General features: G+C 55.7%; 3 long non-coding RNA genes across 9 annotated transcripts in view; 2 read left to right on the forward strand and 1 right to left on the reverse strand.

Moving 5' to 3' along the window:
* Nucleotides 1-11,937: 11,937 nt before the first annotated feature.
* On the forward strand, nucleotides 11,938-21,015 carry LOC109548958 (uncharacterized). 4 transcript variants are annotated; one of them, XR_002175132.3, is made up of 3 exons: nucleotides 11,980-14,278; nucleotides 14,889-14,977; nucleotides 15,860-21,015. It is a non-coding gene; the product is annotated as an uncharacterized lncRNA (long non-coding RNA). The 4 variants fall into 4 exon arrangements; XR_012333641.1 differs by having other exon boundaries at nucleotides 11,938-14,278; nucleotides 14,889-21,015; XR_012333642.1 differs by having other exon boundaries at nucleotides 11,938-12,499; nucleotides 14,889-21,015.
* Nucleotides 21,016-41,821: 20,806 nt separating this feature from the next.
* Nucleotides 41,822-44,362, forward strand: LOC117313314 (uncharacterized). Its single transcript, XR_004527769.1, has 3 exons — nucleotides 41,822-41,953; nucleotides 42,114-42,241; nucleotides 43,295-44,362. It is a non-coding gene; the product is annotated as an uncharacterized lncRNA (long non-coding RNA).
* Nucleotides 44,363-64,673: 20,311 nt separating this feature from the next.
* Nucleotides 64,674-70,466, reverse strand: part of LOC109548959 (uncharacterized) — a 26,237-nt gene continuing 20,444 nt past the window's right edge. For all 4 annotated transcript variants that reach the window (XR_004527708.2, XR_004527706.2, XR_004527707.2 and 1 more), the window contains one exon: nucleotides 64,674-70,466. This exon is cut by the window's right edge and continues 6,188 nt beyond it. This is a non-coding gene — a long non-coding RNA (uncharacterized lncRNA).

The following is a 70,466-nucleotide window of genomic DNA, read 5'->3' on the forward strand; positions in this document are numbered from 1 at the left end:
CAGACCCTGGGCCGAGCCCCTTACACGTGGCCAGGAAGGAAAGCAAGACATCGAGGCAGCCATGGAGGCTGGCAGGGCTTCGGGGGGACGGAGAGAGGTGGGGAAGAGGGTGGGGAGCTATTCCACGGGGAGCAACTTTGAGGGAAAGGGAACTATTTAAAGGGGGTTTTGAAGACATTTTCTGGGTCAGGTTCAAAGTCACTGTCTGCTCATTACCTACTACAATCAGTATGACTGATCAGCTCCCCAGTGTTCCTCTCTCTGCTAACAGAACAGAGCTTTTGTTCAGGATGGCGAACAACTAAAATGTTCTACTTCCCAGCTTCCCTTGCTGTCGGGGTGGCCACGAGCCCCAGCTTTGGCCAATGAAAAGCCAAAAGCTGCCAGGGGTTCCCAGGGAAAGGTTTGCTTGCCTCATCTAGACACTGCTCCTTACTCCTTCCACACTGTTCTTCCTGCAAGGAAAGCTGAAATTACACCCGGACGCACAGCAGCCCTGTTGCCACCATGAGGATAAAAGCTACACCACGAGAAGGATGGTGAGGCAGGAAGGCGGAGAGAGCCTGGACCAGTGGCGGCCGGGAGGTGCTGTCACACCTGCCCTGAACCGCCAGCCCCTGGAAGACAAAGAAACCACCTGCTTAAGCTGCTGTGGTGTGGTTCCTGTTACCTGCATGCAAATGTGCCCCTTTGCGGTATGGCCATCAGTGAAAGTCAAAGGCACATCATTTATAATCCTTCCAGATAAACCAGGGTCAGGCCACCCCAAAGTCACAGAGGCCTTAGGGGCTGAGGCTCCTTCTTCCCAGCGGCTCCCCTAATTGAGGGGTCCCACAGGGAAGGCCAGAGGCAGAGGCCCCACCCACTGTTGCAGGAATGCCAACATCTGGGCAGGGGGCAGAGCTGAAAGCTGAGTGTAAAAGCCAAAGGCAGGTTGTCCCCGGCGCCACCTGCCTGAGGGGAACGAGAGCAGGTCCCCCAAGAGGGAGGCTGCGTGGAGCCCCGGCCACGTGGAGCTCTCTGCTGCAGCCAGTCTCCCTTAGCACTTCTCCTTGCCCCTCTGGGGTGGCCTGGGTTATGGTCTGTGGCTACTCAGGTCACCTTCTCCTGTAGACGCAGCCCCCCCCCTGCCCAGATGACTGAACGTGGCCTTAAATTTCCCACCAGCCTGTTTCCTCTGGCACCCTCTGCCAGCGATGGGCACGTCCTAGGTTATTTTGGAATCACCTAATCGCCTCCTTATAGAGCATGTTCTTTGAGGGTGGCCTCAGTACCGCCTCCTCCCGGAAGCCCTCACAAAGCCCCAAAGTCTGGGTTCAAGGTCCTCTCTGCTGAGCTTTGAAAGCTCAGGCACTTAGTCCTGACTCACTGAACTGTGACTGATGGATTCCCTGTCTATCTCCCCGACGAGGCTGAAAGATTTGGAGGGCGAGTCTGTGACTGTCTTACTGACTTAAGGAATCACCAGTGTTCATCGAAATACCTGAGCCCCATTAGACATTCAGGAAATATTTGCTACAAGAAAGGAATACAAAGAGGGAGAAACAATCAACACAGAGAGAGAAGGAGGCAGTCAGGCTGCCAGCTGCCAACCACAGGCTCTGAAGGCAGGAGGGCACTGACTCAGGGGTGCTGAGCCCCTCCCCCAGCAGCCATCCCACCCCTGATGAACTCTCAGCTTCAGTGGGTGGGCCGCCCTCCTCCCCAGAGAGCACAGCGAGGGAGTGGAGAAGGGAGGGGGGTCCAGGGAGCTGGATGTGAGACAAGTCACTGCTGCTGCTGGGACGTGTATCACAGCCTGGGCACTGCCTGCTCCTCCTGGCAGCCCAGCCTGCTCAGAGCAAATACCCCCCAGGCCCTCTCCCTTCCTGCCTGGGTCTCCCCTCCAGCTCCGTGCCTGGGTACCCCTGGCCGGCTCATCTCTTGGCCTTTCTCTCTGCCCCCCGACATCACTCACTCCTGGATTTGGAAAGAACGGACTCTCTGGTTGGGCTTGGGTCCAGTTTGCATGCCTCTCTGGTCCATGTGCCTATCTGGTCCTCTGCCCCAGCTAGCCTGGAACACCAGAGCTGGCCCACAGGGGGGCCCAGCAATGCCAACAGGGCCAGCAGATCTGGGAGACCCTCAAGGGGACCCTCCCAGTCTGTGTCTGCCCCCAAGGGTGCCTGTTTCATCTGGTATCACAGAATTAGGTTTGAAGTCTTACCTGATTCTGGAGGTCCTCTGGACCTGTCTGTCCCCTGCTTGCTGCATGAAAGTCCCCTACCTGGAGTCCCGAAATCAGATGGATGAGGTGCCTCAGCTCTCCTTCCTAGCTTTCCCAACAGCCCTTCAGAAGCTATACACACACACACACACACACACACACACACGCGTGCGCGCGCACACATGCTCACATATACGCACGTCCACACGTGCACTCAGTCCCACCTGGGGCAAAGGTCTCTGCAATCAGGCAAAGCACCTGCTGAGACACACCAAGTTTGCCTTCCTTTGTAACGGGGGACATTATTTACATATAAACTGTGCTTCTCAATCCTATGAAAATGCATTCTCTGAGTTAATGATCTTCTTTGCAGTCTAAACACTATTGATTTGCTGAGCAGATTTTCATTAATAGAGCAAAAGAAATTCAGCCCTCCCTGGGCTGAAGGCTCCTCGGTCCTTCATGAGCGAAGCGTGAATTAGTGGTGTTAACCTTTGGCATTTGAGATGTCACAGTCCCATGAAGTAAGGACCCCGTAACTCCATTGGCGCTTTACGGGGCTGGCCCCAGTTGACACAGCGCTGCTCCGACTTGAATTACCTGGGGACCCTTGAACACGGAAGTTCCGATGCAGTGGGTGTGGTGCAGGGCCTGGCATCTGCATTGCCATGAGCTCCCAGGTGGTGCCCCAGCTGCTGCTGGCCCTGGGTCACACGCCCCACCTGGAAACAACACCTTACCGCAGTTTGGAAATTGACTAACTCAGGAAAAAAGGGTGAGCCCCATGCATAGACGCGTTCAGAGCAGGATGGGTTGCCCCCATGTCATCTTCAAGCGCAGCCCATGGGGCTTGGTGTGCAGACAAGCTGCCATGAGATACCAGCTCAAGGGACATCAGTGTTCCTGGGGTCCTGTCGACAGGTGCCCCAGCAGAGAGCATTGGAGGAGGCCGTGTCCCGGGAGTCAGCCCCCGGCAGTGTCTGGTGACAAGACAGACACCATCCCTGCACTTTCCCAGGAGAGGAAGCCGGTGTGAGCAGACCACAGAGCCAGACACACACGCAAACTGCCTGGATCGTTGCTGGGAAGGGAAAAAAAAAGTCATCAGAGAGCCGGGGTCTCAGAGACTTTGTCTGTCATCCCAAGTCCGTAGGGATGAATGCCGGGAGATCGCCGGAAGCCCATGGGTACCACCTGGGCGGGACAATTGCTCAGACCCACTGCCACCTCTCCTTTGAGACCATTGACTTCGGAGAAAAGCAAGGATGTCAGTGTTGGATCCCTCTACACAGAGACCAGAGCCGAAATCAACACTGGTTCTCTACCGCTGAGGTTAGGCCCGTGTTACACAAACGGGATGCTTGCCCTGATGGCCAGGCCAGGAGCTCAGGAATGCTGGAGCGTCCGTGTCTGTTACTCTAAGTGCCTTGCGAAGAAGCCAGGTCAGTCCAGGCTCTGGGGCCAGAGACCTGAGGCCCAATTCCAGCACCTTTTCCAGCGTGGGACCTGCCTCGGTTTCCTATCTTGTCATTTAGGAATCATAGTCCCACCCACCTCGAGGCTTGTTCTGAGGGTTGAACATAAAGGTATATTGGCCATAACACAAAGAAATAGCCGCACGTCCTAGGCAAAAATGAACATGCACCCATACCCCCAAAGTCCCAAATCCCCAAGCCTGTCTGATCAAGAAACTCCTGACATGCTTATGACCAGACTGGTTCCCTTGCCCCACCCTCACTGCAAGGGGGACTCTGCATTTTTACAAAGCCCCCGGTGATTTGCATGAAAAGAGAATTTGGGGGTCAAGCCTTCAGGATTCAGCCGCCCAGGGGAAAAGCAGAGCCTGAAATACCCATCAGCTTGGACTGAGCACAAAACGAACCAAGGTGTCAGGAAATTTGAGGGCAGGCAGTGTCCTCTGGGGATAAGATGGCCCCAGCACCCCTTGGGGACCAGGAGGCAGGCGTCCCGGGCCTCCCTCCCAGCCGACCCAAGTCTGCCCGCGTCACGCAGGCTGACGTGTGAACACAGAAGGACTGCTCCGAGGGTGTGGTGAAGAGAAGATGGGCTTTGACTGCAGGCAGACCTTGGTTTAAAACCTGTCACTCCTAGCTGTGTGGCCTCGGTCACATCCTGGACCCTCTTGTTACTCCAGGGTGGTCCTCGGAGCCAGCAGCATCCACACCGCAAAGGCTTCCTAGGGTCCGAGGCTCCACCCGAGACCTCCTGAGCCAGGATCTGCATTTCAGCAGGCTCTCCAGGGCATCTTGAAAACTTGGTAAGCGTGGCCTTCAGCTCTCTAAGCCTCGTTACGCTCAGCTGCAAAAAGGGAAAATACTCTATGTCAGGAAGAGTCCTTGCAGCTCTACGTCACATAAAGGCTGTTTCTAAGTGGCCTAAACAATCAAGAAATGTGCTGAGACTAGAGCCCAGGGCCTGGCAGGGTCAGTGTAGCCCAGGGCACCCCACCTGCCCCTCTAGAGGAGTCCTGACTATGCCCTGTGATTTCGCTGTTAGCCTGGGTGCAAAGTGGCTACAGCTCACCGTGCCCCAAATCTGCACATGGAACCTCCAGAAGGAGAGAGGGGAGCTGTCTCCTCCCAAGGCTCTCAATTAAGAGATAGGGAAGGTTTTCTCCCCAAAATCTCCATGAACTTTTATCTTGCATCTCACTGGTCTATACCAAGCTGGTTGGTCATTGAACTGCAGCTTCCTCAGTTCCTTCCTGGACCAGGCACTGGCAGAAGGTCCACCCGTGAAAACAGGATGGGATGGTCTGCTGTGTCTCACATGTGAACTGCATGAACCCAAATCAGGACAGTTTGCGGAGGGAAATGCTGGTGGGTGGACCCCTGATGCTGGTCACTACAAGGTGGTCCTGTGCTGTGGGGTGGCAGCCCACTCCGCACAGTCCCTGGATCCCTGGAACATACTAAGTTCTCACAAAAGAGCAGCAGGTCCTAATCTTAATCATTAAAAGGCACTGGTAGATGGGGTTTTCCAAATACGGCCACTCTGGTATTTCCGGCCCCACGTGCTCATCCACACTCCACTAAGGTCTGTTTTCCCCTCCCTTGAAAGTGGGTGGGATTTCTGTGATCGCCTTGCTGAACAGAATGTGGCAGATGTGAAGCCGCCTGACTTCCAAGGCTAGATCACGAGCAGTGATACATCTTCCTCCTAGTTCTTTCTCTGTGAGAACCATCACCTTTGGGACCCGGCCACCATCTTGTAAGGAAGCACAGGCCACATGAGAGACTGAATGTGGGTGCTGCACCGGCAGCCTCAGAAAACTCTCAGCTGAGCCAGCAACAGCTACTAGACAAGTACGTGTGTGCACTTCCTGCTCATTTCAGCCCCCAGTCTTTGAGTCTTCCAGCTGAGGTCTCACATATGATGGTGTAAAAGTAAGCCATCACCACTGTGCCCTGTTGGAATACTTGACCCACAGAACCAATGATCATCACTGGGGCGGGCAGATTAGTGATTCCCCAAAATGCTCACGTCCTCATGCCCACAACCTGTGAATGTGAATTTACATAGTAAAAGGGACTTTGCAGGTGGGATTAAGGTTAAGAATCTTGAGATACGGAGATTACCCTGCACTCACCACCCAAGCACAGTTTAATCAAAAAAGGCCTTATAAGTGGAGGCAGGAGAATCAGAATGACTAGTAGGAGATTTGACGACAAAACCAAGAAGCTGGAGCCATGCAACAAGGGGCAACACAGGTGGGCTCTAGAACCTGGAAAAAGACAAGGAAACATTCTCCTCTGAAGCCTCCAGAAGGAACACAGCACTGCCGATACCCTGATTTTACATTTCTGAACTCCAGAAACGTAAGAGAATAAATTTATGTTGTTTTAAGCCACTAAGTTGATGGTAATTTGTTACAACAGCAATAAGAAACTAATGCGGAAGGGTTTTGATAATAAATTCTATTTTTAAAAATGGATGTAGGGTTCTTCAGATTTTCTGTTTCTTCTTATGTCAGTTTTTTTTTTTTTTTTTGTGGTACGCGGGCCTCTCACTGCTGTGGCCTCTCCCGCTGCGGAGCACAGGCTCCGGACGCGCAGGCTCAGCGGCCATGGCTCACGGGCCCAGCTGCTCCGCGGCATGTGAGATCTTCCCGGACCGGGGCACGAACCCGTGTCCCCTGCATCGGCAGGCGGACTCTCAACCACTGTGCCACCAGGGAAGCCCTTATGTCAGTTTTGATAAGTTATATTTTTAAAGGAATTTTTCAGTTCTATCAAAGTTGGCAAACTCTTTGGCCTAAAGTTGTTCATAATATTTTATATTATCCTTGTGATGTCTGTAGGATCTGTAGTGATAGCCCCTCTTTTCAGTCTTCATGTTTGTGATATGCATTCTCTTTTTTCTTGATCGGTTTTGTTAATCTTTTCAAAGAAACAGACTTTAGCTCTCTCTGTGTCGTCTATTATCTCTCTGCTGTGTGTTTCACTGGTTTCTGCTTTTATCTTTATTACTTCCTTCCATTTGCTTACCTTGGGTTTACTTTGCCCTTCCTTCTCCAGCTTTATATGGAGGGACTCTTTTTTTTTTTTAACATCTTTATTGGGGTATCATTGCTTTACCAGGGTGTGTTAGTTTCTGCTTTATAACAAAGTGAATCAGTTATACAGACACATATGTCCCCATATCTCTTCCCTCTTGCATCTTATATGGAGGAACTTCAGGTCATTGATTTTAGACCTTTCTTCTCCAATATAAGCATTTAAAGGTATAAGTTTCCACTTAAGCATTACTTTAGCTGCTTCCCACACATTTGAATATGTTTTTATTATTATTGAGGATTTCAAAACTTTTAACTTTATTGAGACATATCTTATGGACCAGCATATGGTCTATCTTGGTGAATGTACAATGGCACTGGAAAAGAATTTATTCTGTAACTGTTGAAAGCATTTTCTGTAAATATCAATTTATAGGTCAGGGTGGAGATTTTTAAAATCTCCTATATGTTTATTTGGGGTTTTTTTTGTGGGGGAGAATGGGGGTCTAGTTCTATCAATTATAGAGAGAGGGAAAGTTGAATACTTTACTATGATTGTCCAGTTATTTCCCCTTTGAATTTTGCCAATCTTTGTTCATGCATTTTTGAGGTTCTACTAGTAGGTGGAGATGTATTTTAAAGTGTTGTGACTTATCTTGTTCGTTATCATACAACATCCCTTTTTATCACAATTATCACTCTTTATCTTGAGGTCTGTTTTACCTGATAGTAATATAGTCACTCTAGCCTTCTTTCATTCTGTGCTTACATTTAAAGTTCATTTCTTATGGTCTTAGAGTTGAGCATAACACTGAGTCTTATTTTTCTATTCAGACAACTCCTTTTAATTAAAATGTTTGTACTATTAATATTTAGTGTAATTATTGAAATGGTCTATCATGTTAGTGTTTGCTTTCCATTTGTACCCTCTATTTTTTATTCTTTCATTTCCCCCTTTCTGCCTTTTTTTGGACTATTTGAACACTTTTTAGTATTCCATATGTCACTTCTAAAATTTCCTTTTTGTTCACTTTTATATTTCTTACTTCTCCACTGAGGTTTATAAGTTTTTCAATCATTTTTTTCCTTCACCTCATTGGCCGTAATTATAATAGCACTCTAAGTTTTTTGTCTGGTAATTCCAGCATTTGGGAGTTGGCATCTATTGACTATTAATGGGTCACCTTTTCCTGGTTCTTCGTGTGTCAAGTAATTTTGAATTATATTCTAGACATTGTAAATATTATGTTGTATTGACTCTGGGTTTTGTTACATTCCATGGAAGAATGCTGATTGGTTTTTGAAGCTGGCGGTTAACCTGGTTAGACTCACACTGTAAGCTCTGCCTTCCCTCCTGTGGATGATGATTAAAATTTCTGTTCAAGTCTTTAAGCCTTTGCTCTGCTGTTCTCTTTCCTCTGTTCGTGTGGTCTGGGTAGGCATGAGATTTGTGTGTTTTCATTCATAGAATTCTTCTGCACCTCGCCCCCACTCTGGATTCTCTTCAATGGCAGGCATGGCTGCCTGGGCTCCTTCCCCTTGTTCCTCCAGCCAAAAAGGTGAGGATCCTCTCAGCATCGTAGCCGCCATGCCACACTGCTCTGAGACTGCAGCCCACCGGGGAGGCAGAGTTATAAAAAGTGGAGACCTTACCTCTATGTCATTGTCAACTCTCTAGACAAAGGGTTAACAACGCTGCTGGTCTTCCTCTTGCTGCCTGTGATAAAAGTAAGAGAATAGAGACCAGCTAAAGAAAGGACTGCTAAGTATAAAGGAACCAAGACTTGCTGGATTTGAATATCAAACCATTTCTCATCACCAACGTCTCTGATATTCCCAGATTAAGAAAAGGCTTTAGATCTAAGATCAAATTCAGGTTGGAGTTACAAGAGCCTTTGTTCAGATCTCAAAAGGTCTAAGGTGGTGCCCCAGAGAGCTGTGTAACAACCAAGAGGGGCTCTAAGGCTCTTAAGTGCGTCACTCACAAGTCCACGCCATGAAATAAAACATTATTCATCAATCTTCAGAGAGATTTCCCATGGCAGTGCCAGAGGAAGCTTGGGGTAGAAAAGAGCTTATCTTTTTTTTTTTTTTTGCTGTACGCGGGCCTCTCACCGTTGTGGCCTCTCCCGCTGCGGAGCACAGGCTCCGGACGCACAGGCTCAGTGGCCATGGCCCACGGGCCCAGCCGCTCCGCGGCATGCGGGATCTTCCCGGACCGGGGCACGAACCCGCGTCCCCTGCATCGGCAGGCGGACTCTCAACCACTGTGCCACCAGGGAAGCCCGAAAAGAGTTTATCTTGAAGAGATTTGTCTTGCCTTATCTTGTCTAACAGAATGGGTTGTAAGTTGATTCATTAAAAAACCCACAAAGTTTTAAAAGAATTGTATCAACTCAGACTAACAGAGACAGAACAAAACAAAAAGAGGTCTTTGGACCCCCAAACTTCTATGGGCAAGAGGTGAGCTGAGAAAAGGACACAACTGCTTTCCATGGAAGAGGATGGTGGACTCAGAGCTCAGAGAACAGAGCCTAAAGCCACAGTGATGCATCCCCAGGCAGTGGGACTGACCCCCAAACAGACAACATGTGCTCCGGCTGGATCTCAGAATTGCTATGGACCGATGGCTCCCATCTTTCCCTGTTGTCAGTTGGGATTTCTATGCAGCTCTCCTCTGCCTGTCCCACTCCTCTCTTTGGGTGTGAGGACCAGATAACTCCCCAGATCCTGGTTGCTCCTTGTGGAGTTGTACGGAGGACCTGTGCCCAGGAAACTACATCCGAGTAGCATTGTTCACCTGGAGATGATGGTGAGCACAGGATCCTGAACCTTGAGCCTGATGCTGTGATGGAGTGAGAGTTGGGGGGAGGCGGACATCACAGGTGAAATGAGGAGGATACTTTGCATGTGGGAGGGATGTCAATTGTTGAGGCCAGAGGGCTGCCTGTGGCATATCGTATTTTCCCAAAATGACCACAGCAATACTTCCAAGCCCACCTCTTCTTCCAGAACCCTGCCATTCCCCATCACGAGGCAGAGTCCATTTCCCCTTGAAACTGTGACTGTCTTGAATAGATTGCGGCAGTAGTGAGGCTGTGTGACCTCTAAGTTCAGGTCATAAAAACCACACGGCTTCCACCTCAATCTGTCCCCTCCAGTGCTCACCCGTGGAATCCACTCACCATGTTGTGAGGAAGCCTGAGGCATGTGAAGAGACCACACGTGGGTGTTCCGGCCGACAGCCCCACATTAACTGCCTGAAGTGTGAGTGAGTGAGCCTTCCCTGCTATGCCCTGTCCAAATTCCTGACCCACAGACCCCATGCGCCTAACAAATGGTGAGCTGAGTGTGGGTTCATTGGTTATACAACCATAGGAACTAGAACAATAGTTTTGCAACAGGTTCTACACCCCAAGTCACTGTTCTTGCATCGGAAAAGGGAAGTGGTCCTCAGAATCAAGAGCCTGGTGTAGCTGCAGGAGAAATCCAGTTCCTACCCGGGGCAGGAGGCACACCAAGAAAGGCCACCTGGAGTTGAAGGCCAACCCTCAACTGGCCCGACCCTCCCCACATCGTGGGAAGGGGATGGATGCTTTCCAGGGGTCCAAAGCACACTCTCCATTCCTCTCCCCTGCACCAACTGGAGTCAAAAAATGCAGGGAGGAGCAAAGGCCAGCACATTTCTGGGGAGGTGAAGAAGAAGGGCCCTTGGCTCCCTACAGGTACCTCTTCCAGCAGAGCACGGAAGAGCATCTCCCAAATGCTTGCGTCAAATCAAAATTTGAACCTTGGACGCAGCCTCTGCCTTCTTGCATTCTTTCTTTCCGTTCTCTGACTCTGTTGCATTATTTGAGTGTTATCTGCATCCTCTCTGCTCCACATCTGGTCCTCCACCTGGCAGCATTGGCATGGCCGGGCACCTGGTTAGAAAGGTGGGACCCTTGCTAGACCCAAACCTGCTAACTCAGAATGTAACAAGACTCCCCAGGTGATCTGCAGGCTCCGCAGAGTTTGAGAAAGTCTGCTCTGCACTGACTCATCGGCAAATTCAGCTCCCTGGGGAAGCAGAGGGACGCTCAGCCCCAGGGGGAAATTCAGAGCATGGACAACCTACACGGCAATCACAGCAGGCACCTGGGGCGATGCCAGCCCCACACCCTAGAGGCCGGTGTCATCTGTGCACAGTGATGCCGAAGGGACCTCATGCAGCGTCCAGCTCAGGGACGGCCAATAGGATTATCTCACGAGCAAACCTGGTCGATGGGGGTTAGCCAGGCATCCTGGGCTGAGGGTGATTTGAGAAGGGAGTCTAGAATCTGCAGGGACGAGCGCTGTGATAAATTAGTGATATCTGCCAGGGCTGGGGGGGGTGGGTTGCGGGGGTGCCACGTGTGCTTTATTTGCTCTCCTGGCTAGAATGTGAGGTTAGTTTCCTGCCATTTAAGGCCTCGTTCTCTCTCCCTGCTGGAAGGGCTTCTAAGAGATGGTGCAGCTCATAAGCCCGTCTCTGCACGTGCCAGTCAGCCACCCACCACTCCCGCATTCATGCGGATGAGACGAATATGGGGTCTGGCTTCCAGCCCACCGTGGCCACCCTGGTTGCTCAGGGGCCAGGGAGGCTTCCAAGCCGGCAGTGTGGGCGCCCTCCCCCCAGGAGATTCACCGTCTGACTCACTCCCAGTGGCCATGCCCTTTGCAGACTCTGCTCAACTGTCTATGGTGCAAGGTGTCCAGGTCTTAATAAGTCTGGTTTCAGTTACTTTCCGAACTTAAAAGCAAAGCAGTGGAGATACTGCACAGCCCTCTTTACCCCCAAAAGGCCTGGTCCATTGTGGGAGAATCCCTCGCCCCTCAGAGGGGGCAGCTGTTCTGGCTTTCAGAACCCCCTAGCTCAGACCTTCTCACCCGATCCCAAGCTGCGCAAGGAATGCTGTCCCCATTTCACAGATAAGCAAACCGAGGCTCTGAGAAGCATTGGGAGCTGTTGGTCACACAGCAAATCGGAGGCAGAGCTGGGATGAGCTGAGAAAATCAGGCTCAGCCCTGTGTCCTGCACATGGGCCCAGGGCGCCCTCCGGGCACTGAGCGCCAGCGACAGAGCTGGGAGTGGGCACCGTCGGCAAAGGGAAGCCTCCCCCAGCAACCCCAGAGGAGTATGTTGGCCCCAGACCCTCCCACAGAAGCGCTTTTGGAAGCAAACCTGATGACCTCAGCACATTTTTTCCAGTCACACCCTTCCTCCCTCTCCCAAAATCTCAGTGTCTTTGGATCATTTCCCTGCGGAGAGGCCAAGGCAGGCCTGAGGGCCCCAGAAGGGGGCTCCCTCCCAGAGGCTGCTCTTAGCCTCCACCGCCACCCCCCAGCCACCGTGCTGGCCTGCTCAGCTGGGACACTAGGCAGAGAAACCACAAATAATTCAGCTGTTTAGGAGAACATCAGTCTGGGTTTCCACGGCAACACCCTCTGGAGCCAGCTGTCCCAGCAGCTGACAGCGCAGGGCCAGGCCAGCCCGCATCTCCAGTTGGAGCAGAGGAAATGGGTCCACTCTGGCTTCTGAATCGCCAGGCTGGGGTCCTCCAAGAGGAGGCTGGGCCGGAGGATCTTGGAAACCCACCGGCCACGGGGTGAGTAGAACGAGGGCCTGGGAGAGGGAAGTCTGAAATCGCAGAGCGACCCCACCCCCCGTCATTACACATCACATCGGCCGCCTTTCGGGCGGGCACGTGCCACAGGCGTACCCGTGCCTTCCCACCTCAGCTTCCGCACCCTGCAAGGTGAGTCCCGCTGCGGCCCCACTGGGCAGGTGGGCAAGCAGGGGCCCAACGGGAATCCGTGGCTCGCCTCTGGTTCCAGATCCTGTTTCTGCTCATGTCTCGATCTGTGGCTGCCGGCTCCCTCTCACCTGGCTCCCAGAGTGTGGGTCCCCCAGGGGCCTCTGCCTGGCCAGCCTCTAAAGGAGCAGAGGATGGGCTGCTGCCCCCAGGGACCCCTGGGGATAACAGGAGCTGGTGTCTCCTGAGGGCTTGCCGTGCGATGCCCGGTTCGTGGTGCTTTTTATGCCCTGTCTCTTTCCTTCCCTGAGAGGGGATGTGCTCTTCTTACCTATCCTGCTTAGGAGAAAAGGGGGGCTCAAGGAGGGGAAGGGGGTTGTCCAGAGTCACACAGCTCCTAAGGGGTGGGGCCTCTGTGAGACAGGCAAGGACCTGGGACCCTTGGCTGCGGTGCTGCCGTGCTGACACCCGGACAAACGTCTCCTTGAGCAACAAAATACAGAGAAACTCTAAGGGACTAAAAATAACTGCATGCATGCGCAGTTGGGGCAAATTATGGACAAGAAGATACAAAGAGACCAAAAACCCGACTGCCACTCGGGGTGTCGTTAGCAAAGCAGGGCACTGCGCGTGCCCGCTGCACACAGCATCACCAGAGGGCTGGGCGAACCCCCTAAGTCACCCCTGGACACACCCCTACCCGCCCCCATAGAAGGAACCAGCTGCCCCCCCTCGGGAAGTGAGCGAGGGAACCTGTTACTTGTTCTCGCACCCTCCTGCTGCACCAGGGGCCCCAGTACAGCCTTGCCTGAATCTCTCGTCTGGCCTCTGATCCATTTCTATTGATTAAGGGGGCCAAGAGCCCTGGTCGGTAACACAGGTGTGAGCCAGACTGACTCAGAACACGTACCAAAGATGCCCTCATGGTGGCCCTGTGGACACTGGTGTGACTCACGCCTCCAGGAGCCCCTTCAATCCTGAGATGCCCAGACTGTCCACAGGCCCTACCCCAGGACAGAGCAGAACTTTAGGGGACGCAGCGTCTCAACCACTCCGGAGCCTGGGAGCAGGCCCTGCAGACTGCCCTTGGGGCCCCCGAGGTCAGGTAAGTCCTGAGCTGGGGGCCCGGGCAGGTGCACAGACACTGCAGTGAGCTGCTGCTATCCAGGACCTCACCATCTGGGGTAGGAAAGAGGTGTGCACAGCAGCCACAGAGCCACAAACCATGTCATCTGTGTGACCCTGAGAGCTTTTAGTAGCAACGAGGATGGTTCCTGGAGGAGGGGCTCGAGGGCTGGAAGCAGTGTGGAGCCTGAGATGTATAGAGACTGAGGAGTCTGGGAGGCCAGGGAGACCAGGCAGACCACAGCCAGCGGGAAATGCAGTTCTGCTGACTAGGCACGGGAAGTGGCCAACCTGCGGGTGGCTGACGGGCGGGACCAGAGCGGGCACAATGCAATGTAACTTTTAGTCGGTGAGGAAAACACGGGGGAGACACATAAGACAAAACAGAGGTAGAGTTAGTGGTCAAGATATATGTCATGAGGTCCTCTGTATGTGCTGCTGGCTACAGTGGCAAATTTGATTCTGAGCTCCCTGGCAGCCAATGCAAAAAGGGAAGACCATTCTGCCATTCAGTCAATGAGACATGCAGGATAAAACAGACAAGCTGCTTGGGAGATGCTGGACTACAGCTACTTGTGAAAAAGAAGAGGAGTTTCTTGTCAAGATTGACTTGATGATGCCTGCAGGCATAGCAGCGGGACAACATCCCTGCACAAGGTGATGTCTTGAAGTATCCCTGGGGATAGTAGTATGGCTAAGACCTCCTGCAAGGGATAAGCCTGGGAAGACAGGCAGGCAGCAGTCTCCTGGCCAGGCTTCTTCAAGCTGTGTTTGAGCACAGCTTCTCAGCAGGAGTAGGGCATAGCTAAATGCAAACCTTGCAACCCCCATACCCACAAGGTTCTACAAAGCCCCTGCCCCCCTTGCAGATGGGACCCAACCGCAGTGCTCAGGTGCGCCGTGAGTGGGTGGGAGGCACTGCCTTGGAACCTGCCCTTTACACTTGGCTGCACTCTTGAATCACCTACAAGTTTGCAAGACCCGTCTCTGGATCCACCCCCAGTTCTGCTGGGATCCTGGAGCATATGCCCCAAACGTCCATATTTTCGATCTTGTGGGCCACACGTGGTCCCTGACTACTCAACTCTGCCTTTGTTGGAAGGAGCTGTAGGCGCAGGGGCGTGTCAGTGTTCCCATCCCTGCACACTGAACTGGGAATTCTCTGTAGCTGTCGTGTGTCACAAACGATTCTTCTTCTTTTGATGTTTTTTTAATTGAATGTTTTTCAAGCATCAAAAATTATTTAACGATCCATCTTCACTCACAGCTGTGCAAAAGCAAGCAGCCGATTTGACCCAGGAACCGTAGTTTGCTAACTCCTGATTGAGGATGAAACACCCCTGTACACTAAAGAAGGTGAGCGTTTGCCGAAAGGGAAACGGCAAGCTTTAGTTCACGTTTGCTTTTGTTTTTGTAATCTTTGGCAAACAATTGCGTTAAGTCTCCCTGTTGTTCTGACTTGCATTTTTTTTAAAAAAATTTATTTTATTTATTCAACTATAGTTGATTTATCATATTGTGTTAGTTTCAGGTGTACAGCTTCAGATTTTTTTCCATTCTAGGTTATTACAAGATACTGAATATAGTTCCCTGTGCGATACAGTAAATCCTTGTTGTTTATCTATTTTGTGTATAGTGGTGTGCGTCCGTTAATCCCGTACTTCTAATTCATCCCTCCCCCATCCCCTTTGGTAACCAGAAGTTTGTTTTCTATGTCTGTGAGTCTATTTCTGTTTTGTAAATAAGTTGATTTGTAGGGTTTTTTTTTAGATTCCACATATAAGTGATATCATAGGATATTCGTCTTGTTCTGCCTGACTTCACTTAGTATGATAATTTCTAGGTCCATCCATGTTGCCGCTGATTTGCATTTTTTTTCATGGTGATGGTCTATGGTGGGGTTGTTCACACATGGTGGGTTTGTCCTCCTGGGCTCAGGGAGAGCTTGTACTTCCCATGGATGCAATCCTGAGAGCCAGGGTCTCTATACCCTTCCTCTGCCACCCTTTCCCCCAGTGATTTTGACAATGAGCAGAGACCCTGCTGCTTTCCACTTGACGGGTAGCATGAGCAAGAAATAAACTTTTATAGCTTTAAGCCCCTGAAATTTGGGGGATGTTTGTTATGACAGCATAACCCAGACTATGCATCTGTTAGCAGCCTGTATTTCTTTTTTCAATAGTTTTTTTCACGTCCCTGGTAATTTTCTATGGACTTATATTATTTTGCCATATTCAGTCTTCAGAGCTGCGGATGTGTCAAAAATATTAACCCTTCTAGTGACGTGATTATTTGGTTACCAGCTGGAAATCTCCTTAAAAGGTGATTGGCCCTAGGATTTAACTGCTGTCAGGAAGAAGGACAGAGATCCAATGTTTCTGCAACTGGAATCATCATTTTTAGCATACTTCTTTCGACGTGTCACTAACTGAGCGTTAACAAATCTGTTTCAACTTGCTTGATTACCTGTGGGTACCTGTTTCAACCACTTTATCTCGGCAGGCTCACGGGGCAGTTTCAGTGTTCAAAGCTGGATCTTGTACTTGCACTGGCCCGGAGATTGTTTTAAGAAATGATTTTTTTTAAATAATTGGGCTTGGCAGGAAGGATGACAGCAGCTTTTCTCAGAACACAGCTCCATGAAACCAGTTCCTGAAAAACACTGCATCTGGGAGGCAGAGTTTTATGGCCAGAGAATCAGGGGCGATCTGCACGTGCCTTTGTGAAAATGGTGTTGCAGGATCATCTCTGGCGCTGAGTGGGGGTGGCTGCTCAAGGCCGGTAACACCAGCTCCTTAACCGCTTTGCCCAGGGAACGCTCTCTGCCAGCAAAGCCGTGAAATAAGTGTGTGGAACAACGGCTTTGGGAGAAGTTCACCTGAAGAGTGAAATTAGGGGTCTCATCGCCCATTTAACCAGGGCTTGGAGCAGAGCCTGAATTATTTTTAGAGGACCCCCATGGCCGTTGGCGAACCCCCTTTCCAAGATGGGTCGCCTTCCTTTTAGCCTTGAGGCTTATGGGGCTGCCCTCCCTCCCCACCATCCCCTGGGACTGGGTTCCACGGGAAAGCCACCCCAATTCTCTGCTGCTGGACACTTGCTAAACTCTGAGTCCCGGGTTTTGCACGGAGGACAGGTAATCCAGCTTACCTGAAGCCAAGGTTCTAAACCTGGCTGCATGGGAGAATCACCTGGGAGCTCTGAAGATTCTTCATGCCTGGACCGCACCCAGAGCAGATTAGACCTAGACCCTCATGGGGCCGACACCTCAGGCCTGGGAAGGTTCTGGGTGGCCAGATCCCTGAGTGGGACCAAGCTTGGCCAGAGCGGCTGGAGCCTGGTGGGGAAGGGAAGGAGGGAGGTGGTGTGGCCAGCGGGCAGACCACCAGAAGGGGCTTAATCTGCTTGAAAGGTGATGCCGCTGGTGCCCCCTCTCTGTGTACACGTCCCCAGGCTGTGCTTTGTTTCAAGATGGTGATGGGAGTGCCTGGCCAGCGTTGGCTGCCCTTAAACTCTGTCATACACACGCCACCCCCAGCCCTGCTCCTACCCCACTGCAAGAACCTGTGTGCCACAGGGATACGGAGACACTCCTGCCCCCCGGACACCATGGACCCTGAGTGACTGTTCATGAGAGCCACCCTCAGGGAGGACAGGTGGGCTGCTCCCTGATAGAGGAAGAAAGTTCTAGAACACGTGAGGCTGGCGACAAGAATTCCAGGCTGAGGGGAACATATGAGCGGCAGAACTCACAGACGAGGGATGGGAACAGGGACCTTTGGAGTGACGGGAGCTCAGAGGGTATGAAGGCTTGAAGGGGGAGAGAAGGCTGGGAAATAAACTGGGGACCCACGGAAGCCCCTCCAGACTTGGGGAGGGGCTGCAGCGTGAAGGCGTTTGTTTGGTGAATTCACTGTGACCGGGCTGGGGCCATGCAAAACAGCAACAATAATAATAAAGTGTTTCCTGAGCGGTCCAGGCTGGCCGCTCAACGAGTTCCAAGCCTTGACTGCCTCTGATCCTGTCGCAGCCCTGCGAGGTGGGTGCGGTTATCACCTCCACTTTATAGGTGGAGTAACTGGGGCTCCAGCAAGACCACAGGGCAGTCGTTAGCAGAGGCTAGATTTTATTTTCCATCAGATACCCAGGAAGAAAACCAGGAAACACAGTGGTGGCTGCCCTGTGTGTGTCTGAGAGGCCAGGGGGCCAGGGTGGGGGGACACCGACGAGTGGCAGAAATGCAGCACAGCGGGTCGAGCTTCGGGGAATAAACAGCTGTGCCGACAGGAATACCGACCCACATCGCTGATCCAAGTTCCGAAATCCAGGAAGCTCCGAATCCGGGTTCCCTCATGCGGTTCTTGGCATCAAAAATTGACCTGCAATTTTCAGCAACAAAACTTCACCTGGCCGGTCAAATCTTTGTCTCTTTCGAGGTGGGTATTCTTACATTTCATAGATTTAAAAGTGGGGTACCACTCCGGCCCCCGCTGGGAGGGTGGCATAATAGAATGGGATTCATACCCGATTACCTTTCTAAAATCCCCAAAGTCTTGTCTTTTGGCAAAGGGTGGTCTTTGGTCCTGCTGGGGAGGTCCTGCTGTCAGTCCTGGGGGTCAGGAGCCCCCAGTTCTAGGTCCAGCCCTGCCCCTCCCTGTTGGTGTGGGCGCAAGTCGGTGCAGGTCTTTCCCGGGCAGTGGGATGGGAGAAGAAGCAGCTGCCCTGCTCACCAGGTGAGGCTGCTGGGAGGGAACTAGGAGACCCCTACACAGAGGGAAGCTGCTGGGGATCCCTTGGCATTTCTGGAACCAGCGGCGCTTTAGCGAGGGCGGGGCTCCCTAGCCCGCGGGAAGTGGGCTTGGATGCAGGAGGCCCGGATCCTAGCCCTGGCCAGCTCTGCCACCAAACTGCTGTGTGATCCTGGGCAGGTGTCCGCCCCTCTCTGGACTTTAATTTTCTCTTTGTAAGATGCAGGCCGAGGTAAAGCCCAGCGGGCCTTCCTGATCGCACCATCTAGGACACGCTAAGCTGCACAAAGTTCCCTCAGTCGCCCCCCTACCCACCGAGACACCCCCCCCGCCGGGCCCAGGATGGAGCTGCAAGCACCCCTGTGTCTCTGCTCCCCTTCCTCTAATTGAAGGGGTGGGCAGGCCTCGCCTTTCTCATTCTCCGTGGCATGTGCCTGCTTCTCGGGGTGGAGATCAGAGCCTTTTGGAGCCTTGATTCCCACGGGTGGGGGCCCGGGCAGCATCCCTGCGCCCGCCCGCCCGCCCGCCGTCCAGGCGGCCCGAGCCGGCCGAGAGCTCAGCGTCTGCCCGCTCACACCCCGGGGTGGGGAGGGATTTCCATGGGGCTTATGGTGATTTATAATGGGGAACCTCCGCTTTCCCCCGACATTGTTCTCCCTGACAGAGGGAAGAAAGAAGGCAGTAAATCTCCTCTCATCATAAGTGATGATGAAGCCGCCGCTCCGGCCCCGTCCGCGATGCCCTCGACCGCGACAAACTGCTCTATTGTCATCTATTACATTTTTCTCAAAAAACCTTCAGCCGCGCACAAGGCCGGAGCCATATCCTTAACTGGCTCTTCCTCATTGTCCGCGCCCGAGGGAAACAGAATGTGTCAGTCTGAGTAATGCTCTGTCAATACTTCTCAGGAGGCTGCTCGAGCTGCAGCCCGGATAAAGCCGTCCCCACGCTTTCTCAGGCCCCTCGGCCGGGAGGAAAGCTGTCCGCGTCGGACGGCCAGGGCGCCACCACGCCACCTGCCCCACGGGGACACTTGGCCGGCCGGGCTGGTGGCCGTCCCCTCCTCCCCAAGTCGGTCTGGGGGCTACCAGGGGGGCTGGAGGGCTGGGGCAGGGTGGGCACCGGGGCGGGTTGGGGGAGGGATGCTGGAGGGGCAAGCGGGGTCTCCTTAGGCACTGTCAGCAACCAGATGGGGCTCTGCCCTGCCAGGCCCGGGACAGACAAGTGGCAGCTCCCATAGGTCTGAATCCTACAGCCCTTTACTTGGAAGTGCATAGTTAGCAAAGCCCAGTCCAGCTGATTACGTTGTTCTGGTGTCCATTCACCACTCACTCGTCCATCCCTTCCCTCGCAATTCATTCATTGCCCCTTTGCCCGGTGCTTTAATGGGTGGGTAAGGGGGTGCTACTACCTGTGGCTTCCAGGGGGTTGGGGGAGGGGAGTCTGCCAGCAGCTTGGGTCCCACCTGACACAGCCCTCACAGCACGACTGGCTACGTAGCCGGAGGGGCCGAAGCAAAATGAAAATGCAGCCCCAGTTCCAAAACGATGACCAATTCTAGACGGGACAGCTCGGCACGGCACCCGGCACGGAGCCCTTGGGACGGCTGCCCCGTGCAATCACATGGTCGCTGGCCGGCGAGGCTGCCCTGCTCTCGGGGACCTGGGCCGGAGGAAAGCATGGCTCCCAGAGCATCACAGGCCTGCCCCTGCCTGGCCAGTGAGGCTGGACTCACACACTCATATGTGAGCCTGCTGGGAAACTGGGGGTCAACCAGAGAGCCCAAAGCCGTGGCCCTGCTCCAGTACACTTCGCTTGGTCTGAGCGGTCACCTGCTGTCAGCTGTCACCCCCGATGCTGTCGGCTGTGGCATTTCGGTCCCTCACCGGTGGCTGCAGAGCCCGCTAGGCAGAGAGGCCTCAGAGATCACCCCAACTGACCGAGGCCTGGAGCCAGGCTGGCTGCACCCCCGTGAACCTCACGTCCCAGGAGCAGTGGGCTGGGACGGGGAGGCCCCCGCCTCCCCTGAGGACCCACCTACCGGGAATCCTCCTCCTGGGGGACCTGGAACCACGACAGAGCCTTTCAGCCAGTGTGGGACCTAAGCCTTGGCACCAGGACAGGGCATGTTCTTAGAGCTTCATCCCTGCCCGAAAAATGGGGTCAGTGAGGCCACGTGCAGGCTGGGAGGTGCTGAGGTCACAGCGCAGAGGTGACAGGGCAGGTGGGAAACCCCCAAACTGCCACCTCCTCCTGGCAATTCTCTGTATCCTGTGGTTGACTGGGTACCAACACCCACCACCATGCCTTTGGTGATGGGAGACGGCAGCACCTCCCATCAAGAAGGGGGCGGGTCTCCCCACCCCTTAAATCCGGACCAGCGGTGACTTACTTTGACCAACAGGATGTGGTGGAAGCAGCAGAGTGCCAACTCTGAGCCCCGGCCCCCAGGGCCCCACTTTCCTGTATCCCAGGATACACACAGGGCCAGGCTAGCCCACCACCCCTCCGAGTACCCCTCCGAGGTACTCAGAAAGCACTTGCTGAGCTGGACGGGATGAGAGTGAAATGAGCTGAATTGAATGAACTGAACTGAATTGAAATGAACTAAATTAATCAAATAAACAACACTCGATTGTCTCGCTGGGTTGGGGGCACGGCGTCATCTTTAACAATGATTTCTGGATGGGGACCATTTTTCTCTCCCTCTGGGTCTCCACCCCCAGGGCGGGCATAGGACTGGGAAGCAAGCAAAAGGAGTTCTGGCTGAGACAGCTGAACATCTTTGTACAGACTGCCTTTCTTCTTGGTCAGAAAACGCCACAACAGGTATGGTCCATTCGTCTCCTTCATCCGTTTATCCCTCCATTATTTGGGGGTGCACCTCCTATGTGGCAGGAACTCTGTTGGGTCCTGGGGGTGAGAAGGGTAATGACACATTTGTTGACCTTGAGAGACTGTCATCCAATAGAAGAGATGGCACGGGTACGTGTCAGGAGGGTATGGAGGGAGAGATGGCAGAAGTTAAGATGGAGGTACAAAGGGGAGCCCCAGCTGCGGACCTGGGTCCAGGAAGACTTCCTGGAGGATGGGGCCCCTGGGCAGGAAGCTGGAAGAGGTGGGAACCCCATTGAAGGAGAGGGGAGACAAGAGCCCGTGTGCAGGGATGGGGCAGCCGGATGAGGGAAGAAGAGACCAGAGCAGTATGGTCCAGGGCTTCACTGGCCTCGGTGAAACATTGGAGTTTGTCCTGAAAGCAAACAGGAAATCAGGAGGATGCCGTGGTAACTGCCCCATGGATCCCGGTCTCCACACCCTCTGCCATGCGGCTTTGAATGTGCTACCCTAGGGCAGGATATGCCTTCCCCGCTGAGGCAAGGCCGCACCGTGGGATGAGCAGAGGTTTGGGTGTCCCTGCACCAAGCTTCCACCAGCACACGAGAAGGGGCCCAGGTGGCCCACTGGCCCAAGGAGGATGGGGTCCTTGAACAGACCTGGAGCCTAGTCTGCTAGCCCAGCCCTACCCAGTAGAACACCTGCTCCACCCCCCTCTGACGTGTACTGGGATCACCTCCCAAATGAAACACTGTCTTAGCACCGAATGCCACACCAGAATACACAGACCGGGGGTCTTTTGTATCTCCCAGTTCTGGTGGCTGGAAATCCAAGATCCAGTGTCTGGAGAGAGTCAGCCTCCTGGTTTGCAGATAGGAGTCTTCTCATCATGTCTTCACAGGGCAGAGCAGACAGAGAGGCAAGCTCTCTGGTCTCTTCTTGTAAGGGCACTGATCCCATCACAGGGCCCCACCCTTATGGCCTGATCACCTCCCAAACGCCCTGTCTCCTAATACCATCGCACTAGGGGTCAGGGCTTCAACATATGAATGGGGGGACATGACATTCAGTCCACAGCCAGCACTTAGACTCAAATCTTCCAGGAAGTGGACACGGCAGCCACATGTGCAGACCCAGGGAGCTGCGGTGGACTCTGGGTGGGCAAGGCCAGGTCGCAGGACTCAGTGCTGGACCCTGGGTTTGTCTCTTCAGCTTGACCCTCTCCAGCCCTATGACCTCAAGTGCACCTCCTGACCTGGAATGTAGGGACAGCAGTCTGGCATCCTCCTGTGGTCGAGGGAAGTAAACAGGGAATACCTGTCACGTGCTGGCACCTGTCAGACGCTCACATGTACAGTTAGGAAGCCATGGCCCAAACGTGCAAACACTTCACTCGGGGATTTCAGGCAGGAGCCGGCCAAATGCTGCCCTCCCCCTTCCCAGGAGCCAGGCCCCCGCGCTCTTGCCCGGCCCCTCCCAGGAGCCTAGCCCTGGCCCTGGCGGTCCCCTGGCTTGCTAGTGCGTGGCTGGAAAATGTGCCCGGGTGGGGGCACCTGCGCCCCCGCCACTCTCTGGTCCAATCAGCAGCGCCCTCCTCTCCTGGATCCTGTGTGGGCCTGCCCCAGGGGGCTGGCTGCGGCCCCTGCTTCGCCCCGTGCTCCCCCTCCCTCTTCCCCGGACCTCCAGGCTGAGCCGCTTGGGGAGAAGGCCATCTCTGACGTAGTCCTTCTACACAGGAGGTCGTAGGCCTGTCAGATTGGGCCACCCGAATCAAGGGTGATGATAAAACCTGTCCCTCCAAATTAGGCCAGAGCCCCCAGAGCCCCGCTGATGACAGCCAGTGCACACCAAAGACAAAGGCGCCAAGCGGGTCCCCAGAGGATCATTAATATGGATTGAGGCCCATTGTTTCCTCAAATTAGGCCACGGGGGTGCTCCTCGGGGAAGCACATTGCGGGCATCCACACATCCGAGGGGTCCTGGGTTCTGGCCCGGGGTCCCTCTGCTGATGCTGCAGGGGCGAGGCAGGGACTCGCCTGGAGAACGTTCTGGAGAAGTGTCCGTGGGGACCAAGTAAGAACTCCTGCCTCGCCCGGACTGTTTCGCTCTCTGCAAAGCGGTTTAGGTTCACAGTGCCTTCCGACCCTCCCCCAGCCTTTGGGACGCAGGTAGCACTTCACAGTTTACAATGTATCCTTCATCCATTCTTGCGTTGGAACTCTGCAACAGGTCATTTTTTCCAGATGAAGTTCAAGGATTCTCCCAAGGTCACATGGTGCATTAGAGGCCCATGGACCCAGAACTCAGGTCTCACCACTCCACCCCTTCCCTGCACAGGACCACGATGCCCGAGACCCCAAGGCAGGAGAGGGGCCCACTGACCTATCTCACTTTGGTCTGCACCCAGGAAGAGCTGAAAGGAAGACCCCCACCCTACCCCAGCCCTCACCTAGCTCAGGGAGCCACGGGTCAGAACGACAAGGATCCAGCCACCCCAGACTGCAGCAGGGTGACCCCGGGCCAGGGAAGGGTCAGCCCAGAGCAGGGAGGCGCCCTCCTCGGCGGGAGGACCCCGAGAAGCCACCTTGCTAAGCAGCCCAGACTTGAACGGCCAACAGCAGGGCTGGCAGCATCGTGTGTGGAGGCAGCGCAGAATGAGAAGGCAGGACCTTTGTTCCAAAATGATCAGAGCATTAAACCAAGGGCAGGGCCCTCCTGAGCACAGGGGCCGCGCAGCGGGATTCATTCGACACCTGGCTGACCAGCACCTGCTCCGGACCCGGCACAATTCCCTTCCCCCTGGGATGCTCCTGCGAGGGGGCGGCTGGGAACTGATAACTAATAAACTGCAACTCCTCTGAAGGAAATAAACCGGGGGGAGGGGGCGGGGGAGGAGGTAGGAGGTCGCTGGGGGAGGCCACCCTGCAGGGCGTGATCAGATAAACTGAAGTCCCAAGAGTGGCTGAGAGCTGACCCTGCAGGAAGGGAAACAGGATGCTAGGATGTTGCTGCCTGGTTTCCCAAGAGATATTGGAACACCTTCCTGGTGGCGTCCACCCCGACACTGAGCCCAGAGCTCCTGGGAACCCCTGGGGACCACCCTTCCCCATCCTAACTGCCTCTCACTGTGGTTTGGGTTGGGTTAGGATCTTTCCATCCCAAATGGATACGTTTTACCTTTTCAAAAAGGTGCTTAAAAAAGCAATCGGATGGCAAGATATCATAACATGTTTTTACATGAAAAATAAGAAGTTACGAAATAATACAGTGGAATGAAAACCCAGCAGGGAAGTTTGCCCGCAGGAGAACAGAAAAAAGACTGGAAGGAATTGCGTCACAATGTTAACCGGGATTATTTCTGGGCAGGCTTGGTGGAGGATGTGTATTCCCCAGCCAACACTCTTCAACGGTTCTGATTGTTTTCGCAATAAACAGGTGTCAATTTTACAATCAGAAAATGCCCCGCAGCTCACATTTGGGGTAAGAGGGGCTTCGGAGAAGCCAGGAGGGAGACGGCGCCAGTTCTCTGCCCAGCATGGCCTCAGTCCTCCGCTCCTGGCCTGGCTGGCCCGTGCCCAGCGGGCATGGCTCTCGACCCCAGCCTCCCGCCCTCAACGCCCACACTGACCTACCCTGCTTCAACCTGGCTCTCCCACCTCCAAATCTCTGCCTGTGCTGTGTCCCCACCCAGCCACCACCTCCTGCCCGGCTTCTTAGCCTGTGGGCCCAGCACAGAACACCTCTTCCAGGAAACCTCTTCAGATGTCTCGGCTGGGGTGACCCTACCATCCCCTGGGTTCCCACGCCGCCTGCCCTGGCCTCTCTACTGAGGCTGTACTCTATCTCCCCCGAGTTACAGCTCCAGGAGTATCCAGGTGTGGCTACCTCTGAACTTCGAGGACAAAGTCGGCAGCTGACTCTCCTCCCCGGCTGTCAGCTGGGCACCCGGTCGGTGCTTAGTGAACGTCCACAGTCCCCATCACGCCCCTTCAGGCGAGGGCTCCCCTGTCCGGAGGTTCCACTCGAGTCTGAATCAATGGCTTTATCTGGCAGGGAGGAGTCCTTGTCTGCCTCTCTCCCAGGGGCGGGCAGAGGAGGGGACTGGGAGGTGGCATGCCAGGCCACACCACAGGCCCAGGCTGGAACCAGCAGCCCGGTCCCACTGCCGGCTCAAGCCCTTCCGCAGGTTTGACCCCAAGTGCATCCCAGGACCCAGCGAGCGTACCAGGGAGAGTTCCCAGGAGTCCAAAGTGGGCTAGAGAGGCGCTCAGGCCCCCTGGGTATGGGGCTGCAGCAGTCACAGTCACCCAGAGCCCAAGCCCATGTCGTCCGTGTCCCCTTGATAGGCTGGAGAAAAAATTCCTCGGACAGATCTGCAGGGATCTTCTTGGACTTTCTGTTTCCTCTTCCCTGAATGTTCTAATCTTGGGAAAATTGAAAGTTCTCTGAAAGCCACCCTCCACTGGATGGATGAGTGAACGGAAAGAAGGAAGGGAGGGAGGGAGGAAGGGGGGGAGGGAGGGAGGAAAATGTATTGATTGACTTACATAGTTTAGGTTCTCAACACTGTTGAAAGAGGCACATTGGTTGGTGCCGGAGACATAGTATGTGCTCGGTAACCTTTGAGCGAATAACTCCCTGTGTCTGCCGGATTGTATCTGTAACACAAAATATGGAAATGAGCCTGACCTTACTCTTTAGACAGGCCCCAGTCAGGAGCCAAAGCCTGCCCCAGCCATGCATGACAGACCTGAAAACCTGCCCCGCTCTGAGACGACACCAGACTGCCCCCTCCCCGGCTCCCTTGGTCCAGGGGTTCACCCCTCAACCCAGGGTGTTCCTGGAAAGAGCACGGCGATCACCGTCTTAGTCCCTGTAGCTGCTGTAACAAAAAGTACCGCAGACGGACAGCTGAGAAAGAGAAGTACATTGTCTCCCGGTCCTGGAGGCTGGAACCCGAGGTCCAGGTGTCAGCAAAGATCCCAAACCCCTCCAAGGTCCATGCAAGGAGAGAGCCTTGGTTCTGACTGCACACCTGAGGCCCAGCAAACACACTGCGAGCCTCAGGACCGTGTGCGGGAGGACAGCCATTCGTGGCCATGGTTTGGAGGACCCTTCATTTGTTCATCAGCACTCTGGGTCATCTGTCCATCGGTCCCTCTTCCCAAGCGTCCCTCCAGCAAGATGGGTGCTCTGGGGCCCACGTCTGGGATGGAATCCCAGCTCCTGCACTCAGTAGCTGTGTGTCCTTGGACCTGTTACCTAACCTCTCTGTGCCTCAGTTTCCTTCTCTATAAGACGACATAATGATAGTCCCTAGAGCGTAGGTTTTGTGAGGATGAAAAGGCAGACGTTTGTCAGGGGCGTAATCAGCACCAGGGCCGTGTTTGCTAAATGAAGCAAGAAACCGTCTCAGTGGGAAGGCCCCGCGTTCTCACCCCGGCTCCCTCTCGCCAGGAGCCCTTCGGGAGGCCCCGGGGCTTGTCTCTGGCCTTGGAGCAGGGGCCCGGGGTTCCAGAGGCAGGGAAGAGCCAGGCCCGCGGGGGCTTCGCCCGACTGGGCTGCCGCAGACGCGGCCCTCAGCAGGCAGCCCTAGCCGCACCCCATTTTATACACATTAGAGAGAAATCCGAGCGTGATGGTCTGCGATTGTTCCGTTTGTTTACAGCGTTTGTTCGAGCACATTTCTGGCAAGGAAGCTGACAGTAAACCAAGGCCCGGGCGGCCGGGCTGGCGGGGCAGCAGATGAAGACAGCTGCCTGGCGGGTGCTTCCCGGTGGGCTGGGGCCGGAAACCGGGGCTCTGTCTGAGGCGCTTCAAAGAAGGACCATTGTCTGGGGCGGCCGAGGCCGGGGCCCCGCGGGGGGCGGGCGGGCTGGGGCTCGGGGCGCTGCGGACTCCGCACTGCCTCTCTCTGGGCCTCAGTTTCCCGAGCACACAGTGAGGGGACACCAGGCACCCACGTGCGTGCTGCCACCCAGCCCTGTTGTGTCTCCGAGGAAGGAGCCTCTCGGGGTGTCACCTGTGCTCTGCAGGCTTCGGAGCAGGAAGCAGATGCTCACACAATATGGCCCTTAGTTAGCTGTGAGCGAGTGGGGCCCTGGGGCGTGGCCCCCAGTGTCAGGCTGCCCTTCCAGCTGCCCAGGGATGGGGACCCCAGGGCTCTGAGAAGGGAGCGAATGGGCCCAAGGGCCTGTGCAGGTGGGGCTAGTAAGAGCTGGGTTCCCGATGCCCCTGGGCCGCACCCTCAGGCCAGAGCCCCAAACACCTACTCCTTGTCCATTTCCAGCAGAGTTTTAGTCTCTGCACACACTTGCTGAGGAATGAATGAGTGAATGAATGAATGAATGAATGAACCAATGAATCCAACAATATATTAACAAATCAATAGATAAAGAATGATCTAGCCATTGTCCCAACTGAAGAACAAAGTTACTGATTCCAACCTCCCGGGGGTATTTACCTAAGGTATGTTCATAAAGTCTTCCTGACCATGGAACACTTTTTAAACATCACTGTGAGGGATGTGAGTGTTTCAGGCAATAAGAAAGACCTGGCAATTTCTGCGAAGAGAAGAGGGCGCCCTCCAGCTCCGCAGGTGGGCCAGCCCTGTGTGGTTTTGGCGACACTGTTGCTGGACGTTGAGCCAGAGGGGGCGTGGCCGGGAGCGGTCCCGGGGCTCCTGCAGCCTCTGCGGTCTGTGCATTCGTTGTCCTTGACCTGCTGGGTCGAACCTCAGACTCGGCCTCCTCCAGGTCACCTCCTCCGTGAAGCCTTCCGCAGTGCCCGAGGGTACTGCCGGCTCCTCTGTTCTGAGTGGGAAGAATCTTCCACTGTGGCGTGATTTGCAGGGATTTGCGTCCACGTCTTATCTCCCATGGCTGACTGGGAGCGACTTGAGAAAGAAGGTTGTACCCAAATCCCGGAGCCCCCGTCTTGTCCTGGGCCAGCTGTGGGATAGCAAGGACAGGGGAGGCAAAGGAGCGTTCACGGGCAGGTCCCCTGCGCCAGGCATTGCTCACGCCGGGCACAGGATCTTACTTGACCTCCAAGCAAATAGGTGGTATGACAGATGCCCATTCACAGATGAGAAAACAGAGGGTCAGAGGGGTAAAGGGCCTCTCCTGAGGGCCCCCAGAACATGAAGCAGCCGGGAATAACCCAGACCCATAAGGGTCCAAGCCTCCACGCTCCTCTGTCAAGGTTACCGGGACGAGAGAACAAATGAGCTGCGGGCTAGGGGGGTCTTGGTGTTGGGACCGGTGGTGCCGCTGAACCGGCTGGGCTTCAATACCATTCATTTGACAAATATTTATCCCAGATGCCAGAGGAGCCGTGGGGTCTCCACCCCTCACCCCAGGTCCCTGCTGATGAGGTGGGACCCTCGGAGGGGGTCGCAGGGAAGTGGGCAGGCTTTTGCAGCAGACTCTGCTCCTGCAGAGGTGTCCCCAGGGAAGCACAGGGGGCGGAGGCTGGCCCCTGCGGCACCTCCATCAGGTGACTCAGAAGCAGACTGACCGGCGCCCGCTGCCCGGCCCGCACCGCTGACCCCTCCACCTACCAGAGCCAATATTTGAGGTCAGGAGGCAAGCTGGCGTCTGTGAGCGGGCCACGGGGCCAATGGGGTCTCCCTCTGGGGCCACGTGCTGACCGCTCTCCTCCCTGAAGCTGCCGGGCTCTCCCGGACCCACCTGCAGGGTACAGCGTGCTACGGTCCCCTCTTTAGGCTCTGCTGTACATCCCCAGCCCAGCGTGGAGCTCGCCAGGCCCCCTGCATCAGGGTGGTGCTGTCTGAGTTTCCAGAGGCATCGGGACCCTCACCGGGGACCCATTTCTTAGCCACACAGGCAGGCACGTGACAGGTGGGGAAACTGAGGCCCAGAGAGGGGGAAAGTTCTGCGCAGAGTAACGTGGCTCCGGGCCTCCCAGGCTGAGGTCCGGGCTCTCACTCCGGGCGTGTAGCTCCCATGAGAACCACTGGGTCACCTAAGTCTGCTGCCGAAGATGTGACTGTCACCGCTGGTGACTCGGGTGGCAACACAGCTTTGGGAAGCGATCCTGCCCGGGATGGGACCTGTGCCCCTAACCCCACTCAGCCCATCTCAGAGCCAGATACTGGGCTGGCTTCTGGTGGCTGGGAGGGGGGCACCCACCGGACAGCCAGGCCACAGCTGGCCCACAGTGGCCGCCGCCCTCGGCCTCCGAGCACCACGATGTCCAGCTGCCCACCTGGCCCAGAGAAGCACCTGCCCTTCCCGGGCCATCCTGTGAAGGCTCCCTGCGGATGAGAAGGCAGGGCACAGCCTGCGGGGCAGGCGCCGGGGGCTGCTCCGGCCGGTCGGAAGGACCCCGGGAGGGGATGGGAAGCCTGGGCTCCACGGCAGGGCTCCGGACCCCAGCCAGCCGCGGGACCTCCGCCTGGCTGTGTCCCCTGGCCCGGGCTCCCAGCCCCGCCCCACTGTCCCCGCGAGCGGGGAGCCAGGCAGCAGGAAAGTGTGAGTGTCAGCACCGCGACGCCACATTCCTGAGGTCTCCCTCCTGGCCTGTCCTGCCGCCCCTGTCCTCCCCGCCGGCTCGTCCCTGGAACGCCCTCCCGCCAGCCGCTGGTTTGGCGGCCCTGGAGGCCTCGGCCCGGCCAAGGCTTTCAAGTGCATTCCCAAGGGGCCTCCGAGGCTGCTGCTGCCTCCAGCGGGCTGGGTATTTTGGGGGACGTCCCCTGAATGAAAACAGGGCAGGAATGCTGGAGGCCGAGCACCGCCGTGTCCCTGAGGCTTGGGTGCGGCCCTTGGAGCGGGCAGAGAACAGGAGGGGGAGGGAAGGGCCAGCAGAGGACGGGAGAGGGACCAGGCGGGACGCTGGAAGGAGCGGGGACCCGGCGAGCGGCGTCCAAGCTGTCCTGAGCACAGAGACGTCCCTCCCGGGTCGGCCTCGGGCCTCGGCGAAGCCGCTCACCTCTCTGGGCCTCCTCTCGAGGACGGGATGTCGAGGCCCACGCGGGGCAGGGCCAGGAGGACGGCACTGTCGGCCTCGTCCTCTGTCGTCCCCCGCGTGCTGGCCCTGGGGTCTCCTCTCGGGGTCCCACTGCCCATGGCTCACAGTGCCACATCTCCTGGTGCACCCCAAGGGGGAGCCAGGGGCAGAAATCCAGGTCAGACGGAATGTTGTCAGAGCCCACCCCAAGAAGCTCTGGTGCCCCCCATCTCCCGGGCCCCTCCCCGCAGAGACAGCCTGGCAGCCAGCTGTGCCCCCTGCCTTCCCAGCTCCCTTTGACGGTCCAGACAGAAGAGCCTCAGAGAAGAGCACCCTGCGGGGGGAAACTGAGGCTAGGACGTGGAGGGCGTTTGTCCGCAGCCCCTCAGCCTCCCAGACAGGGCCCCAGCCCCTGCCCAGTGCCCAGGTGAGGGTCTTCCTGGGCCCCCCTTCCCTACTGATGCTGGAGCGCAGTGCGGGCCTCCACCCTCCCCCTCCCTGGCCTGGTCCCTCGCTCAGGAAGCTTTGCTTGTGAGTTTCACAGAGCGCCGTGACCCCGTGCTCCCCTGGCCGAGACGGCGTTCATGAGCATGACCACGCAGCACCTCGTGGGCTTGCCTCGTGGTGAGGTCCGGGTCCGGGCCCCTTGATCGGGGCAGGAGGGAGTGAGTGTTGAGATTCAGAGGTTAACCAACCCCAAGGCCCGGCCAGTGGGCGCTCGAGCCGCTTTGACCCTCAAGCCCGGGCCTCTTGGGCTGCAGCAGGCCATGCCGGGAAGCCGTCAGCTGCCCCTCCAACCCCCAAGGTGGGCATCGTACCCATGGCCTCTCCCAGGGCAGCAGGAGGGCGCAGAGAAGGGGCTTTTGTCCAGCCCCGCAGGAAGGCCAGGGAGCTTCACAGAGCCGTCCGTGGTGTTGTCCGGGCCCCCTGGGCAGCCCCCGGACGGAGGCACTAACGAACCCGCCCCAAGTGGGCCCAGCACAATGGTGTGTTGTGCAGCCTGTCGGGGCGATCAGCGTGCTCACCCATCAGGGCTCCGGCACTGGGAACACACAGCTAATGGGTGCGAACCCACGGTGGCCACCACGGTGGGCCGACACAGGGGGGATGCAGGCCTCTGATGGGGGAGGTAATCAGGAGGACATGACCGCCAGCTGACCCTCCAACGGGACCCGGGCATCGGAGTCTCCTCGCCCGTCCCCTGTCCTTGGAATGTACGTACCGCCCACCATTCCCACAGCGGGAACTGTTCCAAGGACGCGGCCTTGAAGAGCAAGGTGGCACTGAGACCATCTGGCTGGAGTACGTGACTGAAGCCCGCTAAGGCCTCTCATGAACGACAAGACTTGGTGTGTGGACACGACCATCTGCTGGTCTGACGGCACCTGAGACAAGTTTCCCATGTAAGTTTCCTGCTTATCCCACCTGCCACCCGCCCGTCCTGGGTGGCTGCCTCCTCCTCCGTTCCTCCTGGCCCTCCACGTACGGGGCCGGTTTATAAACCAACACCCCTGGACCCCCAGCGGCGATGACCTCCGGTCTGAGACACAGTGGCCCTCGGTCTCCAGCTGGTGGGGGGGACCCGCATGAGAAGGGGCCCCGTGAGCATGGTGCGGGCACTGGGTCCCTGCGCGGGGAGAGCGGGACGGGATAAGGAGTGGGGCTAGGTCTCCAGAGCTCTGGCTGCTGCCCCACTGAGCCCCTCCCCACTGTGACCTTGAGCCGACCCCTCCCAGCCTCAGTCTTCACACCCCCGTGATGGGCCCACAGCCCACTTTGCCTCCCTGCCTCCCCCAGGGCTTGTGGGAAAAGCACAAGACCAGAAGCATGGGAATCACCCCTGAACTTCACAGTGCAGTGAGAAAGTGAAGTTTCCTGCAGGCCACTTACAGCCTCAGTGCCACCTTCACGGTCTCCAAAGGCCCTTAGGGGGTGGGGGGAGCGGGACCAGGCCACCCGCCGAGAGAGGACAGCCAGGTCCCCGTGGCAGCCCGCACTGTGACCTCAGGGACTCGTTTCCTTCTTGGAGCCAGTTTCCCTGGCTGTGAAATGAGGGGTTCAAGACTCCCAGGCTCTGCTGACCCCCCTGGAGACAGACGGCCACTGCCATCGGGTACCCCAGGCCCCTGACATGGACAGGAGGGCCCTGAGGTGGGCCAAGCGGGGGTCCGGGCAGCGCAGGGGGTGGAGGCTGTCCGTGCCCCGGCGGCACACAGGACCCCGAGAAGAGCGCTGAACCACAGAAATAGCCCAGCAGCTTTCCCACAGGCCTTCTGAGGGGGTATTTTTAGCCCTGGAGCCCTGGGCTCTGCTTGTTAAGAATAGCTCCGGGCAGTGGGAAAGCGCTCTGGCCATGGGGGCGGCTGTGGCGATTCTGAGAGGCTCACAGATGTCCGCCTGCTGTGGCCTCCCCTGGGCAGGGGTAGATAGCGGCTAGCTTGCAAAATCAAACATGAAGGGTTTCTGCGGCCGCTCCGCAGAGGAGACGTGACCAAGAAAGAGGGTGGCTGTCCGCACTGAGAACCCCAGCGGCTCTGGGCCTTCAGGCGGACAGCAGACTGCAGGCTGCAGCTGGCCGTCCCCCCAGGCCCTCTGTGCCTATGGGGCCTGACGCCCTCAGCGGGTGACAGGGCAGGGCTGGGGGCCCCTGAGCGCGATCGCGCCATGATCCCCCTGGGGCATCCGGCCCAGGGATGGGGTGCCCTCTCCAGGTCACCCAGCCAGGACCCGCTGGGCCAGGTGCGGCTCCCTGGGAGGGTCAGGTATTTCTGGCCCCGGGAGGAGATGCTCCACCCCAGCACGGGTCACAAACGGGCCTGGAGTTTTGTCTACAGAGCCCCTCCCCCCTCGAGCCCCTCTCCCCTCATCCACTTCCCCAGGGGTGGAATGAAACTGCTCCATCCCAAATCCCCAGCCTCGTCCACACAGGTTCCACTGAGGGCCCCGCCAAATGGCCTTTTGTCCTGGAGTTGAATCCTCCGGAGGGCGGGGGTCCAAGACTGCCAGGCCTCCCCACGCTTGGGACACGGGGTGTAAGCAGTTGGCATTTGGTGCTCGGTGAAGACAAAGAACCTGAAAAGCCAAGGAAGGACGTGCCAAGATTCCTAGGGACGGCCTTTCCTCCAGTTCTTCCTCAGCTCTAGAGCCTTCCATGGCTCCCCAGTACCTGTAGCCGCTGGATACAATGTGAACTGGCGAACCTTTGTTTCCTCCCAGATAAAAATTCATCTGGAGGCATAATTTGAAGCAGTTGAGGGCAGAGAGGCTCCAAATGCTGGGGAGGTGGGGTCCCTGAGGCCTGCTCAGAAGCTGCTTCCCAAGACAGGGTGGCACCCGGGGAGCAGTACAGAGTCCAGACGCCTCAGCCAGGCCTTTGAGGCCTGCCGGGTCCGCCCGCATTGCAACCCAATTCTACCCCTTACTAGGGGTCTCTCTTGCTCTGTGGAAACACCCAAGCACCCCGCTGACTGGGGCCTTGGGAGGACAGAACCCCGGATGCCTGCACACAGCCGGCACTCAGCGGGTGCACCTCCGTTTCCAGGCTGATGGCAAGAGACTTCGCAACCCACATCGAGCTCTGGGCAGGGGGCCTCTCCCAGCCCCTCCGCCCCGCCTCTCCCAGCTTACCCCTGTGGTTTTGCCTAAACTGGGTCTCCCCCTGGAATCCATTCATTTATCAACTCATTATGCAGCCAGCCAGCCAGCCATCCGTTTTCTTATCCGCGTTTTCTGAGCACCCGCTGTGTGCCAGCTGCTTGAGACAGCAAGACATTGAAGACCCCAGGGCTTGACCTCCGGGAGCCCCCGGCTTGGCAGAAAAGACAAGCGAGGAGACTGAGAAATGCACCATCCCGGCAAGGGCTGATATGAAAGATACAAGGGAAGGGCTGGCGGAACCCCGAAGTCTCGGTTACTGCTCGAGGGTGGTGGCGGGATCAGAGGCACCATCCAGAGGAGGTGATGAGTGCTCAGATCTTTGCAGAGTAAGGTAATAGCACCCATGAGGTGTTTGGAACACCTAGGCACTCAGCCGGTGCAGCCGGGACCGTGCCCTCCCTCTCTCTGCAAATCCACCTCCACAACTGGAACGGGAACTCTAAGAGCAGCCTATTCTTTCCAGCATCCGAAGACCCTGGACCAGCCCTTGGTAAACACAGCTGAGGGAAGCAAGGAAGAAATCGTTTTTTCCAAGAGGCTGCTGAACAGTGGAGCTAGCCCAGGGAAAGCTGGGGGCGAGAAGATGGAGAGGGGATTCTGACCTCCGTCCCAGTAAGCTGGGGGTGTCTCCCCACTCTGCCTGGGGCCACTGACACAAAGAGCCCCGAGAGGCACCCAGTTTGGTGTTCCATTCCTTCCTTCTTGCAGCCTCGGCTACCCCGCACTCATTCATCCACGTGTGCTCCACAAATCTTTTTATCGGTCACGCACGACGGCCAGGCACTGTCCCTGTCCAGGACCACATCAGTAAACGAGGCAGAGAAAACCCCTGCCCCAAGTCCCTGTAGGGTGGGGCACAGACCAGGCTATAGGCACCAAATGATCAGTGGAGTCTGTTAGAAAGTGACAAGTGATGCAGTATGCAGGGAGCAGAGCAGGAGTGACTCAGAGCTCTGGGGACGGTGATTCCAGCAGACATCACTGGGAAAGGATGCCCAGGCGGAGGGGAGAGTCGGTGCAAAGGCCCTGAGGCAGGAGCGCGTCTGGTGCATTAGAGCGACGGCAAGGAGGCCCCGAGGGCTGGAACAGAGGAACCAGGAGGGTGGGGAGATGGTGCTGGGCCTCGTCAGCTGTTGAAAGGACTTTTGATTTTTCTCTAAGTGACACCAGGACCATTGGAGGACTTGGCCTCACATCTTCCCGGGATCAGCCTGGCTGCTGGGTTGAGAACACATTGGAAAAATGCAATGAGAGAAGCCGAGAGACCAACACGGGGGCCAGGACTGTCCTTGGGGAGACACGATCAAGCATCGCTGAAGGTCAGTGGTGGGCGGTGCTGGGAGCCTGACATACTCAGAGGGTGCAGCCAGCAGGACTTCCTGATTGATGGGGTGTGTGGCAGAAAGGGGGGGCTGCGGGCTGCAGAATCATGTCCCCCCAGATGCCACGTCCTGATCCCTGGAACCTCAGACAGTGTGACCTTACACAGCCAAAAGGACTTTGCAGGACCTTGCAATGGGAAGGGTGTCCTGCACTATCTGGATGGGCCCAAAGGAATCGCAAGGTCCTTATAAGTGGAAGAGAAAGGCAAGGGGGTCAGAAGCAGATGTCAGAGAGATGCGTGGCTGGCTTTGAAGACGGAGGAAGGGGCCACAAGCCAAGGAATGCAGGGGCCTTTAGAGGCTGGAAAAGGCAAGGAACAGATTCTCCCCTGAGCCTCCAGGGAGAAGGCCCACGCCTGAACTTCATCCAGTGAGGCCCGTGTCAGACTTCTGACCTCCAGGCTGCACAAGAATAAACGTGTGTTTAAGTCACTTTGATTGTGGTCATTGGGGACACAGGCCATGGAAACTAACCCAGGGGCCAAGGATGACTTAGTGATCTTCACGTTCACTTCGGGACAGACTCCTTGATCCTTGGTGGGCCGTGAGCAGAGATGGGAACAGAGCCTCTAGGGCTGCACCCACGCCCGGAGACCTGTGACCCAGCAGCGGGCTGTGGGCGAAGACACCCCCCCCCCCCCACTGAGCCGTAAAGCAGAAAGAGTGGTGGGGCAAAGAGCCGCCCCCCAAGGAGCGGGCTGCTCTTCACTCTCCTTACAGACAGCACCTCAGATCCGCAAAGCATCACTCACCACACCGATGTGTCGGTGGGAATTGCATCGCTCTTTGCAGCTCTGTGCCTGACTTGTCAACTCGTTTCGGTGGGAGGGCCGTCTTAGACTTGTAAGCATCTGAATTTCACGTTTGCTCTGTTTCTGTACATTAACATAAATGGGATTTTAGCAAACACCCGGCAACCCGTGGGAATCTTCTCCTCTCCAGGGTCTTCAGGAGACTGGTGTTGGCAACGGGGGTTATCGAGACGTGCGACGTGCTCAGATTCACTTTTCTAAATTAATAGACTTTATTTCTTCGAGCAGTTTTAGGCTTACAGAAAAATCAAGCAGGAAGTACAGAGAGTTCCCTTACACCACCTCTCCACCCTACAGCTTCCCCTTCGTTAGCGTCTCCCGTGAGCGCTGTATATTTGCTACGAATGACGAACCCATACTGATGTATGATTAACGAAAGTCCAGAGTGTCCACTAGGGTTCACGTGATAGTATACATTCTGCGGGTTTTGCTAAGTGCGTCATGTCACGGTGCCACAATTGCCACCTCGCACAGAGTAGCTGCAATGCCCGAAAAACCCTCTGTGCCCCATTTATTCACCCCTCCTTCACCCCCACGCCTGGCGGCCACTGATCTTTTTACCGTCTCCATAGTTTTCCCTTTTCCACAATGTCACATGGTTGGAATCACACAGCGTGGCCTTTTCAGATTGGCTTCTTCCGCTCGGTAAAATGCATTTACTTTTCCTCCACGGCTTTTCATGGAGTAATAGATTAGTGCTTTTTAGTGCTGAATAGTATTCCTTTGTCCGGATGGACCACAATTTATCCACTCACCTACTGAAGGAAGCCTTTGTTGCTGCCTCTTTGGGGCAAATTTGAACAAAGCTGTTATAAACAGACTTACAGCATGGCTAAATTCTGTTTTGGTGCTGTGGGGGGGATGTCCCTTAACCATCAAAGGGCGTTTGTGCAGAAGAGAGGTTGGGTGGCCTCAGGGCTCCTGGGGCTGCGTGTGGTCCAGGAGGTGCGGGGAGCTTTCTGAGACAGTGAGCTGTCCAGCAGTGGGGAGACGGGCAGCTCAGGACATCTCAAGGAGTCTTTACCTGACACCCTCCCCTCCCCTCCACCATGAGGTCCAAGCAGAGACTGGGGAAACCTGATGGAATATTAGTCAGGAGTTTTCCACTCTGGGAAGAAGGCTGGGGCCCCTCGTGCCCCAGGACTCTGGAATGAGGCTGCCCTTCTCCTCCAGCCCCTGCCATGCCTGTCTAGCTGTCATCGTAGCCCTGTGTGTCACCCTTGTGGGCAGCCCCAGGGCAGGGAGGGAGGCTCTCGCATACCTGCCTCATCCCCACCCCACTACAGAGTACTGCATGGGGCAGGTACCGTCCAGGTCTGCGGTTTAACAAAGAGGGACCCCTCTCGTGTGGCTTTGCCATCTGCCTCCTGTCCGGCGAGGGAAGAAGCAGGAGATGCGGACGGGCGTGGAGCCGCAGCCCCCCGGACCTGGAAGGCCACCTCGCCCGGCTGGGGGACCATCTCCTGGCAGGATTATCAGAGCCCATCTGAGTCAACCATGCATAAAAACAGGAAGAGCTGGGACAAGATCCTTCACCTTCCTTTGATTGTCGTGGCCCAATTGTTTCCTCGCGGCGACGCCATCCGGCTGCTTCGCGGACGCTCCTCTGCCTCGGTGCAGTCAGCTGCCCCCACCCCAGACGCCACGGCGGAGGCAAGGGCACTGGGGATGTGGGGCCCTTCTGCAGAGCAAAGGCCACGGATCGCGTGGCCGCCAGATACACGGAAAGACTTGGACCTCGATCTGGTCTTTCAGGGCAAACCCAGGGGGCTTTCCGAGGCTGCGGGGACAGCTGATGCTGATGTGGAAACAGCCCCTCAAAACGCCTTCAGCTGCAGAGTGACAGAGGAGCTGCCTGGACAGGATGCGGGTGACCCTGGCAAGGGGGTAGGGAGAGCGCCCGGCTCGGCTCCCCGCACCCACCTCCAGCAGCCAGGAGCGGAAAGGAAGTGCAGAGGGCTGGAAGCGCCGGCCTTGGTGGGGAGGGTCGCCCAGCCTCCGGCGCTTCTGTGAAGGTTTTGCAGTGTATTGTCGTCCCTGCACAGGATTCACTGTGGCCCCTGGTGCTGGAGGAGACCCCAGAGCCCCAGGAGGCAAAAGAATCTGTCCCTTACTTGCCTCGCTGCCCCACTAGATACGCACACACACGCATTCACGCGTGCACGTGTGTCTGTGCACACACACACTCAGGAACCTCTTCCCCGGGAGGTGAGTGAGTCCTTGCCTCCTGCAGAATTTACGAGACCACCTGAGGCCAGTTGGGCTTTGCGCACTTCTCCCACCTGCAAAGGTGACCTCCGAGCTTCCGGTGACCCTTGGGCATTTCCAAACTCCAGACAGCCAGGTGTTTTGCCGCCACCTGGCACCCTCTCCTGGAACCTCACCGCACGCATCTTTTAAGGACCCACAGCGGCTCCGAGAATGTCCAGTGTGAATGCACGGCCGAGATTGTGAGGGGTTTGCTGATCCTGTGGACCACGTGTCCACAAAAGAAACCGGCGCAAAGCACGTGGGCTCAAGCCTCTGCTCTGACCCCTTCATCCTCACCTCTCTGCACCTGCCAGATGGGCAAAGGGAGGCTGCCATCCGCCTCCTGCCCGGGATCCTGGGGACGATGTGAGCTCACGGGAGAAAAGAGAAGAAGCGGGGCTTGGTGACAGGGTCACCTAGGGCAACGGGAGTGGCTGGAATGACAATGCTAGTGGCCAGCAAACTTCCAAAGGAGGAGACGCCTGGCTCTCCCCCTCCCTCAGGGCTCTGACAATACACGGCAAGCTGAATCGAGTTTGGGTGACCGTGACATCCTGGGCCCCTGCAGCACCAGCTGACCCTTCTCCAGGATGAGCAAGGGAGGCTGCTGTTGGGTAGAGAAGGTGGGCTGGTCCAGAATCTCTCAACCACAAGTGACAGAAAGCCAGCTCAAACTGGCCGCCGCCTAAAGCAGAGTCACTCGAGGTAGAACAGCTTCAGGCATGGCTGGTTCCAGGAGCCCCGTCACCAGAACTTGACGTCTCTCTCCCTTTGTCCTGGTTCTGCCTTCCTCTGTGTTGGTGTCATTCTCAGGCAGCCTCTCCCCTCTCTCCTTTTCTTCTGGTCCAAGCAAACAAACGCTGATTGCCCCCAAGAGTTTGAACCTAAGGCCTGGGGCTGGCCCTCACTGCCCTGGCGTGGGTCTCTGGTTAGGGGCAGAGTCAGCCCCCCTGAGCTCGAGGACTAAGGATAGGGTGGGGGCATGGCTGCCCCCAGGAAAATCAGGGTGCTGTGGCCAGAAGCAGCTGGAACTGACGGCGACAGGCCACCGTGGGCACCCATGGCTGTTGCGAGCATCAGCTGAGCATTCCGGAAGCAGGCAGAGTAGAATTCAGGTCCTGGCTCGTCTCTCTGTGTGATTTGCGTCGGTCTCGGTCTCTCTGCCAGGGCCGGAGCGTGGGCCTGCTCCGGTCACCCTGGCCTGCTGCAAGGCTTGTTCCGATGACCGATTGCCATGGAACAAGCCACCCCAACCTTGGCACAAAACAACCACCGTTTCATGATCCCCACGAACGTGGGTGTCAGAAATCAGGGCAGGGCGCAGCACTGACCCGTCACTCCTGTTCGGCCATGTTTGAGCCTCAGCTGGGAAGATCTGGACAGCCGGGCACGGAGCCCTCTGGAGCCTTTCCACTCACACGTCTAGTGCCCAGACTGGGGTGACTTGGGGCGGGGCTCAGCTGGGGCTGTAGACTGGGGCGCCTGCGTGTGTCCCCTCCATGAGGTTCGGGCTTCCTCACGGCATGGCCGCTCGGGGGAGCCGGACTCCTCATGAGGCAGCCGAGGGGTCTCAGGGGGAGCAAAGGAAGAATTACGTGGCCTTCGACGAGCCAGCCTGGGAAACTCTGCAGCGTTATTTCCACCATGCCTGACGGGTTGAAGTAGCCCCAAGCCCACCCACGTGCAAGAGGAGAGGGCAGAGACGTCACCTGCTCATACGCAGAGCGTCAAAGAATTTACAGCCGTGTTGGACAGCCATCGCCAACCTCAAATGGGATGACAGATTCTCAAGGTGGGGGGCAGGGATTTTGCCCCCAGAAGCTCTTTGGCAGTGCCTGGTGCGATGGTTCTCAGTGGTTATGTCCCCAAATTCATAGGTTGAAAACCTAACACGCAAGGGAATTCCCTGGCGGTCCAGTGGTTGTAGGACTTGGTGCTTTCACTGTGTGGCCCCGGTTCAATTCCCAGTCGGGGAACTAAGATCCTGCAGACCGCGTGGCATGGCCAAAAGAAATAAACAAAAACCTAACACCCAAGATGACAGTATTAGGAGGTGATGGAGCCTTTGAGATGGGACTGGTGCCCGTAAGAGGCCCCACAGAGCATCTTGTCCCCTTCCTCCACGCAAGGGCACAGTGGGAAATGACCACACTGGCACCCTGATCTTGGGCTCCCAGCCTCCAGAACTGTGGGAAGACCCCGCCTCTGGGGTTCTGTTATAACCGGCCGAACGCACTGAGACACTGGGCATGTTTCTGCTGTCACAACTGGGTCAGAGTGTGGGGTTCGGGCAGCGGGGGAGGGGAAGCATCCTACAGGGCACAGGACAGCCTCCTCAGAGAATGACCCAGCCCGTGGGGCCTCGGTGGAGAGACCTGGGGCTGAGGGATGTGGCCTCCAGGTGTGGTCCCTCTGGCGGTCCCCGGGGCACTTTCTGGGCCCGTCCAGGGGCTGTGGTGTGGCAGGACAGCGGCCCTGAAGAGCAGCTCCCCACCCCCAGCTGAGCTCTTTGGGCGGCAACGGAGGCCCGAGCTCTGGGCTGGGATGGGGGAGAGCCAGGTCCATCCTAGGTCCCCACTCTGCCCCTTCGGCCTGGTGGTCCCCATGAGTCACTCCCCCCCCCCCACCTCACGGCCCTCCTTACTCCTTGGAGGCAGGAGGGGTTTCCCTGGATGAGCTATGACAATCTAGGGGCTGGAGAATCCTGAGAAGTCCTCCGATAATGGCCAGTGCCTGCGTAGACCTGGCCAGCGCGATTGGCCTGACCCCCAGGACCAACATGTCCTCCCCACGCGACTGTCCGGCCGGAGGGGCTCCGGCCTGTTCACAGATAGCTCGGGTTTTCTTTAGTTCCTCTCTTTTCTCTCTGCCCACCCCCGACCCCGCCCCGGGTTTCCCTTGAAATGCCAACCAAACAGACAGCCGCGAAAGGCAGCCCCAAACCGCAGCCTTCCGGGGCTGCTCTAAGCAGCGGCCTGAGAGGCCCAGGCCGGGCGTGCGTTGGGCCATTTTTGGAATTCTTCAGGAGTGAGAGCAGCCCGGCTGTCAAGGGAGCTCTGTTCACAGAGACCGACCCGGCGAAGGAGAGAGGGTGCGCTATTGTCTGGGCTGGGCTGCGGGCCGCAGGAATGCACTGGAATGCCGGCCCGCGTGGCACGGCCCCAGAGCGGGGCCTTTGTGTGCAAACACCGGCAGCCCGGCCATCCCATAAGTAACGATGACCTCACTGCTAGGGCTGGACAGGCCTCCGGGTTCCAGGATTCTGTACTGTGACGGGGTGGGCACACAGGGCGGGCCCAGCTTCCCCAAGGAACACCTGTCACTGGGGGATCGGTTGTCCATAGGTAGATTGCTTTGACTGGGGGGCCAGCTGACCACCCCCCGGGAGCCTGACACCACCCCCTCCATCAGGGCTGGGGACCTCAGTCCCAGTCGGATGCTATGAAAGTGCACATGGGGACAGGGCGGGGGGGGGGAGGGGAGGCGCTGGACCAGCCCACCCTCAGGGTGACGATGCCCACTCTGCCCACTCCAGGTGACATTCTGCGGTCACTTCATCCCTGTGAGCCGAGCTTTCTTCAGCAGCAAAACCAGGACCGCAGGTTAGATGTTCCCATATGCCTCGTCCAGGAGGTCAAGGTCAACATCACCAAGGTCAACGTCACCAACATCAACAAGGTCAGTGGTGAGTTAAGTCACGTGGGCTGTGAGTACTCGAACAGTACTGCACCCCAAGGTCCTTCTCACCCAAACCCACGATCCCAGCCTCATCATGACATAACCTCAGACACACCCATCGAGGGGCATCCTACAAACACCTGACCAGCGCCCCCCACAGGTCTGCGAAGTCATCGAAAACAAGGAAAGTCTAAGAAGACAGTCGCAGCAAAGAGGAACCTGAGGAGATGTGACGACCAGTGTGTCCTGCATGGGATCCTCGAAAAGAAAGAGAATATTGGGTAGAAGGTAAGGAAGCCTGGATAAAGTGTGGAGCTGATGAGCCGTATTGTATCGATACTGGTTTCCTAAGTGTGACAGACGCACCATGCCCATCGTAGACGGTACGACTGAGGGAAACTGGATGTCTGCCAACTTTCTGGAAACTAAAACTGCTGTAAAATTAAGAGCATCATATATACTAAAGAACAGGCCACCTGTGGCTACGTAGCAAGTGCTCAGTAAACGGGAGCTCTGATTAGAGGTGCCAACCTTCCCCCCATCACTCTAGACTCAGACACGCGTGACAACTCAGAGAGAGACTTCTCACTTTAATCTGCACAATGGATGACACTGAAGTTATCTTATGATGAGGAGTAGAAGAAATAAGGATGCAGGAGTGCATTGTGAGGAAAAGCAGGGGACTAGACTGTGAGAACATTGAGAGCAAGGGCTGGGTCTTTGTTTCCTTGGTATCCCCGGGATCTGATCCAGAGGGTGGTGCACAGAAAATGCTCAACAAGTTTGTTGGATAAAGGAAGGGAGGGAGGAAGGGAACACGAATAGTAGAATGAATAGATGGAAATGGGTGGATGAATGGATAGATGAATGAATACTAGATGGATAGATAAATGGATGATAGATAGATGAGTGGATTATGGACGGGTAGATGGATGGTGGATGGATGGGTGGATGGAGGATAGATGGATGGATGGATAAATGAATGGACGGATGAATGGATGGTGGATGGATCAATGGATGGATGGACGGATGAACGGATGGATGGATGGATGGATGACAGATGGATGGATGGATGGATAGGTTGATGGATGGATGATAGATGGATGGGTTGATGAGGGGTGGATGGTGGGTGAATGGCTGGCTGGATGAACGGATGCATTTGTTGGGTTCGGGAGGGGGAATTGGTTGGAAGCTCTTCACCCTCCACTCAAGTTGTGTCTTCTCCCTTGACAAATGAGATGATCTCTGGGATCACTATTTACCAAACCCTGTGTTTACCTGAATTGAATTATCCCACGCTGGGGAGGTGAGGATTATTGTAAAGAACTAATTTATCCCCAGGTGATGCTGTCAACACTGGCAACGGGGATCGCTTGCCAAAATAAGATCGTCTGTGTTCCTGTGAACTCTGAAATCCCCTGCGCAGGGTGGAAAGCACCAGAATCCTGGGGATTTTTCTAGAGTGGATTTTGTTTTGCCAGCGAGAAAGAGTTGCAGCCATATACAAGTGGTCAGAGGTGACCTGCCAAACCGGGAGCCCCTTTCCGATCCCTCGGGTCGGCCATCACCGTGACCACCTGCCTTGGCCCAAAACGACAGGATCCTCCACAGACAGCTTGGCAAGGCCACGGCCTGACCACTCACCACATCCCCACCCGGCATCCCTCCCCCACCTCACGGCCCCAGAGTCTGGGATGGAACACGAGAGTTTGAGGTCCTCCGCCACCGTGTGAAATCACAATAAACGGCAGATGTATGTCTTAGTGGGGAATCAGCTTACAAAACCACGTGTACAATAGATGCCCAACTTTGTAAATCTATAACCACCTGTGTAGAAATAGAGTCTGGAAGACCACAGAGAGCAGGTCTCCTAGCCAGCGCCCATGGAGCTGAGCCCACGTGCGGGGCTCCCGCTGTAGCTGTCTCCACTGGGGTCCATGCTCTGCTGACCGTCCCACCTGGCGGCAGCTCCGGGATCCCCCTGCCCCTCTGCACCCCTGACACACCTGCCAAGGTCAGCCTTGTTCACACGGCTGCTGATGCTGCTGTGCTTATAATTGATCCGTTTCAGTAACTGTTACATCAACCAATGAAATCTTAAGTGCAAAAGGAGTTATTCATTCTGTGGAAACTAAGCTTTAGGAAACATCGATGCCTATAAGTTGCTAAAAAAAAAAAATAAAAAAGCTTCAACTGAGTGATGGGTTAAGGTAGCAGTAAACAATTGTGGTAAACATTCGTAACATTCTAGAAAAATCCTGTATTTGGACTGTGAATTCGGAATGTAGAACTCCAGGCAGGAGCAATACGAAATGCGTGTACATTTGCACCACTTGAGGTTAAAACAAAGTATAAACCATGAGCAGAAACCGCCATTGTCCTTCTCCCTGTTTTGAATGGCGCGTTCCTTTCACCAGCCTCCTGACAGCCCGGCCTGGGTTGGAGGAGACAACATCTTCTCCTCGAAATGCTGGGCATGGCTGTTCTAGGATTGTAAGTGATTTTTACTTTCTTCTTTGTATTCTTCTGCATTTTGCAAATTTTATCCAACCGACATGTATCAATTTATTTTATAACCAGAAAGGAAAAGTATGTTTAACCAGCATCAGCTCGTTCGGAGGGTCGCTGTTCCCAGGCAACCTCTGCCAGGAGCTGCACCTTCAAAGGTCGGGGTTGCTCCACCACAGTGTTGGGTCATTTGGGGCTGGACCGTTCTTGCAGGGGGCGGGGGATGGCGAGGAGGCTGTCCTGTGCACGGTGGGGTGTTTAGCTCCTCAAGAGGCCAGCGGCACCGCTCCGCCCCACTTGGGACAGAGGAACGTCTCCAGACATTGCCAAATATCCCCTAGGGGTTAACCTCACTGGAGGCTGAGAACCACTGATCTAAATAAAAGAGCTTCTAGAATCCTACATGTCTGTCCTGGGCAAAGCCTTGAGCCAGCAGAACGTACCGGAAGGTCTGCTCCATTTCCCTAGACCCACCCACATTCCACACCCCACCCTGGGGACCCCAGCCTCCTCACTGTCCCCACCCGTGTCCCCTTCACACCAAACGTCAGACAGGTGACGCTCAAAATGCTTTCAGTTATCCGGATGTTTTGGCTTCACAGAGTCATACCCTGGACAATTGGAACCAGTGTGCGTCTAAACACCATCTTTACATTTTCACCGCTATGAGGTGCTGCACAAAGAAGATCCTGGCTCTGTCTCTCCAGAAAAGGTTATTTCCCGAGGTGGATGGACCCCTGCGCTGGCCACCTCCTCCCACAATGGACCGACAGGGCAGGAATCCAGCCCCTCGGGTGTCACTTTCTTCTTAAGCTTCACTTGCTCTTTTTTCCATTCCTGGAAAGACGTTGGCTTTTTCTGAAGCTGGAAAAGCCCTCGAAGATTCCAGCAAAAGTCAGAAGCGTGAGGCAGGGGCCACTCCACATGGCCACACCCCCTGCCTCCCTGCGTGGGAGAAGATCTGCTACATCTCCCGCCCCACCCACCTTTAGCCATATGCTCTGGGTGGGGCCTTGCTAGGGACCCTGACCCTTCCGCTCCCCAGAAACAGGTTAGGCTTGACCACCTGTGGTCCCTCCAGCCATATCCTAGGGGTCTGGGCAGTGTACCCAGGAAATCTTTCCTATCAGGGTCCACTCATTCTGAACCCAGAAAAGCCAAAAGGGAGCTGAGTGGGTGAGGCATGAAGGTGAACGCAGAGGAAGCACGGGGAGGGAACGTTCTGGAATGTCTGGTGGTCCTTCCCTGTGGAGGGCACACTGGGAGAGGAAGAAGGCGGACCGTGCCTCCAAGGGCCAGGACTTCTGGGCTTTACTGGGCAGACCACACGCCCAAGACTGACAAGGTAAGCCGTTGGGGGTAGGAAGAAGCATTAGACATTTATCCTTATTTTCTCATGCTTTTTTTCCCCAAATAACAGCTTTATTGATACATAATTCACATACCACACAATTCACCCAAAGTGTACGATTCACTGGTCTTTAACTCATTCACCAAGTTGTGCAGCCATCACCATCAACTAATTTCAGAACATTTTCATCAGCCCCGAAGAGAAACGTCCTACTCATTAGCAGTCACTCCACACCTGTCGCCCGCCAGACCCTCGTCACCACGAATCTACTTTCTGTCTCTATGGATTTGCCATTCTGGACTGAATCCTATAATATGTGGCCTTTTGCAACCGGCTTCCTTCACGGAGCGTAACCTTTCATCTGTGTTGTAGCATGTTCCTGTACTTCATCCTTCTTAGGGCTGAAAAGTATGCCGTCATATGGACTACCGCCGTCTGCTTCTCTATTCATCAGCGGATGGGTATTTGCGCTGTTCACGCTTTTTATGCTGCTGTGAACACTCACGTACATGTTTTAGCATGGACTCATGCTTTCATTTCCCTTGGACACATACCTAGGAGTAGAACTGCTGGGTCATACAGCCGCTCTGTGTTTAACATTTTGAGGAACTGCCAAACTCTTTTCCGAACCGACTGTGTTATTTTACGTTCCCACCAGCAACGAACCAGATTCCAATGTCTCCTCATGCTCGCCCACACTTGTTATTGTCTGTCTTTTAAATTTTAACCATCCTAGTGGATATGAAGTACATTCTAGGTACTTTCGCCATAAGCATCTTTGCCATAGACATCTTTGCTGCAAGCATTTTTGCTGCAAACATTTTCACCACATAACTAATTGGCCATAAGGCAAGTTTGCCATAAAAGATTAAATAACGAAAAATAAAAGAAGGACATTAAAGAGGACATAATGAAACATGAGAAATGAATAACAAAATTAAAAAGACTTTATCACAAAATACAAAACATTTGAATACACTTAAGATACGTGTAGATTCTCAACAGCACTGTGCAAATGATGGATTTTATTCTTTGAGTTGTACCTAAGCTCTTGTCTTCCAGGTCATTGTATTTTCTACAGTTTTTTTGCTTGTTGATTTGTCTCCTTGTTCAGCATCACATCTTTTCTTTTTCTTTAATTTCTTCTTTTGTTAAGAAAGGTGTCAGTTTCCAAACACTAGGAGGGGTGTTTGTACCTGAGCTCTGGACCATATGCAGTGACAGCCTCCACACTGCTATGTGCCCCTGACCTGCTGTCACATGTCCATCGATAGACATTCCAAAGTCCTATTGTGGGTTCAACTTACGTATTCCACGAATACAGGTTGTCTTTCCATTTACTTAGGTCTTCTTTAGTTTCTTTCAACAAATTTATAGTTTTTGCACTTGTTTTCTTAAATTTATTCTTAAGTCTTTTATTCTTTTTGATATTACTGTGAATGGAATTCTTTTCTTCACTTCATTTTTGGATTGTTCATTGCCTGGATGGGCAGAGTTTCAGCAAGAAGAGAGAGCAGACAGATGTGGGACCAGAGGTGGAGGGATAGCTTGCAGCCCAGCTCTACCAGGACCAGATGGGCCATCTTGGTTTGGGGGCGTGTCCCCACAAAAGATACGTTCAAGTCCTAATGCTCAGAACCTGTGAATGTGATCTCATTTGGAAAGAAGGTCTTTGTAGATGTAATATTGCAAAATTAAGATACATCAAGTTAAGAGAAGGTCATGCTGGATTAGGGTGGCCCTAATCCAATGATAGGATGAGGCAACTTTGGACATAGACACAGAGGAGATGCACAGGGGAGAAAGCTATGTGACCACGGAGGCTAGAGTGATCTGGCTACAAGCCAAGGAATGCCTGGAGCTCCCCGAAACTGGAAGAGACAACCAAGGATCTTTACCGTGAGCCTTAGGAGGGAACACAGCCCCACTGATACCTTGATTTGGACTTCTGGACTCCGGAACTGGCAGAGAATAAATTTCTGTCTTAAGCCCCCCAAATTGTGGTCATTTGTTACAGCAGCCCTAGGAGGCAAATACCGTGGGCTAGGGAACGAATCTCTCCTCTTTCAGTTTCCTCACCTGGAGAATAGAAATAATGATATCATCCCAAATAATGATCCCATATCATTACACAGACTCTTCCCAGGCATGGGAAGAGTCTGTGTAATGATGGATGTAAAGCCATGAGGACAGAGCCCGGCACATTATAAGCCATCAACAAAGAGGAGATTATTTCCAGTCCTGTTTCAAGGGGTTACTGCAAGTTTTAAATGAGATAATGGACCTGAAATTCCTTTGCAAGCAGCAAAGCACTAGAGAAATGTGAGACTGTTGATCTTTCTGGAGATGCAGATACGGAATGAAGTCAGGTGATGCTCCAGGGGAAGCAGGTGCTCAGGTCCTCAGAGGGTCTCAAGTCTATAAAGTTTCTCCCTGGGCCAACAGGGCAAAGAGCGGAGAGCGGAGGTCAGCAGCTTGGACCCAGCCTCTGCTACCCAGCCTGGCTAAGCTGCACTGTGACCTCGGCCCCCACAGAAGGGTGTGGAATGCTGAGGCTCCCGCTTCGTGGTGCCAGGATGCTGCTCTAGGCGCAGACGCCCACGCCTGCAAGGTGGCGCCTGCAAGGTGGCCTCCATTCTCCCTCTACTAATTTGGTGCCTGGCACAGTATTACCCACCATTCCGCAAGCACGCTCGTGCCACTGCAGCCCAGACCAACGACCCCAGTCTTTCGGCGCATGGATGCTGGGGGTGGACAGAGTTTCTGCACAAAGTATCAAAGCTTCGACCACAGCTCCACCAGCTCGGCGCTCCCAGCATCAGCCTGCTCATTCATTCGTTCAATATTGCTGTGTTAAGAGTCAGCCACACGCCAGGCACTGGGGACCGCGCAGAGCACAGTGGTCAGTGTCTGGGTAAAATCCTGCTGGAAGTGGCCAGCAAGGTCGGCCACGGGCCATCGTGTCCACTCCCTCCCACAACCCCGTTCCAGCCCGTGCCTGCAGGGCACCCAGGCAGCCCCCCTTTCCAAGGAGGTGGTGCTTAGGGCTTCGTGCAGCTCAAAAGGCCTGAATTCAAGTTTCTGTTTTTCAATTTGCTTCACAAAGCTTTGGGCCCCTCCCCCACCTGTGCCATGTCTGCTCAGGGGGCCAGACCTGCCCATTTCCTCCTGCCCCGGTCCCCAGGCTGGCTTGATCAGGAGCGTATTGATGATCAAGGTACCTGGGATCTGGTAGGCACCCAGGATTGAGTCTGTTAGCCCATTTTACAGATGGGAAAACTGAGGAGAGGAGAAGGCTGGCTGCATGACCAGGTCCAGAGGAAAGGCCAGCTTACTGAGTCTGGGGTCTTCCCTGCTGGTTGGGCATGCCCATCTCCAGGGCTCTGGTCCCTCTCTGTTGGCCACCCCCAACTTCCAAGACCAAGGCCCCAACAAGGTCTCACTCCCTCCCATGGGCGCACTCCTGCAGAAGCTGGGGGAAGGTCTGAAGAGGTGGGGTGGGCGGGCCTCCCCTCTTGTCCAAGCAGCCAGCACTCCTCTGTCCCTCCCTCTGGGCTGTGAGGCAGGAGCTGGGGACGCAGGCCTGCCAGGCTGCTTAGGTGTGAGCATCACCTGTAAAGGGGAGGACCATCTAGAAACGTGCTATCACCTTGATCCTGTATTGCCAACAAGTCTTGAGGGAGGTAGAAGCCAGGGTCCACATTTTATGGAGAAAGGCAAAGCCCAGGGGTGAGATGTGAATGATGAGTTCATGGTCACGGGCACAGCCCAGAGATCAGCGTCCCACCTGGACGAACGGCGTGCAAATCCTTCAAAGAGCCCAGGCCCCTGCTCAGGTGAATCTGGGTCATAGAGCTGCCGAATTCCCCACCCCCTGGAAGGCTCTCTTCAGCATGGCCTGTGATGTTGTACTGGTCGGATGGGCCAGACGGGCCTGACCCGTAGCCCCATGGCCCGCCTGGCCTAGCCTGGCTTCCCGAAGGACTGCATCTCTCCTCTGAAGACACACCTCTACCCGCTGGCAGACCCGCGTCCTCTGGGGATGCCTCCGATGTCTTCCACCAGCTATGAGCCACTTGGTGACACATCTCGGCCTTGGAAATGGGAAATGGCCACGCTGGTTCTCGGGAACCAAGGAGGTCTCGGGTCAAACAGAGACTGGGCTCTGCTCATGAGAAAGGGGAGCAGCCCTGGGATCTCAAAAATCGGCAGCCCATCTGCATGGAGGGGCCAAGGCGGAAGATGAGCGATTCATAGTCTCGGGCCCCTGCGTGGGCCCTGGGCTCAGTCGACCTCTCCGAGGTCCAGATAGATGATGTTAGGTGCCCGGGTCCATAGTGAGCCAGCACGGAGCTGGGGCTCGAACCCAGGGCCCTGCATTCTGGTTTGCCTTCCCGGCCTCCCCTCAAAAGCCTTCTCACCCGATGAGGGATGCTGTGGGGAGCTTGGTATCCATCGCCTTTCACTTGGGAAAGAAATCAGAAATCCGTCAACTTGGAGTTTGATGGGAATATTTAACTAATACGTGGATGCCCGTGTTTCTAAATGTTTTGTGGTAACATACAGTTGAAATGACTGCAAAGTAGTGTACCTATTCCATATTCTGAGCCACACGCCTGAGGTTAGCCTTCCTGATACAGCACGTGGCTGGAGGATGACCCGCGAAGCCTTCTGTTTGCTTCTTCCCAAACGGCCCAACAAGATGGACGGTGGAGGCGTCTCTCCGTTTCCATAGGGTTATCGTTAACGGCTCAGGGCTCCAAGCGGAAACGTGAACGCGAGAGATTGAGGCATCTGGAAACGGCTTGTCATCACCGTCCAGTTGGGGGACCCTGGCAGCCACACCTGGGGGCCCGAACGCCGTCCAAGTCACCAAAGCAGAGGAAGCATTTGCTTCCCGATCGTGCCTTATATAAGCTCCAAAGGCCCCGCCAGAAGCCCATGGGGGTGTGCCACGATTATTATCCCGATTTCCCAAATTTACCACGTGTCATTTGTCCCCATCAAGAGGAAGGTGATACTTGGAATTAGCCCCTAACTCGCCCATTCAATTGGCAAGCAGCAAAGGGAAGATGCTCGGACCCCCGTCGGATGCCAAAGCCAGATCCTTGGCACGCGGCTGTCCTGACTCTGTAGCGGAGGGACAGAGGCCATGGACCAGAGGTTGGAGGTCTGGGTGCCCACCAGGAGGGAGGCCCTGGCGGACGGGTCTGCCCTGCCCCCACGGATGGTGACAGTCAGCAGGGACGGGGCACGGGGACTTTGCCTTCTCAGCCTGGGGTCTCCTTGCGTGAGCTGGGGTTTGGGGGTCTGAGAAGAACCACGGAGGGGGAGGGGGAGGTGACTTCAGTGTCTCCAGCCACAGGCCGGCGTGTTCTCTGCGCGTCGGCGCTTGAAGCGCATCTGGCCCCGCATCTCTGGACACCTACAGGTACGAGGAGCTCAGCCAGCGGAGACGGCAGCGCTTCTGCAGGGCCTCGATGAGCGCCCGACCTGCGTGCTCTCTGGTGGCCTCGGCTTGGGCTTTCGCTGAATCTTCCAGCAGCGTCCCGGGTACCCCAAGCGTCCCAGAGGCCGGCACAGCCCACCGCGCGGGGAGGGCTGGGAGACCCTTGAGACCACCCGGAAGCGCAGGGACAGATTTGGGAGCCTCAGGGAAGCACAGACGGCGGGGTCCCTAGTGGGGCGCTTTCCCGGCATCTGGGTGCAGACGTGGCGGAGGACGTCTCTCTGGAGCCGCAGGACGTCTGCCTCTCGGATGGATCCACCTAACACGTGATGGGCGCGTCTTTCAATGGCTGAGTTGTTTGATCTACGTGGTGCTCAGACATCTGAAACTGAGCTGCAGACACGGAACAGCAGGACCTGCCTCTTGGCGCCCAGAGTCCTTCCCGGGGATCCGAGCATTTCAGAGCCACGCCTCATCCACCGCCCGCCAAGCATCTCTCCACTGGTCTCCATGCGCTCTGGGCAGACCAGCCAGGTCCGCCTAGCAAGGCTCTCCCCCTGTCCCCAGTGGTCCTTCTACTCCCCAAGGCCCTCGCCCCCAACCTCTGCATCCTCCCCTCCGTGGCAGCCCGTTGCTCCCCTCCCCACTCAGCGTCTGCCCATCAGCATCCCGCACTCACGGGGTACCTAGGGCCCCAGGGCAGGAGTGGCTTACCTTGCTTCCCTTCCTGCCCAGCCAGGGTGAATGGTAGACAGCTAGGAGGGTCTTTGCACAGACCCTGCCAAGCTAGACCTTCCAACCAGCCCTGCTGGAGCTGGCAGAGGGCTTCCTGCCCGCCAAGGTGTGTGGTTTAGGCAGCATGTCCGGGAGCTGGGTTCCCGCCTTCATTCCCTCCCTCCCCCACCCCGCTCCCTCCTTCCAACGAGCACTGGCTGGACCACCCAGCAGCCCTCCCTGCTCACTCGAGATGCCCTCACCCTGTCTCCATCCAGACCCTGCCCCTGGGCTCGGGGCTCCACACTCCTGGGTCGTGATTCCGACCTCTCAGCGTCTTTCTGGAGGCTGCGGGGAAGGCCTGAGTGTTCCCTCAAAGGCGATTCTGGGGGGCGGGAGTTGCTGAGGGAGATGGGGGACGGGAGGTGGGTTGAGGATGCGAGGGTGGAGGTGGGGGGTCCCCAGGGGTGGGTGTCACGCATCCAGAGTCCTGGCCCCGGGACAGCCACGTGCTGGTGAAGGAGAGCCACCCACACGGGCAAAGCAGGAGGTCTTCCTCTCTATGAACTTCCCGCTCTCACCCAACTCCATCCTCCAGAAAGGACAAGGGAGCGTGTGCCCTCTAGGCCAGACAGCGGAGCCCTCTCCTGTGAGGACACAGGCCCCTCCGGCTCCTTGCGGGGGGTGCGCATCTTTGTGGGGGAGGCCCCCGTGCCGAGGGCTCTGTTCACAAAGCCGTGGTAAGGCTGGGGAGACCAGGGCACCACGCGGGCTAGCCTGCGGGCTGGCTGACCTCAGGGACAGCGTGCTGAGGCTGTGCGAGGGCCGGGGTGACACCTTGCTTGCACGGAGGGGAGCGAGCAGGCCTGAAGAGAGAAGGGAACTCCTGGTAGAGGATGAACCTCTGCTTGAATAGCCCTGGCGTTGGAAGGTCACTACCTGCACGGCCCGCCCGCCCATTTGGGGACATTCAGCTGTGAGACAGGTTTTCCTGCCTCCAGCTGAAACCTCGCTCCCTGGAGTGTCCTCTGGCCATGGCCCCGTCCCCTTCCACATAGCGCCCGGGAGACATTTGCCAACCCCAGGCTTGGCCCTGGCTTTCCCACCAGCTCCAACACCCCTGGTTTCTCTGCGACACCTTGGTGTGTCCCTTCAGGCCCAAAGCAAACCGCCCGCCCCGAGAAGCCTGGGCCTGGAAGTGCTTCGTGGAAGAGACACCTGCCGATGGCTTTCCATCCAGACGCCAGGCCGCAGACACAGCCTCTTAGAAGGTGCAGAGAATCGGCCTCCAGAAGGCTCCAGGGCGTCTGGAAGCCTCTGGCAGGGGGGCGTGGCGAGCTCCCTGTCTGCCACCCTTTTCGCCAGGCACCTGGTCCTGCTTGTTTGCAACAGTAGCTCCTGGATCAAAGTCCCACCAAGACTCATAAACTGAGGAACGTTCCAGCAGAAAGGGCACTTGGATCTCAGGCAGACAAAAACAAACACACACACAAACCCCAAGAGGGTAGGTTACACCTTGGTCCTGCCCTCCTGCCTCTTCCCACTACTCAGCCCTCTGGGCCCTCTGGGATCAGTTTATCTGAAAACCACAGTTACTGTAGCTCTCAGAGTCACCCTGACCTTGGGTCCACAGACGCACCTGCTCAAATCAAGTCAAACAAACCAGCCGTTTAATTCTGGGGACATGAGAGGCACATCTGAGTTTCTGGGTGTCCCCACCCTGGACGGTTCCCTTAACACACAGCCCTGGGGTGGCCACTGGCCCCAAGGCCTCCAGCTGGGGTCGGCCGGCCCGCTCCTTCTGTCACTGCAGAGGGCTGAGACAAGGGCTGCAGGACACAGAGGAAGGAACTGGGCTCGGGCCCCCCGGGAGGAAGGAGTAACAGAGGTGTCGGGAAACTTCCTCCAAGCGGTTGTGCGGGTCCCAAGGGCAGCGAGCGAGCTTCCCCGGTACCTGTGAGCAGCTTGGCTCCGAGTCAACGGGAAACCAGGACTCCAGCCTTGCTCCAGGCAGCATTTCTGGAAGGCACCCTGACCGCATCACCAACCTGCTTAAATAGTCATAATTAAACATGGTGCTGAGTGAAAGAAGCCAGCTGCAGAAGATTACATACTGTCTGATTTGCAGGAAAGCCCAGAGCAGGGACCGTCTCAGCGAGACGAAGGTGCGCACGCCAGAAACCGGATCAGCCCGACCCTCCCGCCCTCGCTCCCATGCCTGAGAGTCTGATCCTGCCACAGCCTCCAGGGGCCCCCGTGCCTCCTCCAGCCCTGCCCACAGGCCCTGTCAGCCGCTCCCCACGGGCCCTCGCTCCTGGCTCCCTCCTGCCACAGGGCCTTTGCACATCTCGTCCATTCCTGTTCATCCTCCAGAGCTCAGCTAAACCGTCCATTTCTCTGGGAACCCTGGGATGCTGACCTCCCTGGATGGTCAACTCCCAGGAGCTCCAAGTACATCTCCTTGGCTACCTACCATTGTTACCATTTGACATTTATTTTTGTCTCTCTCCCACGAGGACGTGAAATTTGCCACAACAGAGATTGCATCTGGTCTGTTTCACCACTGCACCCTGGGCCGCCCAACACAGCGCCTGCACAGAGAAGACCGTCAACAAACACTCGTTGAAAGAAGGGAGAAACTCTGTGTTCCCCTAATGACGCCCCCTGACCACTCTGCAGCCAGGGCACTACGTGGCTAGGTGACCTTGGGCCCCCAGTGCAGCCTCATCCTCCCTCAGCACAGACAGCGTTTCAAACAGATGGCCTTCGATTTCCCTCCGAGACCTCAATCCTGCGACGATCTCCCCGTCTCCTTGTGCCTGGTGTGGGTGACAGCGAAGCCAGTCAGATCCTCATCTCCTCGCTGGTGATCTGTTTTTACCCCTGGAAGCTATTAGGAGTTCCCCTCCATCCCTGCTGTTCCAAGTTGCCTCCAAATCAGTCTTTGAGGTGCATCATCTCTCGGTTTCCTTTTCGATGCTTCCCCTTTTCAGTCTTCCTGCCTGACACCGGGCAGACCCTGTCTGGCTGAAGATTCCCATCTTCCATGGTTTCTCCCACCTTCACCTGGTCTTTGTTGGGAGTTCGGAACACCTGGATCCACCTTCTGCGGTGCCCCGTCCTCTTTTCTGTTTCAATCTCGCGGTGCTTTCATTCCGGCTCCTGGGAGAATTCTTCGGTTTGTACTTGCAGCTCATGAACACGTTCTTTGGCGAAGTCCACCAGGCTATTCAGTGCATTTTGGTTTTGTTTTCAACAATCAAATGTCTAACTCCCAAGCTCCCTAACTGCTCCTTTATTGGATGTCCTCCTGCCTTGCCTGAAGACGCTAATACTCACGTATGCGCGTTTAAACTCTTCTTCTGTTTGCCCTGTTAACTTTATTTCCACAGGTGCTACTTTTTCTGTTTGCGGGTCTGGTGTTCTCGTTACACAAAGCCCTAGTGATCCCTTGTTGCCAGGGCAGCACTGTGGCTGGGATTGCCTGTCCCTTTGCCCACTTTGGTCACGAAGCCTGCCTCCCACGATGGGGTTGGGGGCAGGGAGCTGGACGAGTTCCCCTCCCTCCTGGACCTGCCTCGCTGGACCTGGCACTCACCCTCACTGAATTGATGGAGCAAACATCCTTGCTGCTCCCACCTGAGGGTAACGAGGATGCCAGGGAAAGGGGCACACCATCTCCCGCCTCCCAGGCCCCTTGTTCCGGTCTAGGGTCTCTCGCCCTCTCTCCACACCGCCCCCGTCCTCATGATGGTCTTCTCCAAATGCTTTAGGGATCTTGCTGGTTGCCTGTAGCTATTCCTGTCTCCTTCCCATCTTTCTACCCAGGAATCCTAATGCTTCCAGTTCACTAATGGCGATCTTTCTTATTACACATTCATGCGATTTCCTTCGCCCTTTCACCGGAGTTTTGTGAGAAGGAGGAAAGCTGGGGGCACTCACTCTGCCATCTTGATCGGATCTTCCCAGAGGAATGTGCGAGAACCCCGGAGACACAAAGAAACCCCCCTGTGGAGGGTCATGTCAGGTGCATGGTGGCAGGGGAGAGGGAGTTACCCTCCTCTGCCTGGTCCTTTCAGGGAAGGTCTGAGCTACACTACTGAATCACTTATTCTCACCAGAGGACTCACCAGTGATCCTTATTCCCATTTCCAGTGACACCTAGAAGGTCAGGTAAGACACCAGTGACTGGGGCCGCAAATCCAGGTCTTCCATTTCTGAAACCTCCTCTGATTCCCCCTCACCAGGTTGCCCATGGTCTACAAAGCCTCCATTATTAGCATAACCTGGTCTGCTGATGGCCACCAGGCTTCTGGAAGAAACTCTCTGCAACCCACTGTCTGAGGACTGAGAACAAGTTGCCTGGCTTTGCCGTGCCTCAGTTTCCTGACCTGCAAAAAGGGTTGGCAGGGTTTCCCTGGTGGCGCAGTGGTTGAGAGTCCGCCTGCCGATGCAGGGGACACGGGTTTGTGCCCCGGTCCGGGAAGATCCCACATGCTGCGGAGCCGCTGGGCCTGCGCGTCCGGAGCCTGTGCTCCGCAATGGGAGAGGCCACAACGGTGAGAGGCCCGCGTACCACAAAAAAAAAAAAAAAAAAAGGGTTTGCAGCCACCTTGCTGGGTGTTGTGAGGACAGTTGAGGCAACACAGGCCAAGGAGGTTAGCACACAGCAGGAGATTGATAAATGTGAGAGCCCCTCCTCCAGTCTCCTCAGAGCCATAGTCAGGGCCAGGCACTGCCACTCAGGGGCCACATTCAAGAGTCCAGGTTCCAGGTCATCCCAGAGTGGAAGCCAAATGGACAGCCTCGGCATAGAGCCTGGATGGTGGACGCTGGCTGTGTGCTCATGGACTCAACCCTCGAGCAAAGACTAATGACGGGACAGCCCCCAAAGCAGGGCTGGGTCTCGGTGGAACAGGGCAATGGATGGAGGGTGCTTTTCCCGACCGCCCACGTGTGGCAGCCGTGTGGTTCGCATGAGATTGACCCCACTCTGAGCTCCAAGACTGTGCTCTGCTTGGTCTAGGCCAGTCATAATAACCTCAACTCCCTTATCAGGGTGATTTCTTAAGGGATGAGAAATCACACCCAATCAGTGCAAGGCATTTCTCTGACCCAATAGCGGCTGGCACAGGTCAGTCCAACCAGAGCAAGGCTCCGGATTTCAGTTCACTAAGACCTCTCTCTTGCTCTGACCAACCAAGGATGTAGGTGCAAAGCTTGGAACTCCTGCAGCCACTTTGTCGCTATGAGGCAATCCAGGCTGACAACCACCCCCACACACAGAAGCAGGCAGAGCAAGAGAACTGCTGAAGCGTGGAACCCCAGACCTGATGAAACTGTACCCAAAGCCCACCTGCCCCAGAGCTCACCTGCCACCAGACTTCTCAGCTGGGTGAGCCACTTTGAGGTGGGCTTCCTGCTTCCTGCAACAAAAGAGCCTAAACTGATGGAGAATCCCAAGATGGATCTGCTGTCATTTTAAGACCTGGGCCTGGTAGAATGTAACGAGTCTCTCCACCCAGTGCCTCAAGATTTGATTTCTTCTGGGTCTGCCATATGGGCTGAACCCATCGATCGATCAGTGGCTCCTGGGTGGTTTTCCATAAACCGTCAGCTGCACAAGAAACCAGGGCCTAGAGCGGGGCACAGACTTGTCCGAGGTCACTCAGCTTGTTAGTGCCAAACCCAGGATTCGAACCTGGGCATTCTGCACTCCAGGGCATTTCTGCCCAGGAATTCAGCCAGCTGGCCTGCCCAGACTGACCAGTTGAACAGACTGCTAAATTGAGACTTTGCAAAACATGCGTGTTTCCAATTGCAGAGCGCTGTTGTGACTTTGAAGCAGTGTGCAGCCTTCCCCTGATGTGGCAAAGGACGGAGGTGGCCGGCCTGGTATGGAGAGCATCTCAGAAGATGCTCCGCAGACGCCCCAGGGCACCCACACTCTGGAAGGAGATCAGAAAGCAGCCTCTCTCCCGAGGCCACAGGCGGCTGGCTCCCCACTTGAAAGGGGCCCCGTATCAATTTCACTTTTTTTCCTTCTTTGTGCCTCCCTGATGAGAAGACGTTAGAGTTCAAAATAAATAGATGTGTGGCTGGGTGGATAGATAAATAGATAAATAAAGCACGGGTTTGTTCCAGGAACGCTGTCCCTCTTCCCCTCCCAGGGGCTGGAGGAGATGTGGGTTTCCAGCCACGGCGGCCCATCTTCTTGCTAAGGCGCTGGGGAGCGGGCAGCGGTACCCCATTTCCTGAGCACCTTCTAGGTACGGGCCCCATGCTTCACTTACTCTCGGTCTTCAAGATGGCTTGGGGAATAAGGAGGCATCACCTGGTGTGCAGATAAGGCAATGGGGTGGATGGGGAGAGAGTGACTGGAGCGAGGTCACGGACCATCGAGCCACAGAACCGAGGTCAAAAACAGGCCTGTCAGGGTCCAGAGACAGTCCCCACTGTCCTGGGAGCTGCAAAGAACTAGCAGCCCACACGGGGACAGAGGGCTCACTCAGGAAATGACAGCAAAAGCCATCCCAGATGGAGAATTCTCACCCCTGTGGAATGTGATTGAGGACAAGGCCACCTCCCAAGACCCTCTGGGTCCCCAAAAGCACAAGGCGGAGGCCTCGTCGGTCACCCCTCCTCAGCACTGAGGCCCAGGGCTGGTCGTGCAGGTTGGAATACATCCCTGTGTCCCAGGGGTTGTCAACAGCTGCTCTCCAAGGAGCCCCCAGACTCTCCCCCTGATCCAGCAACAAAAGGGTTAGTACCTGGCATGGGGAAGTGGGGCTCTGGGGACCTGCTTCAGGAGTCTGATCACCCTTGATTAGAACAGCTCCACAGGGCTCTGCTAGGGCCCACCAGGTCCTCAAGGAACCTCTCCACCTTGCTCCACTCCAGCCAGGGCCCCCTCCTGTTCTCAGCACTGCCGGTCATAATGCTGCCCCAGGACCTCTGTACCTGCAGTTCCCCAGCCAGCCTCCTCCTTCCACTTGCCCTGGGGTCCCTGTCCTGCATCACCTCGCTGGGGGCAGAGGAGGGACTCCCAGCCCCTGTATCCAAGAGCAATGTCCAAAGAGAAGGCTCAGCCCAGGCCTTGTTCCCTGCCGTATCCTGTGCCTAGAACACACACCCAAGGCACACACGCCACGGTGTTGAATGAATGAGTTGAACCGATGAATGAACGCCTGGCTTCCCTGAGCCCAGCTCTGTGCTCCAGGCTGTGGGGCAGCCGGGAGGGAGCGGCAGGGGCCCCCTGCCCTCCAGGAGCTTGGGATGGGTGGGATGGAGACGGGAGGGGCAGAGGAGGAACAGGTTAAGGGGCACACGGCGTGTGGGAGTGAGGACGCCTGGAGAGCGCACACGTGCACGCACACGCACACACAGACACACACACACCCAGACCAACATCCGGGACAAGAACAAGGTGCAGAGGCCCTTCCTGCACATCCCCCCGCCCCCGGAATGTCGTCATCCCACCCTCAGACTGTTCTCTGGCTCCCGACCCAAAAGCAGGTTGTCAGTGCCCTGAACCCAGGCACAGGCCGTTATCAGCCACCAGCCGGGCCCTGTGGAAGCTTATCAGAGTCTCTCGGTCACCCATTGGGACAGCCTGGTGGCTGAGGCTCTGTTCTCTGGGCCTTGGGGTTCCTCTCGGCAGGTCATTGATCCGGAGGTGTCACCTGCAGCTTCCTGGAGCCCTGGGGTTCTGTGAGCATGCCCCAGGGACTACCGGGGGCAGGGGGGGGGGGTGGGCTATAAGTGGGAGGGGCTCCAGGCCCCCAATTCCCTTCATAACCATTATATTGGGAGATCTTGTAGGTTTCCTTTGGAAGATGACTCTGGCCCCAACCAGAGTGGATGAACCTTGAGGACATACCGCTGATTGAAAGGAACCAGTCACAAAGGACGAAGAGTGTGTGATTCCACTTCCAGGAGGTCCCTGGAAGAGGAGTCAGATTCATAGAGACAGACAGTAGGAGAGTGGGCACCAGGGGCTGGGGGAGGGAGGAACTGGAGGTTAGTGGAAGTTTTTTAAATAAAAATTGTGTATGTTTAAGGTATACATAATGATTTGACATATACACAGGGAAATGATTACGACAGTCAAGTAATTAACATCATCTCCCCACATGGTTCCCTTTCTTTTCTATGGTGAGCACACCTGAAATCTACTCTCCTAGGAAATTTCCCATGTTCAGTGCAGTATTGTGAACTCTGGTCATCACGCTGCACAGCAGATCTCTGGACTTAGTCATCCCACGTTAACTACGGCTTTGTTCCCTCTGACCACCGTCTCCCCGCACTCCGCACCCCGCCCCCGGCCCCTGGCAGCCACCATCCTACTCTCTGCTTCTACGTATTCAACTTGCTTTAGATTCCAAATAGAAGTAAGATGGTGCAGCTGGGGCAAAAGGACCTGAATAGACATTTCTCCACAGAAATACAGATGACCAACAGGTACACGAAAAGGTTCTCAGCATCACTAAGCCTCAGGAAGACACAAATCAAAACCACGATGGGGTACCACTTCACACCTGTCAGGATGGCCATGATCCACAACATCAGAGACAAAGGTATAACAGCGTGAAGGTCCTTCACGCCACTGAGCTGTCCACTTAAAAAGGGTTAAAACAAAATTTCTACGTGTATTTTACCACAATAAAAAAATAAAACTCCACCCACAGCAAACTCTCAAATAGGAAATAATCTTTTTTTCTCTAAAATCCATGTAAGAGAGGTTTGCCAAAAGGTCTGTGAGACCTCGTCTTCTAAGAGTTACGTGAGAGTTAAGTGAAGCCTTGAAAAATTAAAATTAAAAAAATGACTCTGCAAAGAAAGAAATGTGTTTACAAAGAGTGTGAGAATCACTTCTCTGTTTCACCCTCCACAACAGATGCAAGAAATGATCCAGAATGTGGTGGATCTGATCACAGCATCTCACAGCCCCTTGTCACCCAAAAAAGGTCTGACACTTCCAGCGTCCTGGGCTCCAGGCTTCCAGCCACCCCAAACCTTCTGCCTCCCAGTCCTGCCCAGAGTCCCCTCTCAGTCCAACTCGGGGCCCCCATCACCCAGGCACCCACCCCTTCCTCCCTCACACCACATCCACTCCATCCCTGGGCACCCAGATCCTCCTCCAGAATCCCTGCTCCAGCCACAGGCCCGCAGCTGCCTGCACAGCCTGTGGAGCTGAGTTGAGCTAAGTCAGATCCTGTTTCAAACCCTTCTGCTATGGATGGAATGTATGTGTCCCCCAGATTCATACCCCCCTCATGTGACGGTATTAGGAGATGAGGCCGTTGGTAGATGGTTAGGCTTAGGTGAGGTCATGAGGGTGGGGCACCAGGATGGGATTAGTGCCCTTATGAGAAGAGAAAGAGATCCGTGTTCTCTCTCCCTCTCCCTCTCATTTCCCAGGTGAGACACAGCGAGAGGGCGGCCGTCTGCAAACCAGGAAGTGGGCACTCACCAGGAGCCAAATGGGCCAGGACCTTGATCTTGGACTTCCAGCCTCCAGGACAGTGATAAATAAATTTCTATTGTCAATTTAAGCTGCTCAGTCGGTGGTGTTCTGTTACGGCAGCCTGCTGACCGAGACACCTGCAAAGGTCAGTTGTACTTGAAATCCAGAACTTTCACCCAGCCTGGCATGATGTGGCCCTGGACCCCACACTCCAGCCACACTGCCCCCAGCCCCACTTTCCCTTGAACGCTAAGCCAGCACCTGCCTCTGGCTGGAACATCTTCCCAGCTCATGGCATCCATGACTCCTCCTGCCTCCTGGTCTGGGCTCCCCGGGGGAGCTTCTCCCTGCCCCCACTGACGCTGTGGTCCGATGCCCATGCGTTGCCTTCACAGCACTGGCTGTGCTCAGTGGGCCAGTGGATGAATGAACGAATGAACGAATGACTAACTGCTTCCTACCTCCACGTCTCCCACCCATCGTCCCTCTGTCTGGAGCATTTCCTGAATTGCCTGGTTGGGGCCCCAGCTCATCCTCTGGTCCCAACCGTCCAGCTTGCATTCGTTCACTTAAAAATGCATCATAAAACGTTATAGGCAAACATGTTTTACCAGCCAAGTATGTGGAAGCTTTCTACAAATAACAGCAATCCATGCTGGTGACTATGATGCTAATTATGTAAATATAACGTACACGTATACAATTCTATCGTTATACATATATGGGAATACAGGGAATCTACCAATCAGGCCTGACGCACTCGGCGTAGTTCTCCCAAAATGTAGCCGACAGCTCGGGAGAGGCGGGGTGTGTGACGCATCACATCGCGTCACCGGCCTGGGACGCGAGCCCAGGTCCCACCACATTCCATCTTCTAAACGCTGCACCGCTGAGCCCGCAGAGCCAGGGAGGTGCACCAAGGGGACCGAGGACCCCAGGCAGCTCTCCTGGTCCAGGGACCTCTGTAGCCTGAAAGTCACACCTTTTCCCTTTGAATGCTGCAAATCAACAAAATATACTCAAGACTGTCCAAAGGAGCTTGCTCCAAACACCACATAACGTTGTCCATCCTGAAGGTTGTATTTAGGTTTGAGGCGATTTACAGAGGAAACTGGAGAAATTACGGGGTTGCTAAAGGCCTCCTAGGTTCTGAAGCTTGAGAAGCCTGGCCTTGTACCCAGTGGGTGCCCAGGGAGTAATTACTGAAAGTCAGGGAGCTCCTTGCTCCATCCCAACCAGAGGGTGGCTGTTCGGGGGAACCTCGATCCTCTGGTGCAGAAACCCCCCAAATGAACCCTTCCTGCCCTGATTCTCAGCATGCAAATCTGCTTCCCTCCTGCCCCTCCCTGCTCCCCTAAAGAAAGGCCTCCCGTGTCCCCAAGTCCCCGATTTCATCTTTGAGGGCGGCACCTTCCTTGGCTTGGAGGGTCCCGACCCCAGCACGGCGGGGCTCCCACGCCCTGGATCCCAGGGGCACATGGCCGGCAGACCTGCTCTTCTCAGCCAGGCGGTTCTTAAGGCTTTGAGGAAGGCACAGGGGAAAAGGAGACAGGCTGGGATCCGGGGACCTGGACCCAAGTGCGGGCTGGGATCTGGGGACCTGGACCCAAGTGCGGGCTGGGATGGGGGACCTGGCCCGAGTTCCGGCTGGGATCCGGGGACCCAGACCCAAGTCCCAGCTGGGATGAGGGGGACCCAGACTCGAGTCCAGCTCTGGTCCCTTTGGCTAAGCAACCGCCTGCACCTCACCCCGTGGGCGCCCTCGGCTGTAAAGCGGGATGACCGGTGACCCCTCGGCAGAGTTGCCGGGCGGGGCTGTGCGCTCTGAGCACCGAGCCGCCTCTTGGATTAGGTCGGATGAGCCTCTTGCAGCTACTTCTAGGGCTACCCCAGCGCCACCTCTCTCCAGCTCTCCCCGCCTCTCCCAGGGCCGGTTTCTCGAGTCCGCCCACCACGGGCATCGTGGGTGAAATGCCTCCTCTGCACTTGTCCCTGCTCCACCACTGACGGCTGGCACGGCCACCTGTCCCCTCCTGCAGCGTCCCCCACCCAGGGTGAGGGACATGTCGCAGTTGCAGCTGCTCCTCCCTCAGGTCCCTGCGCAGGGTCTCTCCCAGAAGCCACTCGGAGTGCGTTTCTTCAACGAAGGAATGAGTGACCGAGTGGATGAAGAGTAAATGCTTCTGTTCCTAAAGGAGCCCCGGGTGTAGAAGGAATCGTAGACTGTTTTCGGCCAAGAGGAAAATGCACAGTGAAAAAGGTGATGGAAAAGGCCTCCGAATGCTGGCGGAATTTGTGGACGCCCGGTTTGCTCCGGGCAGGAGCTCAGTGCTCCATCTCAGGGTCAAAGGGTGAAACTTGACTCCTGCCCGCCCAGGAAGGACAGTCCTCACGTCCCATTCACTTCAGAGACAGATGGAAGCCCAGTGCACATGGTAGAACCCTGGACACGACTGGTCAGTAGGGGCGGTGAGTCAGTGGGCTTCGTTCGCTCAGCCTCACGGCCCCGACCCACCCATCCCCCACCCAGTGGTCCCACCGTGCTGCAGGGGCTCCCACGGGGCTCAGAGCCTGCAGCCCAGCCCTGGGGGGCTGGGATGGTGGTTATGACTGCAGGCAGAAGGGGACCAGCCCCCAGACTGTGGAGCAGGGCTCCCCCTTTCCTTCTGGGGGTCAGACCCAGCAGAAAGGCCGGAACGTGTGGCTGAGGAAGACCCTGCAGAATGCGCGTGGCCCCTTCCCACTGGGACGAAACAATCTGTTCAGAGACCTTAGTGAGAGGAGGCAGGTTTGGGTAGGTACAGGCTCAAGCAGCAGATTCCCAGGCACCAGATTTCCTGACTCACAGGTAACCCACCGAGAGCGCGGCCCGGGGACTGAAGCCCCAGATCGGCCGTGTCCAGGGCCAGGGAGGCAAGGTGCTGGACCAACCTCAGAGGAAGCAGCGGGGGCCTGACATCATCCGGCCCGGGCACTTGCTGCCCGGTAAGTCCCCACCTCTCCCCAGCCCTGCTCCACCATCAGAGCCAGCCTGCAGGCCACATCCGTGTCGGAGACTCCAAGGGCCCCCAGTAGGCAGCGCGTGGCCTGCACACTGCAAGGTACGCAGCGGCAACTGGATCTGTCACGTGGTGTGAAGGACGGAGGGCCAGAGAGGCGTCTGCTGGGAGGTCCACATGGCCGACGTGGGTTGGGAGAGCAGGTGGGGCTGTCGCTTCACTGCATGGCTTACTTTTATGTTTTATTCTTTTTTTAATTTTTTAAAATTTTATTGGAGTGGAGTTGATTTACAATGTTGTGTTAGTTTCAGGTGTAAAGTGATTCAGTTATACATATACACATATTCCTTCTTTTTCAGATTCTTTTCTCATATAGGTTATCACAGGATATTAAATAGAGTTCCCTGTGCTGTACCGTAGGTCCTTGTTGATTATCTATTTTATAAATAGTGGTGTGTGTGTGCCCATCCCAAGCTTCTGATCTATCCCTCCTCCCCCCACTCTTCCCCTTTGGTGACCATAAGTTTGTTTCCGATATCTATACGTCTGTTTCTGTTTTGTAAATAAGTTCACTTGTCATTTTTTAAAATTAGATTCCACATATAAGTGATATCATACGATATTTGTCTTTCTCTGTCTGTCTTACTTCACTCAGTATGATCATCTCCAGGTCCAACCATGTTGCTGCAAATGGCATTCCTTTGCTCTTTTTTATGGCTGAGTAATGCTTACTTTTAGATTTTGTAACCACGGGAACGCATCAGCCGTTCAAAAAATGAAACTTTACAGGTTTATGAAAATCGACAGAGATGTAAAATTGAATGAATACATAGAAGACCCCGACGGACATTTCTGCAAGGCCAGGGTGTTGCCCAGACCTCTGGGAGAGCACCCGGCCAGTGGGCAGGAGCCTCCGAACACAAGGCCCTGCAGGGGAGGAAGTGGAGGGATGACACGTGAGGGGCCCCGAAAGCTTGGAGCGCCCTGGCCAGGATGCTGACTGGGCAGGCAGGCTCTGTGTCCCCCTGGGCACCCGGTGTGTCTGCAGGGGGCCATCCTTCACCCTCGGGGCACCAGGCTCCCCAAGACCGGAGACCCCTTGCTAGAGCATCACCTAATGGGAATCTCAGAGAAGGGACTGAAAACCAGCGTGACCCCCTGCCCAGCCTCCACCAACAAATGCAAAGACTCGATAAGGAAGAAACACCTCTTGCTGAGTGCTTCCTCGCCCTTTCCAAGGAGCCAGTTCCCCTTCTGGGAACACAGCGGTTGCCCTGAAAGGAAAGCTCTAGGCAGCCGTGCCAGCCTTGAGCTGGAGCCCAGGCGTTGGCCTGGCAGGGAGGCCCGGTGGCCCAGCTGCCCAACCCCACGTCCTGGGCAGCTCCGTGGGAATCCCCTGGGGGCAGAGAGCGGCAGCGGAAGCGGCAGCTCGTGCAGAGCAAAGCTTTCTCCGGTTCCCATGGACGATCCCCTCAGGATGACCCGGATCAAGCTCCCCTGGCAAAGCCATTTGGCCTCCAAGTAGGAAAAATGCTGCTCCTGTGATGCAATGCTTTGCAGATATTAGGGAAATGTCTTGGGGGCCCACCGCCACCTGCCCCTCTTCCCTCCACTCTCCCCCAACCACACGTGTACACACACACACACACACACACACACACACACACACAGCCTGTGCTGTTTTCTCTAAACTGACGATACTGGTGCCGCTATGCGCCTTAGGGACAGCGAGAGCCTTAGAAACCTGTCCTTTGCTGCCACCACCCATAGTGCTGGATGGGACCAGCCAGACTGGAGAGCCATATAACTCCGCAGGAGGAGACCCTGCTGGCCAAACCCTGCCTTGGTCACACCCCGGCCCCGACCAAAATCACAGGGAAAAGCTGTGTCGCGTGTTAACATCACACGTTTCCCCCGCTAGCACCTTGTTCCAGCACAGAAACCATGGGCTGGGGATCCTTTTAGGGGATGGCCCATCTCCTAAAAGCAGTCCTCAGGGCTTTGGTTTGCTGACAAATGAGTCATAGAACCATATAATCAGGGACAGGAGAGGCAGTCTTGCCAAGGCCTCAACTTGGACCAGGACGTCCCACTTTTAGATTCACGGAATAATCACATCCTCCAGGGCTTCCCACCTCAGTTTTACAGATGAGGAAACTGAGGCCCAGAGAGGAAACGTGATTCATCCTGGGGCATCCAGGGAGTTGGGAAAGGGCAGAGGAGGACCTGGGCCTCCTGCTGCCCGGTCCGCTGGCCACTGTACCACATTGGCAATATGCTGAGAACATCACTGGTGACCCAAGGGGACCAGCCAGGAGAGGAGAGGGCCACCGGGACTCCAGAAGACGGGAAGCCTTCCTGGAGGAGGTGGGACCTGAACAGGGGGCTGGCAGCCTAGTGGACCCATGGTTAACCTGGAAGGAGAAAGAAGGGGGTCCAGAGGTGGGAAGGGAGGCAGGGTCTCCGGAACCTGGGTGAGGAGTGAGGGTGGGGGTAGACCCCAGAGACCTAGGCAACACCTTTCTCCATGCATCTCAACTCAGATCCATGCCCCGAGAACAGGGCCCTGAATGAAGCAAGACTGCCAGACCCATCACCTGCACCTCTGGCCTAAAGCTGGCAATGTCCACCGAGACCCCCGGGACCGGCGCCCCCCAGCCCCCTGTGAGCATCTCCGTCCAGAGCGCAGACGCCGGGTCTGCTTACGTCCTGCAGTTTTCCTCCCGGTTGTCGCCCTGCAGTCGAAACTGCTCACGACAGCAAGGGAGGGGATGTTTGGACCCCCTGAGAAGCCTCTTGAAATTCCAGGGTCCTGGATTTCAAGCTGAGCCTAGTCCTTCTGGTTGGTCAAGTTCATTCAGTGTTGGCAAAATTCAACTTCCTGTTTACAAGGGGGCAAAAGCGGGAGGGGGACGAGGAAAGCCTTTTAGGAGATTCCAAAGGCGGCTGAGACACCAGCGAGCGCTCATAAAGCATGTGGATGAATTAAGTAGAGATGAATCAGAAACAGGAGGATTAAATTTCCCTTGGAAGACACCCAGGTTTCATAATTAAATGAAAAATAACTTGGCAAATAGCTGTGGGGTTTTGCTGAACCCAAAACATTTGAAAAGATGTTTGACTAATCCCAGCCCTGGGTGTGGCCGGTCCTTTCTGCAAGGGCAGGGCTGGCGGTGAGCGACTGCAGGCCGTGCGCTGGAAACCCACAGGCCCGCTGGCTTCCACGGTCATCCCTTCCCCCGGATATCTAGGAATCAAGTTCACCTGGGAAGGAGGGGGATTTTTTTTTTTTTTTCCCAAAGACCCCAGCTTACTGCCTCCACTGGGATAGATTTCTTGATTCTCCAGTTCAAAAACATCGGCAGTATCTACTGGGGTGTTAATTCCTGAGGGACTTTGAAAGAGTTATTTTGGAAGAATAAATTTCAAGGCAAGAGACTTTGGATTAACAACAAAAAAAGACCCCAAACCAAAAAGCAAAAGCTTCAGGAGCAACAGTGTCTCATCGTGTAGATGAGGCCCCGCTCCGGGTCGTCAGAAGGGTTCCAAGATGACGCCAAGGGCACCGTCTGAAATATCGCGATGGTTTCCAGGAAATCCCCTGCCAGTATCTGCAGCCAGGAGAGAAAGAGCTGCCCTGGTCCCCGTTCTGGGGCAAAGGCAGTAGCGGCATCGTGTTGGCCGGTGGCTGCACTGTACCTACGCCTTGGCTCAGAACCTCCCTCCCTGGAGCCTCGTTTCTTCCTGCTGCCTGCAGGCGGCCAGGGATGGTCTGAACGGTTTCCCACGCCTCTGGGCTCAGGGTGCGATTGCTGCTACATTTTATAAGGCAGGTCTTTCTGAGCTTCCTGGTCACCAGCACTGCATGACCAGATCCCCACACGCATCAACTTAGCAGACATGTCATGGCTGATCACGTGCCAGAGACACCTGGACGAAAAGACACGAGCCCGTGTCCTTGAGCAACGCACAGAAGGGGGCACCAACCCAACAGGTCATTACAAACCACTGTACGCAGTTGTATGCATTCATTTGCCATCCATCCACCCGTGCGTCCACCCATCCATCCATCCACCCTTCCATCCAGTCATCCACCCATCCATCCATTTAGTCACCCAGTCACCCACCTATCCATCCATACATCAATCCATCCATCCACGCACCGAGCCACCCTCCATCTATCCACCCATCTACCCATCCACCCATCCATTCATTCATCCATCCACCCATCCATCCATCCACTCACCCATCTACCTATCTACCTACCCATCCATCTATCCATCTATCCATCCAGCCAGCCAGCCATCTATCTATTCATCCATCCACCCATCCATCCAACAGTATTTAGTGAGAAATGTATTAGTTTCCCCAACTGGGTGACTTAAAACGACAGATGCATTTTATCACAGTTCTGGAAGCCAGAAGTCCCAAATCAAGGTGTTGGCAGGGTCACGTCCTCTCTGAGGCTCCAGGAGAGGATCCTGCTTTGCCTCTTAGCTTCTGGTAGCTGCTAGCGATCTTCAGTGCTGCTTGAATAGTGGCAGCATCTCTCCATATCTATGCCTCCATCCTCACACTGCTTCCTCCCTGTGTCTGTGACCCAATGTTCCTCTCCTTATAAGGACACAAGTCATATTTGGATTTAGGGCCCACCCTCCTCCATTCTGACCTCATCTGCTTCACTTATTACATCTGCAACCACCCTATTTCCAAACGGGCTCAACTTCTGAGGGGCTGGGAGGGACATGCACTGGGGGCAACTCTATTCGACCCAGTGCAAGAATGTTCTAGGAGCAACCACTGTTCAAGTCTCCGATTTCACGGAGTTTGCATTTCTGGCAGGGAAATATATTTAAAAATAAACAAACAAAAACATCGAATAGCATGTCCGGTTGAGATGAGGGCTCTAAGGAGAAACAAGCAGGGGGGCCTCCAGCGTGATGGAGCTGCCGCGCGCTACAGGGAGGCTCAGGAAGGCCTCTTTGAGGAGGTGGCAACTGCATGGGAGAGACTGCTCCACGCAGGGGGAGAACCGGTGCAAACAGCCCGAATCAGAACCGTGCCCGGAGTCCTCGGGGGCCAGCAAGGGGGCCGAGCGACAGGCATGGAGGGAGCTGAAGGAAGATGAGGGGTAGGCGGAACGCTGGCGCCGCCAAGGCCCGGAGCACGTGCACCCTCCTGGCCGTGCCAGGGACTTGGAATTTCAGCGTGGGTTTCAGGGAGCTCTATCTCCATTATCTTATTTCATTTTCACAATGAGCCTTTAAGCGTGGGCAGGATGAGCCAGTCCGGAAACGCAGGCATCATATCAGCACGTTGGAAGTGAGCTTCGATCCACCACTGGGATGGAGCAGAGCCCTGGCCGTGGATGCGGCCCCTATGACTTCTGATTATCTCTGCTGCCAGCACATGGGGGCGCTGCCCTTCCCCATCTACTTGAAGTTAGGCGTGGCCATGTGACCTGCTTCCACCAAAAGAACAAGAGAGAAGTGACACATACCAATCCCAGGTGACAGCTCTAAGAGTCCGTGCGGGGACTTCCCTGGTGGCGCCGTGGTTAAGAATCCGCCTGCCAATGCAGGGGACACGGGTTCGAGCCCTGGTCGGGGAAGATCCCACATGCCGTGGAGCAACTAAGCCCGTGAGCCACAACTACTGAGCCTGCGCTCTGGAGCCCGCGAGCCACAACTGCTGAAGCCCCAGAGCCCGTGCTCCACAACAAAGAGAAGCCACCGCAACGAGAAGCCCGTGCAACGCAATGAAGAGTAGGCCCCGCTCACCACAACTAGAGAAAGCCCACGCGCAGCAACAAAGACACAACACAGCCAAAAATAAATAAATTTAAAAAAAAAAAGAGCCAGTGTGTGCTTTGCCATGGTGTCTGTTCTATCAGCTGTGTCCAGGGACACAGAGACAGCAGAGCTGTGGAGCAGAGGGCCCTGCATCCCAGGATGGATGTGGGCACAGCCAGGAACCACTCTGATCTTGGATTTGCTTATTAGTACAGGATAGATGCAGGCATAGCC

This window comes from Tursiops truncatus, chromosome 8 (genome assembly GCF_011762595.2).
Source record: "Tursiops truncatus isolate mTurTru1 chromosome 8, mTurTru1.mat.Y, whole genome shotgun sequence".
Classification (NCBI taxonomy): Eukaryota; Metazoa; Chordata; class Mammalia; order Artiodactyla; family Delphinidae; genus Tursiops; species Tursiops truncatus.